The 66,410-nt window shown below is 37.6% G+C and overlaps 4 protein-coding genes and 1 non-coding gene across 6 annotated transcripts; 2 read left to right on the plus strand and 3 right to left on the minus strand.

Moving 5' to 3' along the window:
- Positions 1–2,073: 2,073 nt before the first annotated feature.
- LOC118344321 lies at positions 2,074–2,153 on the minus strand. The gene has a single exon (XR_004798094.1). It is a non-coding gene; the product is annotated as a small nucleolar RNA R21 (small nucleolar RNA).
- A 3,014-nt stretch (positions 2,154–5,167) lies between these two features.
- On the plus strand, positions 5,168–10,724 carry LOC109019681 (lipoyl synthase 2, mitochondrial). Of its 2 annotated transcripts, none has more exons than XM_019002031.2 (4): positions 5,168–5,717; positions 5,872–6,083; positions 6,797–7,176; positions 10,326–10,724. In XM_019002031.2, the coding sequence occupies exons 1-4, from the start codon at positions 5,332–5,334 to the stop codon at positions 10,443–10,445; spliced, it is 1,098 nt and encodes a 365-aa protein (XP_018857576.1). In that variant the 5' UTR covers positions 5,168–5,331; the 3' UTR covers positions 10,446–10,724. The 2 variants fall into 2 exon arrangements, with proteins under 2 accessions (XP_018857576.1, XP_018857577.1); XM_019002032.2 differs by having other exon boundaries at positions 5,199–5,717; positions 5,872–6,062.
- A 1,753-nt stretch (positions 10,725–12,477) lies between these two features.
- On the plus strand, positions 12,478–13,266 carry LOC109019680. The gene has a single exon (XM_019002030.1). It carries the CDS (start codon positions 12,478–12,480, stop codon positions 13,264–13,266), a length of 789 nt encoding a protein of 262 aa, XP_018857575.1.
- Positions 13,267–27,021: 13,755 nt separating this feature from the next.
- On the minus strand, positions 27,022–32,891 carry LOC108985574. The gene is made up of 2 exons (XM_018957917.2): positions 32,364–32,891; positions 27,022–27,469 (listed from the first exon to the last, which is right to left on the minus strand). The coding sequence occupies exons 1-2, from the start codon at positions 32,637–32,639 to the stop codon at positions 27,287–27,289; spliced, it is 459 nt and encodes a 152-aa protein (XP_018813462.1). The 5' UTR covers positions 32,640–32,891; the 3' UTR covers positions 27,022–27,286.
- A 2,418-nt stretch (positions 32,892–35,309) lies between these two features.
- On the minus strand, positions 35,310–36,443 carry LOC108985570 (kelch-like protein 15). The gene has a single exon (XM_018957914.1). The coding sequence runs from the start codon at positions 36,441–36,443 to the stop codon at positions 35,310–35,312; it is 1,134 nt and encodes a 377-aa protein (XP_018813459.1).
- Positions 36,444–66,410: the final 29,967 nt, after the last annotated feature.

The raw sequence follows: 66,410 nt of genomic DNA on the forward strand, positions 1-66,410 counted from the left end.
ACAAAAAATCTCATTCCATGATTTTTCTTAGTATAGGACGTCTTTAGTGGTGTTTTCAAACCACACCAACAAGTTGGTGATTCTATAACATCATCATTAACTAAAGCTGATGATTGGGATGATGCCATGCGTGATTCTGAAGAACCAAGCCATGGATCCCTTGTATTGGTCAATGCATATTTAAAATTGATAAGTAAAGCCATGAAAGGAGAAGAAGAAAGAGGCAGGCGCTATAGTTTTATGAAAGAAAGTGCACAAGTCTCGAGCACTCTATTCGAACAAGAATGTGATTCATTGTTAAAAAAATACATTTTTTTCATGTGAATTCTACATTTACCTATTTTTTTTAAAGAAAGTGTTCGAAACTGGCACACAAGTACTCAGTCTAAAATGGGGCAGGCTACAAGGACGTCAAATAATGCAATTGTTTTTAGTTTTCCAAGTTATTTTCATGCTTTATATATGCTGAGGTTGAAACCAAGTGCATGCATAGTGGTAGGAGTACTCAAACTTTAGTTGAAACTTTGCTTAACTTGGGGTGGGATCAGGTTAATCATTTAGGGTTAAAGTAAGTCACACGACAACTAGGTAAAGATATTAAAAAGTTGAAGAGAGTTTGAGCCTAATGGAATTAAAAAAACAAAAGAAAAAGAAGGATAATAATATTGTTAGATGATGATGAAGAGTTTGAGTGAAATGCCCATATTCTAGTACTATTTATAAGTTGGTAGATAAAACATCAATTATCATGGGTGATGTGATCACCCATTATATAAAGTTATTAAGATATTAAAACAAAAATACTTTTTTATAAATTGTGTTAACTCATAAAACAAATTTCCCCAACAATAATGTATTTAACATTTGTGAATAAACAGACTTGCAAATATATATATGTATTTTTAAAAAAACTAAGTATATATATGAGTACTACCTCTTCTTGAATATATATACCTATTGGGTTTGCTCTTGTACATCATTGGACACGATAAAGAATGCAGAAACCCATTTGGCATTCACACCTTCGTATACCCAACCCAAGGTATTAAACTAGAACTTTTATTCTTTGAGACAAGAAAATAAAATCACATGAAACCAAATGGATTCATCAATTCATCGCATGAAATTAGGCTAGTAAAAGAGAACAACGATACCTCAAGTTCGCTATGTGATTGTATTTGTTTTTTAAATTGCTTCTGAAAATCATTCAGCTCTTTCAAGAGCTGCTCTTGCAGTGCTTGTTCACACCATTTTGCAGCAGCAAGTTCTTGTTCTGAATATAGAAATCGATCTTAAATTTCACCTCTCAACTTCTGTTAGGATCATAAATGAATTAGAGGATAGAAACTTACACCAGTACACACACACACACACACACACACACACACACACACACACACACACATATATGTATGAATGCATGTATTCACATATGCGTGCATGCAAGCATGGAGAAACTTAAATCAAATTCTCAAAGACAATTCAAACAATTTCAATGGTGCATACAATGATATCTATTTAAAAAAAATGAAAAAGAAAACTGCAAGTCATACCATTTAACTCATAAAGCATTTGCTTATGACTCATGTTACAGTATATAATGATAAATTAGAAAACATCATTCCAAACAAATTATTATATTTTCTATCATCTTCCTAAGATTACTTGCCTCTCGAGCACTATGAGATTAATACTTGCAACATAGTGAACACTAAAGTAACGCAAAAACTGATATAGAAATAAAACCACATGGAAGTCTCGAGCATAGAGTGAACACTAAAGTAATGCAAAAACTGATAGAATTCAATTGAGGCAATCAACTAGGTCTACCTTTTTTAGGAAATGCTGGTTTCAAAGTAACAAATGTTGAGAAATATAGTGGAAGATTTCTTCAACTCACCAACCTTGCTTCTATGCACAACTTAAGGCGTCAAAGAAATCAGATTTAACCTACAATAAAAAGAGCATAATCACCACAAGAGCAAATTCCATCCTGGAAGTGATGAAAAATTCATATCCTTTACAATAATATCTCGATCCATTAATATTTTCTAACTAATTAAATACAATACACATCCCTCAGAATCCATTGCTCATCAAATATAAATTCAGTCCACTACTTCTAATTTTTCTTATGATTCTTCACAGGGATTCAAAGTGAAGTTCTTAATCGGACCTCAAAAATAGAAAAGAAAATATAACAATCAGAGAACTAACCTGATTTTGAAAATCGGCCTGATTAATGATTATGCCAAATTATTTGAGGTTAGGGTTACGGTTACGGTTACGGTTACGGTTAGGATTACAGGTTAGGGTTAGTGTTATGGGGTTAGGGTTAGTGTTACGGGTTAGGATTACTGGTTAGGGTTAGGGTTAGGGTTAGGGTTGAGGATTCGATGCTCTATAGGCTTCACATTTCAGATCTGGTGTTCGAAGACAACAGGGCTTCGTGGGTTCAAATAAGTTGGTGCTGGTTCGGTGATGTGGTAAGAACCTAAGATAACAGGGTTTGTGGGTCTTGGGTTCGAGGAGTAGAAGTGCCTACCTGCTCTGTAGGCTTCGGATTGCCGACATGGTGGAGGAGACGAACCGGCTTCATGGCTCTGGTGGAGAAGACGAAGTGGGTTCGTGGAACTGGAGGATGGGAATGGGGAGAAGAGGACGCCGACTTACTCGTTTTGACGCTGACCGAACCATTGCGGAGGAAGATGATGGGATTGGGGGGGATGGGAATGGGGAGGAGGGAAGAAATCGAGCGGGAGTGCTCGTAAATTTGAAATGTGAAAACACGAATTATGCAGGAAAACAAATTCCCATCCTCAAAATGCAAACGATGTCGTTTATCACCACGTAGGACACGGTTCCGCAACCGGTTGTAAGTAGAATTTTTTATATATATATATATTTGTGTAGTCTTGCGGTGCGTACTAGAGTGGAATATTTGACAAAAAATGTGATAAAGAAAAATAAGTTTAGTGAGTATATATTTTTTAGAGTATTTTCAGATAAAAGGAATGTGTTCTTTTGGTGGAGCTTTGGGCTCAACCACTTCTGCAGAGCAGGTTTGAGTCATACGAAGATCAGTTGGGCTGTTGTATCCTGGAGGAGTCAAGTCAAGAAGATTTCTGCTGCACCGGTTAATTTGAGACTTTGTACATCATAGAGAGCTTCAATCTCCTTAAAGAGAGCGATATTTCAGTGCCTCAGTCCAAACTGGTTTCGTTTTAATTTTAATTTAATTGTAATTTTTATTATATTATTGTGTCTTTCATCAACAATTTTAAGAAGAATTCAGCATGGAGCCTACAATTGAAAAATCCACGGAAAGTATAGGAGATCTCAACAAGTCCTTCCGGTTTAAAGGAGCTCCTTTTAAAAGATGGAAGTGCAAGATGCTCTTCTATCTAAGCCTTTTCAACATTATCTATGTTCTCACTGCAAAGAATCCTAGTAAGATTGCTACCGAGAACATGACTGGAGTACAAGTAAAAGCTTGTGAAGAAAAGATTGAGAAATATATTAAAAATAAGTATAACTGTCGATGTTATCTTTTAAAATTTTTTTTTGGGTCTTCTTGAATCCTTTTTCCAATAAAGGGGACAAATTTGAACTGTTATTCAACGTAGGGGTGCTAACAAGGGATCTAAAACAGATTCTTAGGACAACTAGGGATCGACTGGTCGATGTTTTGTGTTTCCAAGGAAGAAAACGAGTGGAGCTTTTGCTTAACAAAGGCGTGAGAGAGCTAATTAGAATGTGAATGTGGCTGGCAGCTGGTCTTCTTGACTAACGTCATCTGCGTTCTTCCCCTTTTTCTAGTGTCTGTCAATCTGTGTATCCTTTTAGAGAAACATGGACTGTTGTCATTAAGTTTAGATCCTCGATAAAAGTAATATTCCATAAGGTTTTATAATGTAATATGGCCCATTGAAACCCACATAATTCCACATTGTTTGCACATCAGATTCCCTCCTTTTTTTTTTTTTTTTTTTTTGGGGTTATTCGGACATGAGATCTTCATGACATTTTGAATGGGGGAGTGTTTTTCCTATTCATTAGACTAATATTAGATATAATTTTAGAATATATAAATTTTACACTCTCTTTTAAAAAAAATAGAGTATATTATTAAAAAATAAATCTTTTTCATGTGAATTTTTTTATTCATTCATTTTCTTTAAAGAAAGGATACGAGACTTGCACACTCTAAAACTATACAAATCATTTTCTGAAATGAGAAATAATATGTATAGTCTTGAAAAAAGTAGTCAAATTTGGAAGCCATATAAAAAAAATCTATTTTTTAATGAGACTATTATTTTTCAAATAAAATCTATTATTATATATAAAAAGGGAGTCATATAACTCCAACGTAACATTCTACCCAGAAAAATAGGCTATTGTTGACAATAATTGGAATATTAAAATATTATGTTTATGAAACGGTAATCATTTTAAAAGTAGTATTTTATTATGAACTATTGTAACTTTAAAATTTCATTTTTTTTTTTACATATAAACATATAAACCGATTCAAGACTCCACCAAGGTACCAATTCAATTTTTATATTGTTTCTTCAAAATAAATCATCCTAAATTTTTTCACTTTAAAATCCTATCTCTCTCTAAATCTCTATCCTTTATACATAACGTTTCGTTCGAGGTATAGGCTCGTGTACATAAATTGTACTCCGTAAAACTTTATCTCGCATTAAGACTATACCGAATAGCCGATTCTAAAATCTGAACCAACTCAAACTAATTATAATCTCCTTTTTTGGGCCCAAAATGATAAGTGCACGTTGAATCAATTTCTTTCATCCAAAGTTCCAGCCCATTCAAACGTGGGGGGCCCGAGCACCGGCCTCCTCGTTCATGGTATCCCTCCCCAATGGAGAGTACCTTTCAGCTAGTAATACTAAATATATATATAAATATATTGATTATTGTAATTTTTTAAAAAATATAAATAAATAATGATCACAATACTCCATGATCAGTTTCAAATCGTGAGGTTACCCACCACTTGAAATCCTTACAAAAAAATTCATTTTTTTTTTCAAGTAAATAATAATTATTATATAATTTCGAAATATGAAGAAATTTATTACAAAATTTCATGTTGATTGAAACTAATATTTATGTATGGATTTTTTTTTTTTGAAATAATTTTGCCATGTCCTGATTCCTGAAGCCCAAAATAGAGAGGATCCAGATCCATCGAGCCATCGAGTCATCTACAACCACCAAAATCAAATCCACCAACCTCATCTCGCCCTCTCACTTCTCGATCTCACGCTCGCAGAGGAGGGAGAGGGAAAGTAGAGAACCATGCAGTCCCGCTTCAAAGCCATTGCCACGATTGGTAGACTCTTCTCCACCACCACCGCCACAGCCACCGCCACCGAATTCCCCAAGACCCTTGAGGGTCTCCGGGCCCGCCTCGCGCTCGAATCCCCGACCCTCTCCGACTTCGCCTACTCCGTTGAGGTTGGCACCAAGAAGAAACCCCTCCCCAAGCCCAAGTGGATGAAGGAGTCCGTCCCCGGCGGTCAAAAGTATGTCCAGATTAAGAAGAAGCTCCGCGAGCTCAACCTCCACACTGTCTGCGAGGAGGCCCGCTGTCCCAATCTCGGCGAGTGCTGGTCCGGCGGCGAAACTGGCACCGCCACTGCCACCATCATGATCCTCGGCGATACCTGCACTCGCGGTTGCCGGTAAATTGATCAATAAACATTAATTTATTAATTGTTTTCATGATTGAATTCATTGATTACAAAGGACGGGACTTGATAAAAGAAAGAATGTTATATTTTTTGCTGTTGTGACTAAATTCAGACGGATTTGGTGAACTCGTTGAATATTTTTCAGGTTTTGCAACGTGAAGACGTCGCGTACGCCTCCGCCTCCTGACCCGGATGAACCGGGCAATGTGGCCGAGGCGATTGCGTCGTGGGGTTTGGATTATGTGGTGATCACGAGTGTGGACCGGGACGATTTGCCCGACCAAGGTAGTGGGCATTTTTCTGAGACGGTGCAAAAGTTGAAGGCGCTGAAGCCGAGTATGTTGATAGAGGCTTTGGGTATGGGACCTATTGGATTTTTCATTGTGTGAGAATTAATGAATGAGTTTATAGACGTCAGAATTCAAAATTGTGATAAAGTATTGCTAGATGTTAGCAAGAAAAGCAATAAATTGTTCTTCATTTAATATAAGTCTACAGTTTTAATAGACATCAAGGGTAATGCAGCACAAGCTCGGTGATGTTTTGCCCGTTTCTGTGATTGCTATCGAAGTCTTCCCGGATGGCAAGAACTGGCATGACTTTAATTTAGTGACGTTTTTCTAAACTCTAATTTAGTGACGTTTTTCTAAACTTTAATTTAGTGACTGTTTTTTGTTCAGTGGTTGGAATAATTCGGTGTGAGGGAAAATGTGGTTTATAAGCCATGCAAACTCTTTAATTAGCTGCTTGTGCTATCTCCATTGGTAGTTCCAGAGCTTCTACTAGTTGGTTGCTTAATTTTTATCTTTAAATTTGTGCATATGGCAGCTCATTTACCCTAGTTGCTGGTTTATAGAGAGGCGTATGAGTACCCTGTTTAGAAGCTTTGTATATATCATATGTATCTGTGTAATAGGTGGTTGTATTTGGATTATATGTGATCTGATTCTGCTTATATCAAGAAGGTTTGGTTATATTTTGAAGGAATCTTTAAGTTCTTTTATGTCTCTAGCTGTTTTTAATGTATTTGTTCTTTCTGTAATGTTGCTTGCTCTATTTTGATTCTGTAGTTCCTGATTTTCGAGGAGATCCTGGCTGTGTAGAGAAGGTTGCAAAATCAGGGCTAGATGTCTTTGCTCATAACATTGAGACAGTTGAAGAGCTTCAGAGTTCTGTGAGGGATCACCGTGCTAACTTCAAACAATCTTTGGATGTCTTAGTGACGGCCAAGTACAGCGCTCCTGCTGGGACACTTACCAAGACCTCGATAATGTTAGGCTGTGGAGAGACACCCGATCAGGTTGTGAGAACTATGGAGAAGGTGAGAGCAGCAGGTGTTGATGTGATGACATTTGGTCAATATATGAGACCGTCAAAGCGACATATGCCGGTGTCTGAATACATTACGCCTGAGGCTTTTGAGAAGTATCAAACTCTTGGCATGGAGATGGTATGCTTCCATTTTTTCCCTTGAAAACTTTGGTGATTTTAAATATATTTCATTCTATTTAGATATGCATGACTTGTTTGGTCAACTTCATTGTAGTTTTGCTTGTCAATCTGTCTTTGAAGTTTGTAATTTTTATATTTTGTTGTGTTATACTTTTCATGCAAGTGACTGTGATAAGTGGAATTGGGATTGGCAAGTGCTACACCATTTGCTCTTCTCTCTCCCTCATTTGCATAGTGGTGCAAGGGTGAGCTGTATAAACCGGACGTCTTGAGTTCAAAATTTTGCATTAACACTCTTAGGGTGACCAAACTGGGAGAATTTTCTCTTTGAATTACCCAAGGTACACTTGCTGGAAACTCTTTGTTGAGAACCTGTGCTCCCGCGGGATTAGTTGGGACTTTCCCATACACCTAGTGCCAATTAAAAATAAAACTCTTCAACCGTCCCCCCTCCCACAGCCCCTTTCCTTCAACGTGATGATAATTGTAGAGTTTGTTAGAGCATTGACAATGGATTATGCAAATGCAAAGTCATAATTTACATAATATCACATGATTTTGTATTTGGCTATTCTACTCAAAATCTATTCTCACATTGGATTATCCATCTATTAGCCAAAATAATAATAAAATATTAATAATAATAATACTTTTTTTTTCAATTATTTTTGCTATTGACAAGAAATATTATTGTTCTACAATATGTCCCTTGCTTCTCAATTAACTGGTCCGGGTCTACTGCTCTTTTTGATGAACTAAAGATATTTGATTTCAATATCGATAAAAACACCAACAGTTACAATGTTAATAAAATCACCAATATTTCCCTTGCTTCGGTAGAGTGAAAAATCGAGGAAGAGAGTGTTCACAGCCAAGAAAATATTTTTTATTCAATTTGGTCTTTCAACAGTGAAAACCAAATATGACCCACAACATTAATTTATTTGTAACTACAAGTCATCTTCTTTTGCATTTGCATAATCCAATGCAGCATATTTTTAGGCTCTATTAGCCAAACTCATTTTTTTTGGATTTGCATGATTCATTGCCAATGCTCTTAGGATGCTTTGAATTTTCCAATTTCCAATTTCCAATTTCTTGATTTTCATTAAGAACTACAGGATTGTAATGCTTTATAGCATATATGAATCACAGTTCCATGGGGCATGGAGTATAGTGCCTGTGGGGAACCTGCCTTCCTCGCTACCCAATCTATCTATGCTTGCTGGTTTATAAAATAATGATGCAACTATGGATTTAAGCGATTTGAGTTCGAGCAAGTAATGGGTGGTCAAATTCTGTTTGTTTAAACATGAGTTGAGCTCGTTTATTTTTTGAATGAGTTCGAACTTGTTCACAAGTTATTTAATTTTGACGGAAATAATTATTTATATTATATCTTATAACATTATCTACAAATTTTGAAAAAGCAACTTTGGGTTTTTCTCAATATTTTATATACTTTATGTACACACACACACACACACACATATATACATACATATCAATGATTATCTTTAGAGAGTATTGTATTAGGCTTCGTTTGGTTTCACAAATGGTCTCAACCCATCCCATCCCATCCCATCCCATCTCATCTCATCTCATCTCAACATTCAAACACCATTCAAGCACAAATTTTTCAATTTCAAATTTTCAAATTTTCAAATTTTTCATCTAATCATTACCTAATCATTACAACTTTCCCAAACTTCCAAATAAGATACAAAAAACAATTCAACTTTTTCAAATGTCAAAATAAAAATAATATAAAAAATTATATTCTAAAAATATTTTAACTTTATAACATTTTTATTTAACTTTTTCTCTCTCCTTTCCCAAAACCCCATAAAACATCTTAACTCAAACCATTCCAATACTATTCACAAACTATCTCATTACTATTCACAAATTTTTCATCTCATCCATGTAACCAAACGAGGCCTTAGGGACATGATTTCCTCTTATATTTTTAAATACTTGAGATATTCTCAATGTGCAGGTAAAAATAATACTATAAGAATAATAAATACAAAGTTAACGATTTTATATGAGCTTTTGCAAATCAAATCGAGTTAGAATTCTATTGTTTAATAATCATCGTAATTTGGTGCTCCCAAATGGCTTAGTTAATAAACTAACTGAGCCAGATTCAAGTTTGGTTGAACCATTCCTGAATAACTTGTTGAGTAGTTTTGTTTATTTACGGCCCTAGATGAAAAAGATTGTTACTCCAACCTTTCTTTAGCTGGCTTGAATCTAATAGAGGTCTGTAATCTTGGTCACTGTCCATTGGGCAGAAGATGCACTTTCTCCATCATAAACGTGATTGGGTTTGGCTACAGAATTCATTTCACCCATTCTGCAACTCAATTGTATTGTCATAGGAAAGATTGGCAATTAGCTGACTTACATCCTTCTCAACCCTCCCTCCACTCCTTCCAAGGGATCTTTCACATAATTTTGCTTACTTCAGGTCCATATACAAGTCTATTTTTCAAATGTTTAGCCAAATAGGTTCTTAGACTTTAGTAAATGATCCCCCCAATATATGTCTGTGCATGTGTGTTGGCTTGGCAGCTTTGGTTGAATCCAAATTTCACCTTTGACATTGACATGATTCTATCTCTATGTTGTGATCGGATCACCTTAGGCTACCATAGTTTTCCCCCTGCACCAAATAAAACCTGTCAGTATCTTTAAATGGAGCGGCCAATATAGAAATTTTATGTTAGCCATGATTATTATTTGCAGTATATTCTGAATAGTTCTATTGTGATTGTGCAATCCTACATCAATATGCTCTTCAGTTGTTGTTCCAAATGGGCAGGATGCAAACATTTATTTTATGGAGAAATGTACCCGCGTTCAAATTTTCAATATAATCTGACAGCATTATTTATACTCGAGTAGTTGACTATACTGGTGTCCTTCTAACATGCATCCTTTTTGGTATGCTCATGAAACTATTAAGACATCTGACTCCATATTGATACCTTCTGATTGCATAAAATATATATAGATTTCCTATTGGTCCTGTCTTATATATATTATCAAGCATCATCCGTCTCTTTTCATGCATAAAAGTTGATTGAATGTCTTTTACTGTGATTGTATAGTTATTATCAATTGTATGCTTTGGATGGACAGGGGTTTCGATATGTTGCATCTGGTCCGATGGTCAGATCTTCGTACAAAGCAGGTGAATTCTACATCAAATCTATGATTGAATCCGATCGTGCTGCTGCTTCACAGCCTGTTTCATGTTGAGTGTTTTTTCCTCCATTACATTGAATATCATAAATTCATCACTTCCATTGTATCATTTAAGTGATGATTTACCGGGCTGAAGCGCAATCTGCTTAGTACTCATAAAGTGGAATAGATGGGAATAAATTAGACGAGAAAGCTTTTCTCTTGGGTGCCAAATTCTTAGTGTAAAAGTATTGGATTGTGTGGACACTCAGTCACACTGTAATCTCAACCTGGTGTTATTGTGCACCCAATTGATTGTAATTATTCAATTTTGTTCTGCTGCTCTTTCTTTGCCTATTTCGATTTTTATAGTTGCTGTAGATTTAGTTACTACTAGCACTAAATATTCATCTTATCCATTCTTACGTGAAATCCACTCTGTCATTTGCATTCTTTTGCTGTAGATAATTTGCGTAGTCCCACCATCTTCTCTGTAGCAAATTAAAAATTCCCATGAGGTTGGATTCAGTAGTTTTTAAATTGTTTCCCCCTTAGTGACCCCAGTTCATCAACCTCAGTTCATCACGTCCTGCTGAAGTTTAGATTTACACTGCTCGGTTCTTCTATTGATGTTGCAGTAGATTCTTTGCAGTCTCTAAGAATGTTTTAAAAATCCGTAAAAAAGTAAACTGTCTCTGTTATGGCCCTTTTTGGCTAAGAAGACGACAACCTCTATCTCAAGAAACCATGAGACCAGATCATCCCTGTGGTCCTATTACCCCTACCTTATACTTCTTTTTTCAATTTTCTTTTAATTATCTTGTACTGTACTTACTAATGTGGGATGATTGTCGAAGGCCCGAAGCCCCCATCCACCCTTCTATATTTTAATCGATTTTCAATATATTTATCTTGTTTAAAAAGAAATTGCTGCTCATTGTCTAAAACCTTGTGCTTATAAAAGAATATATATATATATATATATATATATATATATATAGTTGTACCTTGCATTTTGGTGTAGTTGATGGTTAATAATAAAAGCATGCCAAAAGCGTATGGCTCTGCTGGCATAACGTACGGTCCATAATTTTGTGGGTTGCAATCATCCTGGAGGTGGCAGTGTTTAATGTTTATTAGCTTTAAGGTGTTGCCAGACTGGTTGGGGTCCTTCCCTCAAGTACCCACGAATAGATTAAGATTCTGCACCGTGAGGGCTATATACCCTGCGCATTTATAATCTTGAAAATCAGGTTGAAAATCAGGTCGTCCGTGTCTAGGTTCCCCCGTTTCAGGCATATGGGACGATGATGGTCCTTGGATCACCAAGTTTTGTCTACTTTTGCAGTGGTTTGCTTGCATCATTAGGCTTCCCTATTTAATGTTAAAGTGGTTTGATGGGTCCCTCTCACTTTCTCTTCTCTAGACTTGTTTGGTGGAACTTTCCTGGTTATGATCATTCATAAGGTTTGCTTCTGTTCTCCCGAAGTTCCAGTTCCATTTCCAGCGAGTCTAATCTTAAAACCACCGATTCGCACGAAGTCCCCAAACTTTCAAGTTGGTAATATAGTGATTGAAACTCACCATGAAGTGTAAATGCTGAAAGTGTAGGAACAGTAGTATCTTAGGTAGGAATCCCCATAGTGTTTGAGGACACATAGATAAGATGTTTGTTGGTCCCTTTTCTATGAAGTGGGAGATGGTGAAATTAAATGGATGGGACTACTCCTGATTAGAAGCCACCCCCGGGGACAATGAACAAAACATGCAATTGCTGTAACCTTTTGAGGCACCCATTAAAATTCATGTTGTCACCAAAATAGAGAAAAAGGAGACCCACAAACAGCCGCAGCTACAGTACTTTGTCCCCAAATCACCTCCAAACACTCACTATATTAAGCCTATCATCAATATCTCCGCCTCAGCCACACCTCTCTCTCTCTCTCTCTCTCTCCACCCACCTTCTCAACTCTCCAACAACTCCATCTACGCTAGCGTACAATTTTATTATTTTTTAAGTTTATAACCGTTGAACTCAAAATTTTCAAAATTTTGGAGGCTTTCATACACACGATCCAAAAGTGCTGAATCTTTCGTCCACAAACAAATGGGTTGCTGTACGAGCACCACCAGAAGCCAACCGGACCAAAAAACCGGGTTGTTCCACCAGAAATTCCAGGAGAAGTCTCCGGTTCCGGTTTCCGAGCAGTCTCATGTCAGAGATCTCAGGTCTCCACCACAACCCCCAGTAGAGGAAGAATTCGTCAAAGAGGTCCTGTCCGAAACACCCGTTGTCTCCAAGCGGCAAAACCCAATTCCAGCAGAGGAGAAAGAGACCCAATTTCCCATTGAAACTAAGGGTCTGTGTCTGATTCACGAAGCAGAAAGGGAGGAGGTGTCTGAATTCTCTCAGATATCAGAGAGTTTCTCCTTATCGACTACCACCACCACTACTATCACAGACAAGAAAGAAGAAGACGAGGCAATTAGTAAGAGGAGCATAGAAGTGGGTCAAAATGTGCTTCACAGAGCTCAAACGAGGGGCCCCAGAAAGCGTCCAAACACCACCGATCTCGCCAGCCGGAGAGTTATCCCGACGAAAGGATCGAGTGAGGTGAGAACCAGGAGGCTTGACGTAAGGACAGCCGGAGCCCGTAGAGATCCAGGCGAGGGTCCCGGCCGGAGGTCGAGGTCACCGGCGACGAGGACAACGAGTGGAGTGGGAAGGAGTCCGGGGAAGGGGACGGGAAGAACCTGTGGCCAGTCACTGGAATCAGGGGTGGAGAGTAAGCAGAGCACTGGTGCTGAAGAGGAGTTAAAGGAGGGCAATTTGCAGGTGGGGAATGAGTCCCTCGAGAACCCACTAGTTTCGTTAGAGTGCTTCATCTTTCTGTAGAACTCTCAGTTCGTGTTCAGGAAGCCAAAGGCACTGCTTGGTTTTGATTTTTGATTTTGGTTTTGATATTGATTCTGCCACTACTTCTTCTCTTGCTTCATCATAAAACGTGTGTTCTGAATTTGGTCTTTGCGGCTCATCCTGGCTTTCAGAATTTCTTCTGTAAATCATCCATGTAAATTATGATAAAATCACTGTTTTTGGTTGAAGATTAAAAAGTATGGAAATACTCAGCTTTAGCGTTGCGCTAGGAATAGATTTTCTCATTTTCGTTGTGAGGATGTTTAGAAATAATTTTTATCGTTCTTATTTCATTTAATTTTTAAATATAATTCAAATTAATTTTTATAATTTTTTTAAATAAATCATTACAATTTTTTTAAATATTAAATAAAAATTATATTAAAAAAATTATATTTTTATAATATTTTAATTATATAATTTTTTTTAAAAATATTTTAAAAATATTTAATTTAAATTATCTCATTATTATTTATAAAATTCTCTATCTTTATATAATTTATCTACTATCCAATCATTCCCTAAATCGTCAAGGGATATGCAATTGAAATGGTACTCCATTGGGTGTCTTTTGCTTTATTTTTTTTTTTCTCGGGGATGGGAAGTATACAGATGCTTCTTTCTTTTCCCATTTCTTTTCTTGGTTCTGCTGCGAACTGTACAATATATAAGGGCTAGTGTCTTTTGGTGGGGGCTGGACTTTAAGAGCGTGGGTGTAAATTAGTACTACTCCCCATTCTCAGAGAAATTTGGTCGGAAATTTCGTCTGATTCAGACATGTATTTCCTGCAGTTTTTTTTTTTTTGTCAGCTTTACCTGCTGTTTGGACACCTGGAAAACTGTGCTTTACACTGTTATCGGCATTGGTCACGGTGACCTATTTTGCCACATTCTAAGGAAAGGCTGGCTTCTTTCTAGAGAGAGAAGTTTTTTTTAAGCAATTTAAATTGTCCCAGAATCATACCGCATTGTGCAAATAGGACTTGCCAGGAAACATAGCTCTAAAGGCGGTAGATTCAATTGAACATAAAGTAAGTTATGGCCGATTTGATTTGCTCGATGGAATACCATTACAGAAAGTGTATGCTTTTGTAAGTTGTTCTGAAAATCTCATTAGATGCGTCCATGTTCTTCGCTAAAGATACAAGAGTACGTCCTAAATTGGAGAGAAGCAGTAAGATATTCTTGTAGGTTGACACGGTCTAAACTGATTGTTTGGTGGCTAAGATTTTGAAAAGTTTTTCAAACGAGTTGTCACTTCGTCAAACAAAGTTTCTCTTTGTTTTTTTTTGTTTTTTGTTTTTATCCATTGATCTAGGGGAGTTTGAAAACATTGAGCTGTAGAATTTTTAAAGTCATAATTTATAAAACATCTATTCACATCCCTAGATGCATTTGAGATATGATATTTTAAGAAAATTGCTAGAATCACAAACATTTAGGTCCTCATATTTTTATTATTATTATTATTTTACTTAATGATTAAGAAAATATTTTTTTAGTGATATTGTGATTTTTGTTTAAAAATTTAAGAATACAAAAAAATGAATAAAAAAAAAATTGTTCTTCCTGAGATTGATCTCGTGCTGTAACACTGCTTAATAAAAAAGAAATAACGTAAAACAAAATTGTTAGGAGGTAAAATCTCCCTAGCCCATAGGCCCATACCAGCCCAGCCCATTAAAATGCTACTATTATTATGGGCAAGTGGAAAGAGAGAAGTAGGAGACAAGTGAAACAAATGTTAGGCATAGGGCTGATACTCGAATGGTGCGGGGCGGGGGTACCCTTCCCCGCACCCCGCCACGCACCATGCGGGGTTGAGGTTTTTTCCCCCACCCCCTGGCACCGGCCAACTCATAGGGCTGAGCTTCGACTTTGATGGAGTGTCGGGAAGTGGAGTTTTTATTCTGAGTCTGATTCCGAACAGAATCAGAGTCTGATTTGATCGGAGGTCGGAACTCCGAACGGAGGTCGGAGCTCTGACTGTCTATTGGGCTAAAGGAATGCCCTTTTCGACTTAAAAAAATACTGCAAACATTAAAAAAAAAAAAAAAAAAGCTCCAACTCGCCATGCTTGAGCAAAACGATCTAAGTTTACAAATCTCACACTTGTGATTTAGATTATCTAAGCTAACCAATTTGACTTTTATGAAGATACTTGATCGTTGAGAGTCAAAAGGAGGGACAAGTCACTCGACTGCCCGACCTCGCTTGTGACAAGTCAACAAACGGGACATGTTATCAGACTGTTCAACCTCACTCATACCTCGCCAAGAGTCAACAGGCGGGACAAATCACTCGATTGCCCGACCTCCCTCATGATGATGAGTCAACAAGCGTGATAGGTCATCGGACTGCCCGACCTCACTCACACTTTGCTGAGAGTTAATAGGCGGGACAAGTCACTCGACTGCTCGACCTCCCTCGTAACTAGTCAACAGGTGTAAAATGTCATCAAACTGTTCGACTTCACTCACATCTCGCCAAGAGTCAATAGGCAGGATAAGTCACTCGACTGGCCGACCTCACTTATATCTTGCTGAGAGTCAATAGGCGGGACTAGTCATTTAATTGCCCAGCCTCCCTCGTGACGAGTCAATAGGCGTGACGAGTTACTTGATTGCTTGACCTCCCTCATGACGAGTCAACAAGCGGGACAAGTCACTCGATTGCCCAACCTCACTTGTATTTCGTCGAGAGTCAACAGACGGAACGAGTCACTTGACTGCCCGACCTCTCTCACCTGGACAACAATATCAACACAACATCTTCTCTAGCAAACGCCGAGTGTTTACACTCTTGCCACAACTACCGCCAGTGGGTAACCTTTGAGAACGAGCCTCCGAGCTCCACAACTGCCTTGCACGGGCTAGGAATAAGTTGATGGGCTCAACAACTGCCTAAGATAGACCCAGGGGTTGACGGGCTCCTTGACCACTTAGTGCTAGTTACTACAAACAAGCTCTAAATAGTAAAATGGAAACATCAATAACAATTCACATAAAGGGGCAAGCATCTGCTAACACTATGAAAAATAAAAACATCAGAAGAATAAACACTCTTTGCTACCGATAAAAAGTATCATGCAACCTATTAGATAAATGTTAATACAAATGAACTCAGAGCCAAGTCATTGGACTTGTTGTGAACAATTGGCGATTATGGTCTTTTGATTTCCTAGCGCTCGCACAAGTAGAGTCGAGTCACTAGACTCGTTGCGAACTAACAGGTGGGACAAGTCATTTGACTGCCTGACCTCTCTGGTGCCCAATAGGCGGGATGAGTCACTTAACTGCTCTACCTCTCTCGCGAACATAAAAGCCTAGCTCCATTCATGTAACTAACGCAGTTGAGCACATCTCTAGCCCACCTTCCCAAGCCAAGCTTTGCACTCACAACTAACACGGTCGAGTACATCTCTTGCCCAAGCCAAGCTTCGTGCTTGCACTTAATGCGGTTGAATACATCTCCCGCCTAACTTCACACTGGGAAACCTTTATCACTTAAACACAAATAAAACAGAAAATCGAGGACCCTCACCGGAAATTTATTTTTCTACAGATTTATGCAAGCTATCTCTGTCACAATTTAACTTAAAGATTCTCGAGGCCTTCTTGTTGAATAAGCTAGTCTTAAGAATTGTGGGCATCTATTAGGGGGTAAAATCCCCCTAGCCTATAGGTCCATACCTGCCCAGCCCATTAAAGGGCCACCATCATTAGGAGGCAATTGGGAAGAGATAGAGATGGGACAAGGAAAGCAAATGTCAGAAGAGGAGAAGATAAGTGTTAGGGAAAAATGGAGAAAAAGGAGAAAGAAGGGGAAGAGAAAGTCATACATACAAGTGGGATAAAGCTGTCATTCCACATTACTCCCAAGGCTAGGATAAAGGGGATAAGACCAGACGAGAAGGAGACTTCTTTCGGACTTTTTCAGCTTCTTCAAACTCACGATGAGATCTTCAAAGAGTGGGAAGCCATGAGAGATTGTAAAATGTTCATATTATAGTAGATTTTCCCTTCAAACGACCCGTGGATGTAGGCACTTTGCCAAACCATGTAAAATGGTGTCTCTATCTTTCTTTTTTTAAATTATTTTTTTTATATATTTATTGTATTTATTTTTTATTCACTGCTATGGATGTATGTACGAGCATCGTACAACCGCTCTAGACTACTGCAGGGGCTTTAAACCACACAAATATAGGCCCGAATCATCACCGTGGGTCGAGAATGATTATTTTTCATATTTCTGGCCTATTGTGCAATTTGTGGGATTAACAAAAACAATTATATACATTGTATACTTCCCATTCCAATCAACATAGATTAAGTTTACTCGTACCTTGGTTGACCACTCTTTCTCTTTCAAGAGGTTACTCATTATCGTGTCATTTTTAAGCATGGTTGTGATATTAGAGTCTGGAAACATACTCATGATGGTAAGTTTTCTTCTAAATCTGCTTGGAACCTTTTTTGAGACTACCTACAGCCCGCTACTACCTTTAGTTTTGTTTAGAAATTTGAAAGAAAAGGAAGGGGTACCCATATGGGCATGGCCTTCCCCACTTCCCAGCATATAAAGCCTAACATCATGGCCAAGCGCTATGCTTGGCATTAAAATATGGCTAGCCTTTTAAGGCTAGTCTTATGTTGCCAAATAAAATTCCCTTGTATAAGGGATTTTAGAGGGACTCTCTTCCGGTGCTCTGAACTAGGGTAAAAAGCATCATCTATCCAAAACAACATTGTCTCTTGAAAAACACATCTAGGTTGTAGGTGGTTTGAGTGTGTCTCTAGTTTGTCTACGTAGCACACTCACCTATAGGGTGAATAAGAACTCGGATCAATTGGAATCTTGTACATTGAATTCACTCGTGGAACAACTACAAAAATTGATCTTGAGGTACATTTTCTTCCTTGTGTATGATTTTCATGAACTCCAACATTTGTATCAGAGCACATCTAAATGTTGTTCCTAGCGAAACTTACGTCTATGTTCATGCAAAGGTTGCCTTTGTTTTATTAACAAGCATGCCTATGCTTTGTTCATAATATAAACATGAATATGTTATTATCGGCTAGTATTTGGTTATACGTTGGATGCCCATGTTTTTCTTATGCATTTGAGCCTCTATTTGTTGAGCAGTATAAAATATGACCATGTTTTTATGTTTGACATTCTGATCATGGTTGAATGTTTGTTTTGATAAGAACTATCATAGTTACAGACGTCCCTACCTCTGTAGCTTTCGTTTATAACAAGAACAGGAAACGCAGAGGCTCATTGAGCAATTGTAGTGCATTGCACGTCGTGTGTTGCAATGCACTACGGAGGTTGAGCCTGCACCATTGAGCACAGTGCATATCAATGGGTGCTCCTTCCATGTGGTGTAATGCTGAGATGGGGTGTTTGTAGCGGTGGCTCATGGCGTTGCTGAATTGTTTTTTTTTTTTTTTCGATTACTGTTCATATTTGTTTAAATAGTAATCGAAATCAGCTGAAGAAGATGACCTCTCGGGTCATCTGTGTTTAAACAACTGATGGGCTAGGTTAGTTAATTAAACTGAGCCTATTCCTATATTTTTTAAAAATTAAATATGGACTTAGACCTTTCTTTTTGGCCCAAGCTGCAAGGCCCTTTACTTGAGTTTGGACCTACTTTTTTCTTTGCCCAAGATGCGAGGTCGATTACAAGGCTTGGACCCATTTTTTGGGCCAAAGCCGTGTGGCCATAACCTGAGTTTGGACTTGGTTTTTGGCCCTAGCCGCGAGGCCCATTGTTTGGGATTAGACTCATTTCTAGCTCAATCCGTGAGGCCCAATAGTTTTCAAAACAAGAAGAATAAACAAGTGACATCCGTGGGTTTTGAACCCAGGACCTAGTGGCAAGCAAGAGGTGGGTGCACATCTGGCTGGGGCCATCCTTTTTTAAAAGTGTGGCATTTTTTTATTTACATATTATTAATTTTGCAAAAAAAAAAAAAAACAATAATAATTATTTTTTTATAATATATGATTTATGGAATTGTTTTATCACAAAATTTGTTAGGTTATTTATTTATCTTGGCTTACAAATTTTATTGAAAAGTGATAAATAGTGAGAGTGTGGTTGAGATTAAATTTGTTTTATCTCTCATACAATTTAAATTTGCATAAAAATTAAGTTGAAAGTTAAATAATTAGAGATTGTGGCGCAAGAGATAATTAGAAAGCCTAGCAAATTTTCAATCTTGCAACATATCTAAATTATTTTTCCTTAATATAGATTGACAGACAAATTTCTTAAGATATGTGTATAATATCTTATTTATGTCATTTTGTAGTGAAATGACATCTAAGAGTATTATTGCCGACTTAAAGAAATGCAATAAATTAGATGGGGAGATCATGACATTTGGCATTACAAGATCTAATATGTCTTGAATGAGGAGGAGGTCTTGGAGACCTTAACACACTCCCTGATTTCTTTGTAGTGAAATGAGCTTGAGAAAGAGAACTCAGAACAATATCGGAATGATCACTAGGCCTTTGAGAATTAGCTCAAGAAGGATTGATGTGCGCGCTTTACTATGTTAAGCAACATGTACAACAACCTTATCAGTGAGTTTGAGGACTGCAACACAGCTCAGAATATGTAGCAAGCACTAAAAGTGAAACTAGGGAGAATTTCTGCCTTGAGGTTGCGTGGGTTGACCATGATGGTTGATTCTTACAATATGCGATCTGAACACATGATAAAGCAACATCTTAGAGCTGTGTCAACCATGATACGCAAACTCAAGTGGCCAGAAACAATTTGACTAATGAGTAATAAGTCTAGGCGGTGATACGCTTGCTACCCAACTCTTGGAAAGCAATGATTCAAAACTTGACCCATAATGAGAATATCAAAACCTTTGATAATGTGTCGTGTCACTTAGAATTTGAGGTTGAACGCCTAGACTAAGCCCAAACATTCATCCTATATGGCTAAATTTGGCTTGCATAAGCCTAGACTAAGCCCAAACATTCATCCTATATGTGTACTCAACCAAACATATGCTATGCAGTTGGTTTGGTTAATAGATTCCAGTCTAACCTTGGACTGGTCCATTGGAAAGCATTCAAGAGGATTTTGAGATACCTCAAAGGGACTGTAGACAATGTATTGTGCTATCAAGGTTTAGATTTGCAATTAAAATGTTATAGTGATGATAATTGGGGTAGTGACCTAGACAAGCGCAAATCGACAACTGACTATGTTTTTTTACTGAACAATTGCGCCATTACATGTAGGAGAAAGAAACAACCCTGCATAGTCATATCCACCAAGGAGACAGATTACATAGCATGTTCAGTAGAAGTTCAGGGAGTTATTTTGTTGAGGAGGTTCCTTCAGCACCTAGACACCAGTGCAAATACTTCTAATCTAGTGATGATTTGTTGTGACATGCTCTCGTATATGCTAGGAATCCAAAGTATCATGGAAGAACCAAACAAATTGATATCCGATACTACCAAATTAGAGACATAGTGGCGCATAAGGAAGTGTTCTTGAAAAATCTTTATATGAGTTACATGGTTGCTGATCTCCTGACAAAACCCTTAGTGAAAAACGTTTTTATGGCTCATGTAAGGAGTTTAGGACAACGTAGATTGTAATTTTATTTTTTTTTTCAATTGAAAAAGCAATGTAAACTTTTCTTCGAGATATTAATGCAATATGATATTTTTTGTCTTTATCATATGACATGACTTGTACACACAAGGTAAGTCGACAGACTTAGATCGACTCACTCATAAGAGCAATCAATTTTAGTCATACAAAGAGATAGCAAGAAGAGACGAGACATTGTGTCTCATGGCACTTGTGATAAGTTGCATGATATAAAAGATAGCCTGTAGCTAAGACAAGGTCTATTATATTTAAGAGAACCGTAAATGGACACCCCCACAATCCATGTAGCCTATAGCTGGGGGTGTACAGTTTTTGGTCTGGACTGGAAAACCGACCGGACTGAAATTTTTTATTTGGACCGGACCTGATCGAAAACTGTACCAATTGGTTTCGGTCCCAAAAATTGTGGACAAAAGAAACTTGGTTCGGTCCCAGAGTCTATAAATTTTGGACTGGACTGAACTGGACTGAACTATATATATATTTAAAATATTTTTAATAATTTAATATATTATTTTTATATAGTAATTATATAAGTTAATGATGTAATTTTTATCTAATTTATTATCATTGACCATGCAAAATATTAAATAATATATGCTATCAATTAATAATAAATCATAAATCATGTGATAATTTATGTCATTATATGTAAATATTTAATACATCATACATTTATACATACTCTACTATTTACACTTAATTAAAGTAATTAGGTATTTTTTTTTAAATATCTAAGTCGCAAGCAAGCATGCATAATCTATATACAATGAAATTATTTGATATTCATTAATCATATATAGAATGTATGACATTATTAATAATTATGCATATACAAAGTAAAGTCTAAGTTAGTAAGTAATAACTATCAACATCATACATATAAATATAGTTAAATATTTTTTTAATGAGTTAGTTACATAATCCACATTAATAATTCACTTAATTTTAATTTTAGTAACTTAAATACTTTTTTTTATTAATTTATTTGCAAAAGAAAAATAGAGTGAAACAAAATAACAAAATAATTAAGCCAGATTGAACGTACCAATTAGACTGAAAGCTACTAGTCTGGTCTAGAAAATTGATGGACCGAAAGTGATATGAACCCGGGGGAATAGAATCCCTTGAACCTACAATCAATTTGAAAACTTATCCAAGAAAGCTAAAAGTCAAGTCAATGGATGGAGAATCCAGACCCATTGAGAACTCGTTTCAAGAATCTAGATTATATTAAAATCTAGACCCGTTGAATAACTTGTCTCAAGAACCTAGATTACAAGGAGGAACACCATAAATGTTGTAATTTACTTTTGGTAAATTTAAAAACTCAATCAAGAACAAGAGGAGTAAACTCAACTCACAATAAAAAATTCAATATTGTCTAAAGAGCGTGTGTTGGGCGGCTACAAGGTATTTAAATACCTAAATCCCAATTAATCATAGGCCAAAACAATGTCCCTTTTACCCAAAATGCTCCTGGATGAACAGTATCGCGGCTACATAACTCTTGAAACCCTAGTTTAACAAAATAAAACATATGTGGGCCAAACATCCTCAATCCTGATTATTTTAGACTAATTCCTACAACTAATAATAAATCCTTTAAATGATTTAAATAAATTGAAAGCCTTCAATAACAATAGACCCAAATAATAACTCTAAGTCATGTCTTCCACAGCTTGTATTAAGTGGATCAAAACTGATTCTTCTACTTTCAAACTTATCTTGAATGTTGGGCTCTTGCTAACTTCATTCCAAATGGATTGCACCAATCCTTACATTGCTTTATTGATCTTTTTGGCTCTTGATCTTGTAATTAGTCCACCTGGAACTTGCAAAGGATCTTTAAGATTAGGTCCATCTTGGTGCCTATTAGAAAGTTTCGTCACCTCTCCCCCAGACCGGACCAGACCGATTTATACCCCTACCTGTAACTAGTCAGATGTGAGACCCTAGCAAATAGAGAGATTTGTGTTAGGCGCATAAATGGTATTTAGACTAAGATCTGTACGGTATCTGATATGGACATACACTCTTTAAGAAATAGAAATCCATTGTAGCATGTATTTCATACTATATGTGCTTAATTGATTAGATGTAGAAGTGAGTGAATGGTTCCCTATTTCTTCACTGTGGGTGTAACACCCGGACCCAGTCAAACCCGATTTTTATATATTTTTGGGTTTATGCGTATGAAAAACCCAATTGAGTGTTCGTGTATTTTTTTTGGAATAGACTATGGGCTTAAAATATTTGTTTTTGAGGTTTATGATTTTATTTTCTTTTGTATTTATAATTAGTTAAAAATCTTTTTATGAGTCGAGAAAATTTTTGGACTAATTGAATTACTTTTAGAAATTGAGTCGTGATCAATGACTCGAGAAAAAGCCCAAGACCCAAGCCCACACCCGTGTCTTTTAAATCATTAAAACCAACTGAGTTTATGATTTTCTTTTCGCCGCAACACATGATTTCACTCCCATGCACGTATGCCTCTTTATTCTCTTCAGCTTTAGGGTTTTGTTTTTGTTTTGTTTCAATCACCTATATATTCACACGACAACTTCACAGTTCATCGCACAACCCCACAGATTTCTCGTCATGCATGACTTCATCTAGTTCATTTTCCTCGTCCGTTTTTCATGGCATGCATGATATTGCACGTTACTCTCTCGTCTCTAGGGTTTCTTTTGGTCATCCATTCATCTTTATATTTACGCGTTCATCATCCTCAACGAAAACCTAGAATAGCCGCTTCTTTTTTTCTTTTTTCTCCCTCTCCTCTTGGTTACCCACTGCCTCCACACCACCTTAGAGTATCCATTGCCCAGCCAAGCGAAATCGTAGCCAGCCACCCTCGGCATTGGACCCTCACAATTTTTCCATAGCCACGGCATCCCCCTATTGCAGCATCGCAAGCCCCAGCCTCCATCCCCACGTGAAACCGACAGCCACCTAGATTTCCCTTCCATAAACCGCAACCACTCACACGCACGGAAGACCACCACAAGTAGCTACCGTGGAAGTTGCACGTCCTCTTCATCACTCGGTTATTTCCTGTTTTTGCTCATCAAAACAGAGCACTTCGTTTTGCCCCACCATGAGCTGCGGCTTTACCACCCAGCTGTCGACGTTGCCACTGTCCACCTCCCAGCTCTTTGCACAACTCCTTCCCACACGTACGACGCTGCCAGGACAACCACCTTCTTCTCCGCACCGCACGCAGCTCCTCCATTCTCGATGAGTATCTTGTGCCCCTACCTCGCCAACGGTTGCACTACGTAACACATGGAAAACATTTTTCTTATACTAAGTGTTATAGAGGCTACGTAAATATAGTTTTACATATTCTTTTGGTATGAAATTACAATATTGCCCTTTTTATTGGATGGTTTTAGTTGAAAATTTTGTTTATATTAAATCTGTTTTTAGGTTGTCTTTGTGGGAAGTATAAGATATTGTACAAATAATAGATTTTTTAAAATTGTACTAATGGTAACATATTATTTTTATAGTAAATGTGAAATTTTATTTTGAACATTTTAAATATGATTAAAGTTTTTTTTATTATTTAACGAAATCTTTACTAGTATTTATCTTAAGTATTGATTGATATCAAGGAAATTTAGAGAATGGAGATATTTAGAATTAAGGGATATTTTAAGATTATGGGAAATTTTTAGGTATTAAACAATTAAAATAGATATTGTAGAAGCTTAGGCTTAAATGATTTGAATTTGTGATTGATTGGAAATTTACAGAATTAAGTGATTATTTTATAGGTGACGATTTATAATTGATTCGATATTTTTTGAAGAAAATTGTGAAATGCTAAGAAGTCCAGATAAGCGGGGTTTCTATGCTAGACTTTGCATAAAAATAAAATGGACTAAGGTCAATTTTGAAAAATATGCATGTCTTGTTTTGAAAAGAAATTTGAAACAATCTCAATTATTTTTCCTGCATTACTCATGATATTTCGTATAAGAATAAAGTATTTTCTGGCATGACTAGTGCGGACATGGGCCTATTTTTGACATTTCATTTTTGAATTGTGCAAAAGAGAGTGAATATGAAATTTTGTGCATAAATTATATTTTGTGATCTAATTCTGTTCAGTTCTGAAGATGTTCTGTATTCTAATATGATGTGATTTCTAAAAAATTTTGGCATGACATTCTGAATCTGGATTTGGTTTGTGGATGGTGATCTGTTTGACCTACCATGGGTGCTAATAGTGGCTTTTGTTTGGGTTGGTACCAATTGTTCTATTTTTGGTGCACTCACTTTGGAAACAAAATGATTTTTCTGGTGGTCTTTCCTGTGTGCACACTCGGGACTCTGAGAATAAATAAAGGGAAGATTCACATTCTGTTTCTGCTCGGTTAGCTACCGGGGTTTGCACAACCCTACCACGAGGGTTAAACATGGCCTCTGATGTGATATGATGTTCTGGTATGATGGTGGTCAGTTATGATATGCCAAAAAACTTTGAATAAGAATATTTTCTGAAACTTTCGCTCTTATATTTTGATAACATGTTCTGATTTTGCATTCTGAAATTAAAAGTATTTTATTCTGCATTCTGAACTTTGTAAATGCTCATGTTTGCACACTAGTATATGTTCTTTGCTTACTGAGTTGTTGATAACTCACTCATTTTCTCCAAATAATTTTTCAGGTAATTTGATGCATCAGCTGGAAGTCAAGAGTAAGGCTTGATGATCATAAAGGAATAAGTGTCAGATGGTACAAGTTTATTGGAGAATCTTATTTAATAGGTTTATGATTTTATGTTATTTGATATTTGGAGTCCTAGATATTTCTAAATATTTATGGAGTCTTTAAATTATCTCATTGAGGTATTTATTTGGTGTCCTGGTAGATGAACATATATTTTTTATTTGAATAAATAGATTTGTACTTTTTTGAGAATATTGGAGTATTTAAATATGTTAAGGAAGTTGGATTTAGGGTACAAAAGATAACTCTACGGATCTCCGGGAACGGGGTGTTACAGTGAGAGTCCTATTCTTACTTTTGAGTGCCCTTCTTGACCATTGACTATGTTATAAGATGAGAGTTCTAATGTTTGCTACTCTAGCATGTTGTCTATGGCAATGACTGATAAGATTTAAAGAAACATTGCTGGGAAAGCAATTGAACTAAAGTTGAGTGACATGAAGGTGAAGGGAAGGCTATTTGACAACGCATCATTGATTGTGTTTGCTAACGCCAAACTTTGGCGCTACGATGTGGTAGTGAAAAAATTTATGAACACATCACGATGGTTTAATCCAGGATAGTTCAAGTTTGTTTTGGAACTCGAGAGGGATCTAATATGTTTGATTAGATGCAATCGAATGAGTATAAGGCATATTAGACACTTTATGAATGTCGCTGTATTGGTCTTCTCTAGGAGAGGTTTGGTATAATACTCTTACACATTTTTTTCAAATGTACTCGATGGTCACACGACCTATTTACTTGTATAAATAAGATTGAGAATAAAGTGAGAGCTATTAACCTGAAACTATGCTCATTATATGCACGTGAGAGATGTAAGAAAAGGAAGGGGAGCCCCCTTCCCCATTCGGCTCCCAGGCGTATAACACCTAGCATTACAGCTAGGCATTACGCTTGGCCCTTAGTTAAGACACTAATAGCTGATAAGTATATTGACCATGTTTACAAAGAAGGTAATGCGTTAGCTGACAACCTAACCAATTCTGTTGTCGTGGGACATACAACAAGTTTTTCGTCTCTTCTTCATTTTCTTAACCATATGATTACTCTGTTCTCTATTGATTGTGGATGTCTTCCTTCTATTTGGTACTAGGTTTCTCTTTTATTCCTTAGGCTCATTGTAATATGATTTTTTAGGGTCTTTATGATTTCTAGGAACTTGTTTTTAGAGCTTTTTTATCAATTTGCTTCTCATTGTAAGACATTTCTTTGCTATAGGTGAGAGTAATCAATAAAATTGGAATACATTCCTCTTCCTTAAATTAAAAAAAAAAACCTCAATATTTTAAAGCCTGCAAGAAATTGTGCTCAAATTTATTTAGGAAAAGATATGGAGCAAAGCCATATATTTATTAGGAGATAATTGGGAAGTAAGGTTTTGTTTATACAACATGGTTTACAGAAGCAAAGCCTGGTTTGCGTAATCTAAATGGTTACCGTATGATGAAATTGGGTTTATCCCAGCCGTCCATTAAGTGATTGAGGTTTTAGCCAACAGTGCTGCAGATTCAGAATTTTCACAGGAATGTACGTGAACTTGATTCGAGTATTATGAAAATCCCCGATGTTCTTGTTGGTTGTCTTATTTCATGTCTCATTGTGATCTAAGCTTGATAATGAGTCTGGGGAGGAACCGAAGGATGGCTTGTGTTGATGAAGAGACAGTGGGATGCGCTCAGGAGGACGTGGTGCCGGAGCAGGGTGTGCAATGAAGGTGGGCATTTCCTCGCCAGGCATCAAAACTGATACACCTTTCTCATATACTGTCATCTGCACAAAACGTTGACAGATAGATTTAGCACAAACATGGAGACACTGCAAAGAAAAAATATGGAAATGAAGGCGAATATGCATAATTAAACCACAATATAGGAAACCTAAGAACAACATCTAACGATACGGAAAGGAGCTATATCTTCTCTTTCACTCATCATCGTCTAGTAAATCAAAGCAAAATGGGGGGTATAGAGTCAACAACATGAAGGCCACATTATTATCCATAGATTCTGCGAGGATATTGTGGAAAGAAGGTAGAAAAAGTAACGTGAAAACAGTCGACAGCAATGATAGAGCACCCTTGACATGTACAAAGTAGATTGATGTAATAATGGATAGTCGATCATCCCCATGTCACAAGACTAGAACCAATTCGACCACAGCAAAACGCCTACACAATAAATATAGTATTGGAAGTGTACTCGGGAGTTTTAACACTCCTTATATCATAAAATATTATGACCATCACTCAGCCAGCCATGCATATTAAGGAGCATAAACAATTTCTATGATATTTTATTGTGGTAAATGAGCATTGGTTCATAAAGCGTGCCCGTGGAGGTGCAATGGTGTTATAAAAAGCATCAATGTAAAACTCTTGGTGCTAGTTGTTTATCTAATTTTCTTATTTTAAGACAGTAGTTGAGAATAGATGCCTTACAAAGGCTACATAAGAAACACTTTCTTGAGATTGAAGAAGAGGACGTGTAATAGGTGGAGTATATAATAATAATTTATTTACATTACAGGTATTTGATATGAATAATTTTTTTCATCGGTCATTATTCACTACCGCATATCTTATGAAAAATACTCTACACTTTATGAAAAAAAAAAAAAAAAGCTGTCAGGTGTATAGAGTGTGGAGGTGAATAGTGACTAATATATAATAAAACCCATTGGATATATACATCTTATACAACTAGTGCCATGCAATATGGCAAGTGAACATTGTCCTTGCTTTCGACTAAAAAAAGTGATGATTTTTTAGAAATTTTGTTCGAAATATAGGATGTAGAGTGCGAGTCAAGAGAGATAAATATATGAAATGAGTTTCATAATATTTTTTACTGTCTGAGTGAATTTTTTGAAAAATATTAAATACTCAATAAATATTGTGAGATCCTATATTTCTCTCATTTTAAGTAGTACAATTTGGACAACAAATCTAAGAGATCAAAATCCCTTCTTCCACACCAATATATCCATCCTATCACTCTCTCTCTTAGCCAAAACACCCAATCCCCTTCTTTCCTTTTTTATTTGTTTCCCCTCCTTCACCATGTGAAATATTTTTTTATTATTTTCGTTTCTCTTCTCATCTAACTTGAAAATGGATGGATATATTGCCTTCCGATGTCCTACAACCCATATATGCCACTCTACACAAACTTCCCTTGGTTCAACCAAGAAGTATGGCCAATTGACTGGCACGTCATGATGCTCATGCACCGTCTAGACGGCTCAGCAATTTCACTTAGATCTGCAAAAGGCACTCCATTACCCTGACGTTGATACAACCTCGAGTGTGTGCATTTCGCCATTGGCGAATTGATCCATCCAAAGCAAACTATGCTCCTATATGATTGCTTCTCCTACATATACAAGATCTAAGTGCAAGAGGAAGTGGGTATCTTCTTGAACAACAAAGTCTAGCGTTGTACAACTAGCCGTGATAAGCGGCCTGTAATAAGGCGATTGTTGGAGATTCAGGTTACTAGATGTATGGTTTCCGTTGTTGCTTATAGAAAACTAAAACAAAACAGTAAGTTACTTGACCCCTCACCTTTTGGAGATATTTTCTATCGGAGCTCCATGTCATTTTAATTTTTTATCTTATTTTAGTTATAAACATGTCTGGAATCATTTTCATTACGCGAGTGAAAAAATAAAATGATATATTTTTAAATGAATATACAGAGTGTGAAGCTTACGTCTAAAATTTTTCTTCACCTATGAGAGTCGTCGGGGAAGGGAGAATCTTAACTTCTCCCTTTCCCCTCCCTTCTTCTTATTTTCTCTTCCCTCCTCTTCTTTCTTTCTTTCTTTCCCCCTCAGATTTCCTTCATTTTCCTTTTACTTTTTCCGGATGTGAGAAGCTCGATCTGTCACTAGCTTGTCTGCCAACCATCCCCACAACTGTCCTACTACTAGTTTTGTCACCCTCTCCGATCACCATCTCCACCCAGCATGTGAGGCACATATATGGGCCATCCCATCCATCCAGCAGCATTTTTGTCTTTTCCATTCTATTTCTAAGAACTAGACTTTCCTTTTATCGTGAGTTGGACTTAGATTACTTCAAAAACTGTCTCCTTGACATCAAATTTGTTGACCTAGCGCTTAAGAAAACATGGGACCGAACTATCTTAAGTTGACTCCAATTTCCATTTCATTATACTTTTCTTTGATGCAACACAATTTTTGTTATGAGATGAAGGTCGCCCACCCCTTCTTCTCTACTATAATTTTAGTAAACCAATCGTGCTTAAAAAACAAATAGCACCTTGTCTGCAGATTTCGCATCAGTTCCCATATACCATGGGTTTAAAATCTCATGTGGAGATTTGGTGACCCCAGTCATGCTGACATTCCCCCAAGTGCAGAATAGCAAGCTAAACCAATCAGACATTTATAACCAATTGAATCAGGACATAATAGTTGGAAGGACTTTCCTAGGTTTATAAAACGTTGACCCTAGCATTTGATCATCCTTGCACCAAAAGTGGGTGATTTGCTTGTAACTAAGCAAGAAGACAAACCTCAAATCTTGATCCTTGTGTCTAAACATATAGGATATAGATGTTTTTAACAGCGACAGTGTAGGAGACAGACAGACCACCATACATGAAACAGAGTAGGATAGTTCAATAGACAACTATGTTGAAGATGGTCATAACAAGACCTATATCTGGAAGCACATTGGGGTTGGATTTAAACCCTTTGTGGAGACAGTATTTTCAGTTTGAATATTGTTTTGCAGTGACAACCGCAATGTGAGGAATGATGTCATCTAAAACTTCTTGACATTGCAACCAGATTGATACAAACATTCTAGATTGGATAGAAGAACAAAACAAGGGAGCATTGTAATTTATGAAGAATGGGTTGGGAGTACTACAGCCTACAGATATTAGTATCTACAACATAAACTATTGGATATCCTCTGATTTCACGATCTCAATTCAAATGAGGAGCACCATTGTAATTATTAAAATATTAAGACAATGCAGTATTACATGCAGCCCACGGGGGTACGTTTGGATCATCAATCCATCTCAACTCATCATTATAATTTTTTCAAATTTCAACATAAAATATAATAAAAAATTCAACTTTTTTAAATATTAAAATAATAATAATATTAAAAAATAATATTTTATCATCTCAACTCAACTCAATTCAACATCTAAATACAGCCGCAAGGAGATATTAGATTAATATGTACTGTCATAAGTGGGGCCTCCTATCTCATAGAAAAGGGTCATATTTATCTTGGTTTTAAAAGAGACCAACTATACTAGCAGATGAACGACAAGATCAGTACCATCATAAGTAGAAGGGAAATTCGGAAATCTTCAGAAAAGAAATTGATTATTATAACTTTACATTATGAGAAAATCCGTATGTTTGGTTTTAGAAAATTTTTAACTATTCAAAATTTCTATGTCAAAAATCTTTTAAACACCAAAATAATCTTCATCTCTCAAAAGCTTTTTCACCTGGTTATTTGCTTAAATTCCCGGTATAAAAAATAAAATGTCAAAATAAATTTTATAGAAAATCTCAAAAATTAATTCTACTAAAAAATTATTTTATCTAAAAAATCTTCTATTTCTATTCATCCACTTTCACAAAACTCGATAGAAACTTTCCTTACCAAACATTCCTGCTTCTCAGTCCAAATGTTATCCATCGTAAAAAAAAAAAAAAATAATAATTCTAATTATCATCCCAACAAATCACACATTATACTTATTTTTCATTTTTCTTATAATATGGTGCATGGATAATAAATAAAACAACTCAATTAGTTTAATAAGAATAAAATAAAATAAAAAATAATAAAAAATAATATTAAAATATATAAAATATGTGGTGTGAGATGATAACTAGCATTCCTCTAACAAAAAATATACACCATAAATTTTGAAAGATTTTATAATATACTCTGCCTTTTTAATAGGTTTCACTTTACACCTCTCTATTTAAATCTGATTGTTAAGATTTTCGCCAAAATTTATGTTTTTGCCCAATCAAATAAGTCAAAAACTGTCGATTCTTTAGGAACAAGGTTGAGTACAGGAACTGACTGATTTAAAAGCCCATGTTTGATGTTGAGATGAAATATCAGTTGTTAAAGAACATTAGGTCATTGCAGCATGGACAAGTCAATATAGGGTGGTCTACCATCTGATTGTCCGTGAGTGAGATGGCCCTGGAATTGCTTCTGTGTCTTCAGATGTGCTATCTTTTAATTTTTCCCGCTGGAAAACAACTTTTTTTTCTTTCCTTTTCTTCTGACCACCGTTGAAAAACAAACGCATAAAGTAGTAATGAATACATACACACACATATGATCTCTATGTATTTGTTGTAATAATATGTGTAATAATGCTTCCTTTAAACATAAAGAACTGCTGAATGGCGTTAATAAATAGATATAAATGACTGAAATAGATAGAGAAATTTCTGCCTTAGAAATCATGTAACTTCATAACCCAATTCATGTAGTTTCAGGAAGAATGACCAGTCAACATGCATAATGAGCTATAATTACGCACAAGATAACAGTATTGGAACCATGAACCGTCACAATCATGTTAGCAGGTCCACATTGCTTTTGCAGTTCACACGCACACAGAAGAGAGAGAGAGAGAGAGCATACTTTGGGAGAAGGGTAATCAAGCTTTCCATGGAAAACCATCTGGGCGGCCTCGAGATCCGTACGTGGCCTTTCGGCGGAAGATGTTGATCTGGCCCTCAGAAACCTCTCATAGATAGCCATAACAAGGAACATTGATATGAGAATGGCAGTGGCGACGAGCCCAAAAGATACAGCATTCACTGAGTTGTACAAGTGCCTCCATTGCTCCTCTCTCTCTCCGTTTAGCGGAGCCAATGTTGGTGGTACCACTCCCCATCTATCTTCGTCACCACCCATCAGAAGCTGAGGCTTAGTTTAGCAGTAAGCTGAGGAAACAGATGAAAGGCAGGGAAGTGAGTGAAACCGGCCAGAACAAGTCATTCTTTCAAAATGATACAGTGGTTAGCTCGTCGAGGATCGAACTTAATATATATTCGCCTAGCTAGAACAGGTTTAGAACTGCCACAAAAAGAACAACGAAGAGAGGAGAAAAAGGGATTTTACTTATTTATTTTTTTCAGAGCCTTTACGAGAGAGATTGGTAAGAGAGCTCTGGGCTATTGGGCTTAAAAAGTTTCGGGTGGAGCTGCAGCTTTTATATCGAAAAAATACTTGTACTAAATACCATCTTTTGCTTACGTTATATGCATGATTTATTTTGTTGATAATATAATATAAATAATAAAATTTATTTTTTTAAATCTAATTTAACAAGAAGATGTAGATTTTATTTATATAATATTTTTAATAACTTCAAATTAAAATAGAGAAAATCTGACCAAATAAGGTTTAATTACAAAATACTTAATATATATCTTGTTTTTTTTTAAAGTATAAGAAATTTGAAATATATGAAAAATTCAATTTTTTTATAATTTAAAAAAAAAATATACGAGACTTATATATTTTAAAACTCACCGATAATTTTGGCGGTGCATATTGATGTACAATATTATACTTTAGTAGTGTTGTGATTATTAACTTGTTTTTTGTTTTTTATAAGTGGTTTTGTGTGTAAATATGGTGGCAATTGCAATTGAACCAATGGGACGGTCCTTGCTTACGCAAGAAAGCCCAATTGACGCAAGATGACAATTATTAGAAAACCAAAGTTGGGTTAGTAAAAATTTGAAACTCCACGGAATTCATTATATTCGGAGAAACGAAAAAAGATATATCTAATCGTGAATTTAATAGTTGCAGCGTAATTATTTTGGAAAATGTGAATAAAATATGTGATTTATATGAATAAAATTAATTTTTTAATATTATTTTTATTTTAAGATTTAAAAAAATTGAATTGTTTATTTAATTTATATTAGAAGTTAAAAAAATTATAATTATTAAATAAAATAAGATAAGATGATATGAGATATTTTTTAAAAATAAACGAGGCCTTAAATTATTTATAAATTATAGTGAAATAATTTATAACGATAGTAAATAATAATATATTGTTTATAAATAATAATGAAGTCTGCCAAACACAGCCTAAGCTAATTAATGACGTATACAACATTGCACCTCTCTATGATGTGGTCCCCCACTCCATCCTTCACGTGCACCCTGTGTCTGTGGGGTCTCCCCAAACGATGGGACCACATTCGACGCGTGTCCAGGTAAAAAAACCATACCAGATTTATGTTCCACTCGTCGTGTCTGAATTGGGCAGATCTTTTCCTGTCGAATGAGTATCAGGTAGTGGTCCGCAGGTCACAGCCCACGAGTCAGATCTGGGCCTGCTTTATTTGGGCTCACGTGAACCACCCTTTTTTATTATTGTTTTACCTTTCCTTTCTCTCTCCTTTCGATGGTGTTTACGCATGGTTTAGAAGCTGGCCTCTGACATCACTTATACTTCGGTCCACGTGTTTTTTTTTTTAAAAAAAATAATATTTACAATTATAGAATTTATAAATATTTTATAATTTTTTTAAAAAATTAATAAAGAAAAAATTTATATAAAAAATAATAATTTTTTATAATAATTAAAAAAAAAAATAATTATACGAAATTTATACATTATCATACGTAGCATTACTCGAGGGGCTTTATTTGGAATGTACCCAGCCATCGTCATGTGAATTAGCAGTACAATGCATGCATGATTGAAGCATTCAATCCCCTAAAGAGTTTAAAACTCCTACGTCTTGGTCTTCTGGGTGTGGGTCAGGGTCTCCTACGGTGGGGAATTTGGACAGCTTTAACTAACATGGCCACATTGAGGGTTGAGGTACATACGATACAAATGTGTTGGGGTTTGCGGTGGCGATGGAAAGTCCACTTGGTAAATAGGGGAAATTAATTTTGAGAAATAATAGTTATAATTACGAGTGTGTAAATATCGTGTAATTATTTTGAAAAAAATAAATAAATATGGAACTTACATAAAAAAAAAAAAAATTAATAGATCTCACTCATTTTTAAAATGATTGCATGATACTTACGCACTCTATAACTGCATATAACATTATTCATTAATTCATGATCATACACTATGCAACAAATTCAATCGATCCGAATGTACCAAAGTTCGGCAAATCTATCAAATCTATATATAATGTCTGGCATTACATCTACACGTACGATTAACGGCCTTAAACGTTTCCTAGGTCGACATTATGTATGCACGAAAATTCTTGTAGACCTATAGAACTATATATATATATATTATATTAAGAAAAAAAATATTTACATTCGTGAATTGTGTAATTATTGTGTAATCGTTTTGAAAAAAATAAATAAAATATGAAATTTACATAAATAAAATTAATTTTTTAATAATAGACTTTACTTTTTTTCAAATCGATTACGCGGCGTTTACGTATTTTACGATTATATGTAAAATTATTCATATATTAATATGATCATATATATATATATATATATACACCACGATTAATTAGTTACAAAAACAAGAAGGAAGAAAAAATAAAATTTAATACATAAATAAATCTCAAACAAAATCTAAGAAAGCATGTTGTCCTCATGATCACCTTCAAAAGCACAACAGTGGCTACAGAGTTCTTTTTCCTGATCCTCTTCCACCGGCTCAAAACTTCTCCATCCCTCCCGGACATTTGTTGATGTGTCAAACACATGAACAACCGACATCATTCCCGATATGTCCCCGGGCATACGATAGCCTGCCAAGAAGTAAAAGTGGGTCCCGATTGGTGCCATGGTAAGGAAAAGTCGTCGGAATAGTGGTGACGAATCTGCCTCAGTGGAAAATGTTGGATAGGATAAGGCTTGATAGTGTGAACCCTCCACACCTTTCCATATGTTAACATCTTCATCATAGGCTTCAATTTGACCCTTCCAAGCATTTAGGCAATCCCCGGAGCTAAAAAGCTTGCCACCAGGACCTACTACTATTTGATTAGGTGGCACATCAAGTTGCCACATCCCCAACTTGTGTCCCCACTTGGCACATTCGGAGTCGTAGACCTCGGCTGAGCTACGTTCCATGGTGTCCCATGAGTTTCCATTGCCTGTAAAACCCCCTACCACGTGGACTTTCCCTTTCCACCTCACCCCAACACATTTGTATCTCGAGGTGCTCATGTTAGGCAAAGCTATCCACAGGTTTTGTACAGGGTCATACACCTCGGCCAATGAAATCCCCCTAGCACTAGCCAACGTGCATTGTCCCCCAGCCACGTAAATCTTATTGTCGCACACCGTGCATGCAAAATCGAACCGCGGTGTGTGCATCGGTGCGCATTTGAACCATGCATCGTCACGAACATCGTAACGTAGCACAGTCGAGATGACTTCAAGATCAACTTCGACAATCTCGTTAGGGTCCTCGACATCATTAATGCCTACCATTTTGTGACAAAGTCTGCCACCGATTATGAAGATCGAGTTGCCCATGGAAATCATGGAAAACCCTTTTAGGACTTGATTTTCAATTAGCCCCGGAATTCTGGTAATGTAGTGCCATGCATTGTTTGAGGGATTGTAACCCTCTATCCAATTAGACATGTTTGTGTTTGGTGATGGTTTCCTGGAGCCGAATGATAAAAAGATTCGAAAATTGGTGGGAAAGTCTCTGGGTGGGGGTTGAAAAGGCTGTGGAGGGGAAAGGGAACCCATGGACTAGCTCTGCGTACTGCGTACTTGTGTTGGAAAATGTTTAGGACTTGAGGAAGAGTTGAAGTGAAAGTGGGGAATTTTGCTTGTGGGACTTGGGGAGAGTATATACAAGGAGGCGAGCGGAGAACACTAGAGTCTAGAGGAGCGTTAGGGGATTTCTTTTTTGGAGCCAAGGTCTATGTTTTCCTTGTTGATCAGGCTGGCTGGTAGACTTGATTGCTTAGGATGCCTGTCACTGTTGCTGTCCTTTTGCAGTGACAAAGAGATGGAGTTCGATAACTACAAGGAAGAATGTTTGTTTGTTTGTTTTAATTTTTTTATTTAAGGAATTTTATATATTAGTAATTATTCATTTTGTGAGATGTGAAATAATAAATAATAGTTGATGATTTTTTTTTTATTTTTTATTTTTTTTATTATATGAAGAAGAGTTTTGCTATCTACTATTCTCCACAGTTGAGAGTTTTTTTTTCTCGATAAGGTGTGGCGTAGTGTGGATTAGTGAATAGTGAATGATAAAAAAATTAATTCAAGAAAGAATGGTACGTACAGATATCAAATTATGTGTATATAAATATATATAATGTATTTATATTATACTTCAAGATTATCTTGACAATGATTGGTAATGCTGGGGGTTTTCGTGGATTGTGAGCAATGGTGGATGCCACATTGTTCTTGCTGAAGTTAAATATTATGCTATATCCTTCATTTTGATAAATTATAAGAAATTAACACATTCTCGAAATGATTCTCACTATAGAGAGCATGTGTCCGGTTCTCATTGACTTAATGTTATACATTCGAATAAAAAAAGATTATTATAAGAGCATTTAGATATTAAGAATATTTCAAAATATTTATAAATAATAATAAAGTAGTTTATAAATAATAATAAAATAATTAATAAAATAACATGAGAATATCTTAAAACTGTTGTATTCGCAAACAAATCTTTAAATGCACACAATAAATAGTTCATCACAAGACATCCGATAAATTTTTCAAGGTTTTGAATTCTATAATGCAGTGCAAAAATATACAATGTGATAAAATATATAATGCAAAAATATACTACACTAACACTACACACAAAATAATGGCCTGATCTTTAGGAGGGGTATTTAGTTTGCACAGTACTAACAGAACCAGTTCCAAAAAAGAAAAGAAAATAAAAGAAATGGTAACAAAACCTATGTCTAGGGTCTATAATTCTCTTTTGTCAAAGTGTATAAATATAAATATTGGTGTTGAGAACTAAATAGCTAATGGGCACTTTGAAGATATACTGTACTACACGCAACATGAATGGGCTGCATCTTGATGATTGATGTATTCATGGGCCGGAGAATCCACGATTATCTAACTAGAAGAGATCGGTTGTCAGGGCCTCATCGCAAAAACGATATGCATGCAGGCTATTTTCACGTGGTCTACACGTATACATCGTTTCTATCCATTTGTAATTTTGTGGCTACAGGAATCCCTTTCACAATTTTTTTTTTTTTTTTTTTTTTTGATAAACATCTTACTTCATTGATACCATTTCATGTTATATGCTTTGTGAAAAAGTTGGAGTTTCCTCCAATTCCACAATACAAATAGATATATGTAATGCATTTTTTCCTAGACCATGAGTTACAGAATTACATTCTCGATTCGCATGACAAACTTTGCATGCTACAAAGTTGCTTCTTTTGTCTTGAGTATAAAAAATAATCATCCTAAAGTAAGATCCTTTCTTCTTGTTTAATTTGAGATCATCAACAACTATCTTTGATTCCCCTTCTAGGATCACTTTCCTCATACCTAGTTCGAGTCCAAAACTGATTGCTACGTAGGCTGCAATTGCTTCTGCTAATAGAGGGTCATGTATTTATGTCTATTCTTTTCCTCAAGGTTGCCAAAAAGTTAATTTCTTAATCTCTCACAGCAACACCTATTCCTATTTTACATGGTCTTTTATCAATTGCTACATCCCAGTTGATTTTAAGAAAGTGAGGAGACTGCCATGTTATTAACCTTCTATTATCTACTGCATTGTTATGATTTTGTGTCATTTGTATAGAATATATATCCAACCTCATCTAATTTACTCTGAAAAGCACTGACTTAGGGTCTATGACAATATTCTTGAACAACTCATTCCTTCTCCACCATATGTTCCAGAGAATTAATGACAATTCTTGCATTTTCCATTTCGAGTTTGTTGAACATATCTTGCACCAGCTCCTTCACATTCTTGTAGCAGCACATGCTTTTCTAAATTTTTCTGGAACATTGACTCAATATGTCATTAGCTGATATACATTCCCAAAGTATAAGTTGTATAGTTTCTGGCTCATTGAGACACATAGGGCAGTTGGGATCATCCAGGATCTGTCTTTTGTGCAAGTTGAATTTGGTGGGCAAAATGTTTCTGTATGCTCTCCAAAGAAAATTCTTTGTTGTTGGAGGTATTTTAAGTTTTCATATTTTGGTCCAACCTTCTTTGTGTTCGTTGTTGTTGGAGTTTTATCCTTTATCTTTGTCTTGCATCTCCCCTAACAAATGATATGCACTTCTTACTGTGAAATTCCCATATGCATTACTTCTCCATATCATTTTATCTTGCTGATTGCTTTGACTGATAGGAATTTGTCTAATGAGCTATACTTCCTCTTTGTTGAACACTGCTTGAATTAAAGAAGTATTCCATTCCTTGGTTTCTGGCTGAATGAGTAACTCCACCTTGGCCTCAATTCCCAATATACTTCTTTTAGCTTGAGGTTTGTAGGATGAAGGTTGATGCAACCATGAGTCTTGCTAGATTCTAACTGATTTCCTATTGCCTATTCTCTAACTGATCTATTCTTTAAGTAAATCTCTAGCAGCTAGTATACTTTTCCATATGAATGATGGATTACTTCCCCATCTTTGTAGTTAGGAATTCAGATCTAGGGAAGTATTTGAACTGTAGAACTCGAGAAACAAGAGAATTTGGGTATGTTAGAGTCCTCTATCCTTGCTTAGCTAGTAAAGCAATATTGAAGTATTCAAATTCTCTAAAGCCAAGCCCTCCTTTACCTTTGGATTTCCCCATTTGATTCCAGCTTAACAAATTCATTTTCTTTTCTTGGTTTGCTTGACCCCACCAATATCCTCTCATCATCTTGTTCATTTCTTTCAACAAAACTTTAGGAAGTTTAAACACTCCCATAACATACGAGTGAATGGCTTGAACAACAACTGTCAACACAATTTCTCTCCCTGCTTGTGATATAAATTTTAGTTTCAAGTTCCCCATTTTTGCACTAATTTTGTCAAGAATTATTCTGAACACTTTATTCCTTGATCTCCCTATCAATGCTGGAAGTTCCAGATATTTCTCACAAGAATCTGTTGCTCTAACCCCTGCTATGCTTGTTATGATGTCCCTCAATGCTGAGTTAGTGTTTTGACTAAAAACTATAGTAGATTTTTCTTTGTTCAATTTCTGACCTGATGCTGCCTCATAATGACTTATAAGATCCATCCTCCTCCTCCATTCCTTGTCTGTAGCTTGGCAGAAAATTAAGCAATCATTTGCAAAGAATAGATGACTGATGTGTGTTTTCCTTCTGCCTATTGGAAGATTATTTAGGTGCTTTGTTCTTTCACCTTGTCTAATTCCTCTCGATGGTATGAAAGTTGGTTGTGGGGTTCCATTGATTAACAAAGAGTATGATACTGTGGATACACATTTGATGATAAGCTCTATCCATCTTCAGTTAAAACCCATCTTTTGCATTGTACTTTTTATAAAAGACCACTTCAATCTGTCATATGCTTTACTCATATCCATCTTTAGAACCATATAACCTTTAGTCCCTTTCATTCTACATTTCATTGAGTGCAATGCTTCAAATGCAATAATTACATTATCTGCTATAAGTCTTCCTTGTACAAAAGCACTTTGATTTGGTGAGATGATGGTTGGCAGTGTTTTCTTCATTAGCTAAAACCTTTGCCATCACCTTATACATCACATTGCACAGGCTTATTGGTCTGAATTCAGAAACTGTTGAGGGAATTTTTTACCTTTGGGATTAAGACTATGTGAGTTTCATTGATGGAGTTGTCCCAGTTGTTGGTATTGAGAGCATTCATAACTGTTAATCTGTTTCACATAAGTCTTTGCCTAGAATTTCCCAATGTTGTTGAAAGTAGCCAGCTGAGAATCCATTTGGTCCTGGGGAACTCATATGATGCATGCTCAAGACAGCCTTTTGTATTTCTGTGTATTCAAACTTTATGATCAAATTATTATTTATTTCCTCTGTGGCATAGATTCAAGATAGTGAGATTGTCCCTATGGATTAGAAGCAGCATACAAATCTGTAAAGAACCTTTAAGAAGTTTGTTCTATTTCTTCTGGTGAGGTAAGAATATGACCTTCTTCATCACTAATTTTGTGAATTGTGTTGGTCTTTAGCCTCTGATTACCACATTTGTGAAAATAACTTGTGTTTCTGTCCCCCTCTTTAAGCCATGTTTGCTTTGATCTTTGTTTCTATCTCACTTCCTCTTGTTTCATAGTAAAATTGATTTGGCTATGAAGCTGATTGATAAGATGCTGATTTGAACCTTGGTTCCTGTCTTGTAGCTAGGATACTTGTTCCATCATTCTTGTAATTGCTTCATTAGTTTCTTTCTTTTGCTTCTTGTTCCAGCTTAGTAATTGTGCTTTGCAGACTTTCAATTTGTTAGAGAAACCAGCTACTGAAATATCATTTCTGTCTTGATCCTTCCATTTAGCTAGAATCAGTTCTTTACATTCATTGTTTAGGCCCCAACTATATTCATACCTGAATAATCTTTCTCTCTTCTTACAGGTTGCTGTTGATTACTCATTGTAGCTAGGATAGGATTGTGATTTGAGGAGCATATTGCTAGTACATTGACTGAAATATCTTGAAACATATTCATGCATTATGTGTTAGCACAAACTCAGTCTAATCTTTCCTTGGTCAAATCTTGACCTGCTCTTCTATTAGATCAAGTATAGTTTAGGCCACTATAACCCATATCACTCAAATCAGTGTCCTGTAGAACTTGTCTGAAGCCTTCCATTTGATTAAAAGGTCTTTGTGAACCTCCCCATTTTTCATATTGGTGGAGTATCTCATTGAAATCTCCCAAACATAACCAACGCCTATGATCTGAAGGTTGTAAAATTCTGAGTAATTGCCAGCTGCCCTTTCTTTTTGCTGTAATTGGATTACCATAATAACCTGTTAGAGTCCAAGTCTTCCTGGTTTTACCATCAACCACTTTAACAGAGATGTGAAAATAGTATAGGTTTCAATTTCTATGTCAGTGTCTGATTTCCACATCATTTCCAACCCTTCACTACTCCTTTTGGCATTGATTGTAAAACTCCTATCATAACCAATTCCATTTCTGATTTTTTCAATCCTCTCACTCTAGCACTTTGTTTCCATGAGGGAGAATTTCTGGGCACTTTTTCTTCACTAGAAAATGAAGCTCTCGAACTGTTCGAGGGTTCCCAAGTCCTCAACAGTTCCATGCTATGCATTTCATTGAGGTTGGTGGGGCTACTCAGCAGCCTCCACCTTCGATTCCTGAGTTTTGCTCCTTGCATGATTGAGCCCTTCTATCATTTTTTTTGTAAGATGTTTTCTGTTTATCCCTCCTTATCAATTCCTTGTCTCTTTTCCTTCGTATTGATTCAACTCAATGGGTGATTTCTCCTTCCATGTCATCTGTCATTGGTGAATTTATGCACCTAGCCGTACTTTTCCATCCCATTAGCTTCTGTATCACCTCTTTAATCTGCACTGGTAGTGTATCTAATAGCTCTTCCTCTATCTGCATATGAATTTTATTAGTTACCTTCTGAGTTTCATAGAGACTAAGGTTAGTATTACTATTTCTGAATTGCTTCCCTTTTTGAGCCTCAATGTTTTGATTTTCCTCTATTGGAGATTTATCTATCTGTTTTTCACTATTATCATCTCATTCAACTATTTGTTTTCCTTTATAAAAATCTCCTCCAGATACCTTATTATTACCAAGCTGCTGCTTTTGACTATCTTCTGATGAATCCTCTTCTTGGTTTGCAAAGGTACCTTGGATATTAAGTGCTTCTCTTTTGCTAGGACCCTCCTCATGGCCTTGATTACTTGTCTGAGTCTTGGTTCCTCTCCCCCCTTGTTTCTTGTTTCCATTGTCGAATAAGTTGAAAGCAGGCCCTTAACCATTGACCATATTGAGATTGTTCAGCTCCTGAGTTGTAAACTTTTGATTTCCCCTCTCCACAAACTCTTCCAACATGTTTGATAACCCCACAAGTAAAGTAGAATAGAGGCAACCTTTCATATTTGAATTCCACCCAACTCTATTTGCCTTCAATATTAACTATTGTTCCTTGAGAGATAGGTTTAGTGATATCCATGTTGACCCTAATCCTGAGAAATTTTCTCCATCCTATTCCTTCCCCATCCACGTCTATAGTTAGTATTTCCCCCATCTTGGATCCAGTTTTCTCTCCCCCTTTATAAGTCATCGCTGGTTCATTGATTTTTTTTTCATCCCTAACGGTGATTCCCTTGTTGGAGGTGGGGTTTTATATATGGAAAGTGGGTAGAGAACTTGTGGGTATGGGTGGGCAGCAGTGCCTCGCCCCTGCTACCCTGTCCCCCGATCGTTCCGCCCCCGTGAGGCAGGGCGGATTGCCCCGTCTGCTGTTGCGGGGTGTGGGGGGCGGGGGGACCCTGCCCGCTTTTGGGACTTCAAGCGGAGGCCGGGGGGACCCTGCCCACTTTTGGGGCTTCAAGCAGAGGTGGGGGTGGGATGGGTTGGAATCCCGCTCTGTATATACCTCGCCCCGCTCCACCGTTTGTAATATATATATGAATTATATATATATATATATTATATAATACATATTATATAAAAAGAAATACCCAGGCACAAAAAGGCGTCGTTTTGTGCCTGGGTAATTTTTTTAATACCCCTTACGGCGTTTTGATTATGGGTTAATACCTAGTCGAAGAGCCCTCATAGCCCTTGTTTCTCTTCTTCTTCGCGATTCCTCTTCTCTTCTCTCTCTCTCTGTGATTCTCGGTTCTCTCCAATTCGCTATTTGCCTTGCAAATCACCATCGTCATCTTGAGTCGCTGTTGCCGTCGCAGATTTCCATCGCCGTTTCAGCCTCAGCATTGGGCGAATGTAAGTAGGGCTCAATGGCTCACTCCCGAATCTCTTCGTGAATCGCCCCATATTTTTTATTTATTTTTATTATTTGTGGATGGAGATTGGAGGATGAGATTGTGAATTGTAGATGATTTGATTGTGCATGTAGTTTTGTGAATTACTTGATGGTGCTCAATGTGCTGTGAATCAATGAATTGTTGTGGAGATTGGAGGGGCAGGGGGCGGATAGTTAGAGGTCCACTCCCACACACCAGTCAACGGATGGGGTACCTCCCGCGCATAGACAGGGGTGGAGCTCCGGAAAAAAAATCCCAACCCTGCCCATGCGGTGTTGGGGGAAGGGATAGGGGTGGCCTCGCCCAATAAGGGCGGGTAGCACCCGTACTTGTGGGGTGAGAAATGTGAGTTATGTTGAAGTTTTGAGCGAAGACGATGGTGAGGATTTTTTTTTGAAGGTAAAAACCCTAAAACCATTTCATTATAAAAGTGATGAGATACAAGGAGGAAGTTCCTCAATAGTTACAATGCGTTCATAAATGGTAAGAGCATCTCTTGCAAGTAAATGGGCTATGAGATTGCCATTTCTCCTAACATGAGAAACTTCTCATTTTGCAAAAACTTTTAGACATGATTTGGCCTCACTAAGGAACATGCCTGAACTACTCCAAACTTCTCTATCTTCTTGTAGTGCCTTTGTGACTTGCAGAGAATCACCCTCTAGAATAATTTGTTGTAGTCCAAACTCCCAATTTAACTGCTTGTAGAGCACCATATGATTTAGCCAGTAAAGGATCTGGGAAGAAGTGTTTCCTCTGCCTCATTGTAGCAATACGCTGACCAAGGTTGTTTCTAATAACCACACCAATTCCAATCAATCCATTAGCCTTGTCGAGTGCCCCATCCCAATTAACCTTGAGCCAGTTCAATGGGGGTGCCAGCCAGACAGCTACTGAGGAGCAAACTTGAATCTCTCTACTGCATGGGTTCATTTGCTTCTCTGCCAACATGTCTAGCACCGATCTTGCCTCTCTTAGAATGAAGTTTGGATGAGAGAAAACCTCCTTAATAATAAAAGAATTCATTCTTAACCATATCTTCCTTTCAACCACCACAAACTCTTGAATTTCTTTTGCATTCAAGACCAAGGTTAGATAGTCAAAAAACTGAAGCATAGGGGATCGAGGGATGGTGCATTTCTGTAATCTTTTGGAACAATGGCTCCACACATTCATGGCTACTTCATGGCTCCACAAAACATGTAGGACACTTTCTTCTTCCCTGCCACATATGGAGCATAGAGGATCACTCACTGTTTTCTTCTTAAAAAGGTTGGAATGGCTCCTGACATGCTTTCCATAAGAAATTTTTATCACCAAGTGTAACATTTATCTGCTAAATCTTGTTCCATAGTCTTGAGACTGTTGCTGGTGGATGCTTGAGCTTGAACTGCCACCTCTCGAGACTTCTCCAAGTGGTAAGCACTCCTTACTGAAAAGGAGCCATCCATCGTCCCATGCCAAATGACTCTATCCTTAGTATCCATAGCACTAATAGGAGTTTTCAAAATCAAATTAACTTCCCTCTCCTCGAAAGTGTCATGAACCAAATCTGTTTTCCATCTCTTAGCTTCAGGATCAATCAATTCAGCAACTTTTGCATTGTCATCGAAGTTCTTAACTGGACTAGTGAATTTTCTTGGGTTAGCATGATCCAACCATTTTTCCTTCCATACGCTAATTTCAGTCCCTGTGCCCAACCTCCAAAAGGATCCAGCCTCTATTTCATGTCTGGCTGCCAGCAGGCTTCTCCACACAAAGGAAGGTTTGTAGCCTACCTTAGTTGTCTGAAAAATAGAGGAAGGGAAATACTTGGCCTTAAGTACTCTGGCTGCAAGGGAGTTAGGGTCTTGGATCAATCTCCAACACTGCTTGGAGAGCATTGCTTTGTTGAAACATTCAAGGTCCCTAAATCCCAAACTCTCATCTGATTTGGCTTGTCCTAGTCTTTTCCATGAAATCTAGTGAATTTTATGCTCCTTGTCTTGTTGTCTCCACTAGAAATTCTGGATGACTCTATTGATGGACTGAAGTAATGCTGTTGGCAGCTTAAAAACACTCATGGTATAGGTAGGGAGGGCCTGGATAACTGCTTTAATGAAAATTTCTTTCTCTACCTAAGATAGAGTTTGAACTCTATAATTACTTAACCTTGATCTGATGTTAACCAAAATGCACTTGAAGGATTTGAATTTGTTTCTGCCCACCATAGAAGGCAAGCCTAAGTATTTTTCATAAGGTATGGCTGTCCTCAGTCTAACAATTGATAGGATGTAATCTTGAGTAGGTCTAGCAGTATTTTTGCTGAAAATGATTGTTGTTTTCTTGAGATTTAGTGTTTGCCAGGATGCCATGTCATATGTTCTCAATAAACTTATCATTCTACCCCATTCCACTACAGTAGCCTTGCAAAACAATAGGCTATCATTTGCAAAAAAGAGATGAGATATCCTTAGCTGCCCTCTTGCCCCAGATACCCCATGCAACAACCGACTTCCTTTAGCTTTATAGATTAAATTGCTCAATGCTTCAGCACACAGGATGAAGAGATAGGGTGACAATGGGTCCTCTTGTCTAAGGCCTCGAGTAGGAGATAATTCAGGTTGAGGGTCACCAGTCACAAGGAGAGCATAGGAAACAGTTTCAAGTCACTTCATCACTAGTTCCACCCATTGGGAGCAAAAACCCAGTTTATAGAGGACAAATGGAAGAAAGCTCCACTCTACTCTATCATAAGTCTTGCTCCTATCCAATTTTAAAGCCATACAGCCTTTTTTCCCTACCATTTTACACTTCATTGTGTGCAAAGCCTCTAATGCAACAACTATATTATCAATTATTAGTCTATTTGGAACAAAGACATATTGAGCAGGAGAAATAATACAATGCAACAACTTTTTTAATCTATTGGCTATGACTTTGGAAATGAGTTTATAGAGGACATTACAGAGAGATATTGGCCTGAAACCTATCACTTTTGTAGGAGTCTTCTTCTTTCAAATAAGAGCTATGAATGTGCTATTTATATCACCCAAGCTACCATTGGAGTTAAGGACATTCAACACAGCTTCACACACTTGGAACCCCACTACTGACCAGTGCTTTTGATAGAAAATTGCAGGAAATCCATCTGGTCCTAGAGAGCTTAAGCCATTCATGTGAAATAAAGCCTCTTCAACCTCCTGTTGAGAGTAAGGTTTGGACAGCATCTCATTCTGATCTACAGCCACCCGAGCCTCCAGTGTTGAAATACATCTTACTGGGCTGCTAGGGTTAGATGAGGTAAACGTTTATGTGAAATGGTCCTGGAATAACTTGTTGATACCCACCCTCGAGGTAATTTCTTGTCCATTGCTGTCACGTATCTTTTTGATCCCATTTATTTTTCTCCTATATGATGCACACTAATGGAAATATTTTTTGTTTCTATCTCCTCCCCTTAATCATTTCTGTTTTGTCCTTTGTTTCCACTTGGTATTTTCAACTTCAAGTATTTTGTCCACCCCTTGTTGTACCTGTTTGATCTCCTCATTTAAGTGGCCAGTGTTCTTTTCCTGTAATTTTGAGAGGTAGTCTAGTTGTGCATTGACTTCTCTCTTTGAATTGCCAAAATGCTTTTTGCTTCATTGAGTCAATCTCTGTTTACACATTTTAAGGCCCTCAGCAATTTGTTGCAATTTGTTTGCTGCCCCTCTAGGTATGCCCTAGGCTTCCTTCATAGATTTAAAGCAATCCTCCCTCAGTGTCCAGCTTGCCTCATATCTGAAAGGCTTTTGATTTCTAAGAGGGCAGGGTTGCAGCTGATCCATAGCAATTCATATGGGACTGTGGTCTGAATTAAGAGCTGGGAGGGTGTGAACTCTCGAGTTAGTAAAAATTGCTGACCAGGCATGGTTGCAGAAGGCCCTATCTAGCCTTTCTTTTGTGAAAGCCTCACCTTGCCTCCCATTTGCCTCCCATATAGACCACAACTATGCACTGCATCTATTTAGGCTTCCATTTGGTTAAAGGGTCTCAGAGGACCTCCAAATTTCTCTCCATAGCTCAAGATTTCATTGAAATCACCAACGCATAGCCAACCTATAGAGGTTGTGGGTGTAAGTGCCTGTAAAAGTTACTAGCTTTCATGTCTCTTCGATGTGATTGGATTGCCATTGAATTCAGTTAGAATCCAGTGTACACCCTCATTCGATTCCTTAACAATCAGTGAGATATGGTGTTGAGTGTAAGACAGTACCTTAGCTTCTATTCCTTCTTTCCATAAGAAGGCCAATTCTCTACTTGACCCTTTCAAATTCACCACAAAGTTGTTATAAAAATTAGCTTCCTTTTGACAGTTTCTACTTTAAGTCTGTTGCACTTCGTTTTCATTAAGAAAACAAAGGTTGGGGACTTGTTTTGCACCATGAGATGCAAATTATTAACTGTTCGAGGGTTCCCAAACTCTTGATAGTTCCAGCTTAGACAATTCATAGCAAATGGTGGGGTTGTGCATCAGCCACCACCACATCAATTCTGTTTGATCTTCCACCAAGGGCCACCTCATTTTTTGCTTTCTTAGCAACTTGGTTTGCCCCACCTGCACTTGATCTAGTAACAATTCTCTTCCAACTTGCTCTTGTTTTGATTTTCTCCAAAGCTTGAACCTGGTCAGAGACAAAATGGGCTAGAGATGAGGCTTGGGCCCTCAGATCAAGGTTTCCCTCCAAGTCTAGGCCTGCCTTTCGGGTATCTGAAACCTCAATGTCTTGCATGAGACATTCGATCCCATCATAAGGTTTTGGGGGTATGTTGGGAGGTTTCTTGTAATTCTCACACTAAGCCCCACTAGGACCAACAACTGAGGGCAATTGTTTTGTCTTTGTAATTACAGAACTATCCAATTTAGGCTCACTTAGGCTTTCCTTAAATGGAAACTGGGTGGTCTCTGCAAACAACCTAGGAAAAAGCAAAATGCCAGTTGCCATCCCATTGGCTGTGTTGTCGACCTTAGGCAGACAGGTTTCTTGAAATAGTTCTTCTATGCACAGTCGTCTCATGCAGACGCTGTGCAGTCGGCTAACGTGGCATGATGTCGCGTCACCTAATAGATGATGATGATAAAAAAAAAGCCGAATACGAATACAAAAACAGAGAGACTAAACCCATTTTGTTTCCCACTTCTGAGACCAAAACATTCAGAGCTGTGTGAGATTTCATCGTCCATCCAAACAGAGAGACTAAACCCATTTCGTTTCCCGTTTACGTAAGGTGACTGTAAGTAGCGTTTTATATATATATATAAACGAGTGCGTCAATCTATATATATATATATATATATATAGATTGACGCATTCGTTCTCTTCGTCTCACTCACACTCTTATAGTCAGTCATCTCACTCTCAAATTTATGTAATGGCACGCTTAAGCTTTCCTTCATTAATGGCAATGCTGCTAGCATTTTCTGTGGCCTCCACCATGGAACAGCCCTCGGCGTCGTCTCCCTCAAAATCCCCACTAGCGAGTCCACCAACGAAAGTCCCTACTCCTGCGCAATCTCCGGCAGCTACGACTCCCGCATCTGTGCTGTCTCCTGTGAAGACTCCGCTGACGAGTGCTCCGTCCTCGACAGTGGTGACCTCTCCTCCATTGCCTTCCCCTATTTCTCCTGAGGCTTCGGCAAGCCCTCCTGGGTCAATTGCTACAACAACTTCGGAAGCTCCTGGGCCGGCAGAGAACAGCGCGGTTTTGAGCAGAGTCAAGTTCGCTAGATCTCTAGGAGTCAGAGTATTCGCAGTAGCAGCTTTGCTTTTTTGAAACCGCTGTGGGTTTTACTTATGTTTTAGAGGGAATGCAGTGGCATTATTAATTTAGGGATTCAGTGGCCTTATTAGATTTATTTATTTAAACGGCGTCGTTTTTAATTTTTCACGTCAGCAGCCATTTATGTAAGGCGACTATAAGTAGCGTTTTTGTTCCTGAAATACTGCAGTTGACTTAATGTTGTTTTTTGTGTCATCTTCCTTGGCCTCCCTTCCCTTCCTCCACGGCTGTTCCTCTCCTTTGTGCTGAAAATCTTAATTTCCATAACTCTTATTAGTGCTCTCACTTTCCCTCATAGTTGGTGCTCGCAACCAAGCCCTATATTGCAGCTTACTGTCTCCAAGTGCATTGAATGAGCAACCCTCATTTGCATGCTTAATCATACCACACTTAAAGTAGAAGGTGGGAAGGCGCTCATACTTGATGGGGACCCAAGTCTTCTTGCCTTCAAAAGATAAAAACACCCCCCTTGAGAAAAGCCTCTGAAATGTTAACTTTCACCCTTATCCTTAAGAACTTCCTCCAGCCAATACCTCTATCATCCACTTGGACATTAATTACTCTACCAATGCAACCACCAATCTGAGTTCCCATCTCGTATGTCATACTTGCTAATGACATGTTATATGCTTGCACCCAATACTCTTTTTTATTGAATGGAACTTCATTTATGGATCTGTTACCATCAAAGACTTGCAGACACAGCAGCCATTTGTCAAAGGACCACAGTCTCCCTTGATGACTTGCTGTAGATCCTCTTCTTTATTAAACTCGATTAGGAACTTATTCATGCCAACTTTTGAGAATTTAAACCAGCTTTCACGTCTCCATATCTTGACCATTGTAGACTTGAATGCTTCTTTGTAGGCTGGTCTTACTGGTCTTTCTGCGATGATCATGACCAACAAACAGAACTTGCTATGTTTTTCCAGACAGGTTTGTAGGTAAAAACAGCTTCCACTTTTTCCTTTCAGTGAGACTAAATCCGTCCCACTGCTTAGTTACATCATCCTTCATTGTCATCTCTTCAGACCAGCCAATCTCATCCAAGAGACTGAACTCTTCCTAGAGAGAAAAACCTCACCCTGCTAGGAGAGGACTCCCTAAAGTATTACCAGATTGTTCTTTTAAAAAAAAATATAAGATTGAAAAAATACTCCCTAAAGTATTTGGTGAAGATTTAGTTAAAGAATGAGAAAGTTTAGGAAAACAATAGATTTAGGACAGAGGAAGGAGTTGCTCAGGATGTAGATAGGGAGATGATTCTGAAAAGGACACAAAAGAAACGTGAGAGGAAGAGGAGGAATTTATCCTCGGGCGGTGGAAAAAGTTGTGGTGCTCAATAGAACAAGAGAATAGGAGGGGAGAGAGAGAGAGAGTCGGACTCGACAAGGGAGGCGTGAGCATAGAGTGACCAAATCAAGTTATTGTCACTAATTTCAGATCTGGTTTGCCACGTAATAAAGTATGTAGTGTGCGCTCTAAGAAGAATCTCTATTGTGAGAAATGCCCGTGTGCATATAAGTGCTTATTTTATGGACATCAAGCTTTCAACTTGTTTTGAATTAAACAGTGTCTACACCGACACCCTCATGAGTGGTCGAAAGAATGTAGCAGGAGGCCAAACATCACGAGTGGTTATGAGTTATGACGCATTGGGCTCCCTAAAATCTGTCAAATTATATAAAAATAAAAATAAAAATAAAAATTATTTTTTTCTATTTTACCTAACCACCTTTTAAAAACTAATTTTTGGAAGGTGGATATTAATCTATTTTTTTCTAGTTTATTAATAATCAGTGTTTATTATTATTTCTAACTAATTTATTTTCACATTCTTTAACTATTTTAGTTATTTGTTTTTCTTGTGTTTTCAACATTTTTTCTCTATTTAAATTTAAAAAAAAATCTAAATCATTTATCTCTTGTAAACGGTAATATTTCCAAAATCTGTAATTTCATAATAATTTTTTTTTTCAAAAATTTTCTTTCCCAAATGATCAGGTTTTAGAAAAAAATGGGATCATCTCATAAATAGCATTTTTGTCAAGTTCCAATTGTAACAAAACCCGACATTTGTAATAGTAACATTTTCGGACTTTTCCAAATGCATGGTGGGTGTATAAATAAGTGGACTTGCTATTTAAACACAATTAATTAGTTAATTTGTATTCATATAAATTTATTGGGGTTAAGAAAATGGTTTTGTTGAGAGTTAATGAATTACTAATAGAAATAGGTTTGGGGAGCTACAGTACTAACAGGCAAATTTAGGAACCTACTATTACAAACTTAAATTTAATATCTATTTTATCCAGTTTGACGTACAGAGGTGGCTCAATATAAATTGAGGGTCAAGGTGAAACTTTATTTATTTTTAAAATTTTAATATAATAATAGGATGCATATTGTATTAAATATATAGTTTTGAAGCTTCTCTAAGGCCTCGTTTAGATACACAGTTCATATAAAGAGATGATATGATATATTTTGAATAGTAATGAAATTTTTGAGTTAAGATGAGATGAAATAGTTTGTAAAAAATGTATTTAGATAGTGAGATGAGATGAGATGAGATAGTTCACCCACTGTTTTATAGTGTATCCGAATTGTGCACTGTTCATATACTGTTCATGCACTATTCACATTAGTTGTCACTTTTCATGGACTGTTCATGCACTGTTCATGCAATGTTTACATCAGTTTTGATACTGTTCATATACTATTCATGTCAGTTTTTACAGTTTTATACTGTTTATTTACTATTAATTTAAGTGGATGCTTTCAAAACTTAAGAGATGAAATATTGTCTTTGGATAGTCAAAACTACTGTACGGTACAACTTCAGATGATATGTTTTCATATGTATTGGCTAACCAAATTGGGCCTAAAAATCATTATTCTAGTTTTTGAGATGCAAAAAGGTTGTAAAAGAAATAAAAATTTGCTAAAAAAATAAGAAAAATTAATTGTATAAAGCGAGAGAATGGGGATGGAGATATATATGAAAAACTAAAAACAAAAAAGAGGCTAGCATAACTTTTTTTTTTTTTTGATTAAAACCTTAAACCATTCCATTAAATCAAATCAGCAATACAAGATGGAGTATCCTCCATAGTTACAATCTGATCAGAAATACTAAGAGCATTTTGTGCAAGTAAATGGGCAATGTGATTGCCATTCCTTCTAACATGAGTGACTTCCCATTTTTCAAACAGCTTTAGTAAATGTCTAGCTTCATTACAAAACATGCTTGAGCTGCTCAATGCTTCTCTGTCTTCAGCCAATGCTTTGGTGACTTGCAATGAATCACCTTCGAGTATGACCTGATGCAGACCAATCTCCCTGGCCAGTTTTACAGCTTGAAGAGCCCCGTATGATTCAGCTAGTAGGGGGTCAGGGTAGAGCTTTTCCTTCTGTCTCAATGTTGCAATAACCTGCCCCGACCTGTCTCTTATCACCACTCCTATTCCAATCAGCCCCTTAACTTTGTCCACTGCCCCATCCCAATTAACTTTGTACCAGTCCACTGGAGGAGCTTTCCAATGAATCACCGTGGAAGAGGTTTGGGTATTGCACTGGTCTGTTTTCTTTTCCACCATCATGTTTAGAGTAGTTCTTGCCTCTTTAACAATCTGGTTTGGATGTGTAAATCCTTTCTTGAAAATGAAAGAATTCCTTCTCCACCAGATCCTCCTTGCTGTAATCACAAACTCCTGTAGTTCCTCTTGATTCAGTGCATCAGTCAATGTATCAAAAAGTGTTAACATTGAGGAGCTAGAAATGGAGCATTTCTGTAGCTTTTTGGAGCACTGACTCCACACATCCTTTGTTGCTTCACAGCTCCACAGTACATGTAATACACTTTCCTCTTCCCTGTTGCAGATTGGGCATAATGGATCACTCACCACTTTTTTTTTAAACAGGTTGGACTGAGTGGGAAGAGCATCCTGGCAGGCTCTCCAAAGAAAGGTTTTGTCTCCTGGTGTGACGTCCATCTTCCAAATTTTTCTCCAAACCTCCTTGAGACCATTGCTGGTTGAAGCTTGCCCATGATTTGCCATCTCCCTGTCCTTAACCAAGTGGTATGCACTCTTCACCGAGAAAGAGCCATCCTTTGTACCATGCCAAATGATTCTATCCCTGGTAGTCATAGTGCTGATGGGGGTCTCCAGTATCAATTGAGCATCCCTCTCCTCAAAGGTAGCTTGAATCAGGTCTTGGTTCCACCTCTTTAACTCAGGGTCCATTAGAGCTGCAACTTTAGCATTCCCCTCTAGGTTCTTCACTGGGCTGGTAACCCTCCTTGGGTTAGCATGGTCCAGCCATTTATCTCCCCATATGTTGATTTCTAACCCAGTGCCTACCCTCCAGAAAGAACCAGCCTCGATTACATGCCTTGCAGCCAACAAGCTCCTCCATACAAATGAGGGTTTAAAGCCAAGCTCTGCTGTCTGAAAAGTCAGTAAGGGGTAGTATTTGGCTTTGAGAACTTTGGCAACTAGGGTGTTGGGGTCTTGGATAATTCTCCAGCACTGTTTAGCAAGCATTGCCATGTTGAAGCACTCTAAATCCCTGAAACCCAAGCCCCCTTCTGATTTAGCTTGCCCCATTCTCTTCCATGAGATCCAGTGAATCTTGTTTTCCTTTTCTTGTTGGCCCCACCAGAAGTTTTGTATTACTCTGTTTATGGCTTGAAGTAAAGTTTTTGGTAACTTAAACACACTCATAGTGTATGTAGGGAGGGATTGTATGACTGCTTTCACAAATATTTCTTTCCCAGCCTGTGATAATGCTCGAACCTTGAAGTTGCTAAGTCTCGATCTGATGTTGTCCAGAATGCCATTGAAGGATCTTAATCTATGTTTACCCACAACAGAAGGCAAGCCCAAATACTTTTCATATGGCTTTGCTGACCTCATTCCAGCTATTGACAAGATGTACTCTTGAGTGGCCCTAGCTGTGTTCCTGCTAAACATGATTGTAGTTTTCTCTAGGTTCAGTCTTTGTCCAGAAGCCATTTCATAAGTTCTCAGCAAATTGATTAGCCTTCCCCATTCCACAGCATTAGCCTTGCAAAACAATAGACTATCGTCTGCAAAGAAGAGGTGAGATATTCTCAGCTGTTTTCTAGCAACAGGAACTCCATGAATCCATCTGTTCTCTTCAGCTTTGTAAATTGAGTTGCTCAGAGCCTCTGCACATAGTATAAATAGATAAGGTGATAGTGGATCACCTTGTCTTAAACCTCGGGTGGGGTAGAATTCAGGTTGAGGGACACCATTCACCAAAAGAGCATATGAAACAGTTTCAATACACTTCATAACCACTTCCACCCAATTGCTGTCAAATCCCATCTTTAAAAGAACTGCCCTTAAGAAGCCCCATTCCACCCTATCATAGGCCTTACTCATGTCCAATTTCAATGCCATGTAGCCTTCTTTCCCTGACATTTTACATTTCATTGTGTGTAAAGCTTCAAATGCTACAATAACATTATCAGCAATAAGTCTTTTAGGGACAAATGCAGATTGTGATGGAGAAATAATGCTATGCAGCACCTTTTTTAGTCTATTTGCTATGACTTTAGAGATGAGTTTGTAGAGAACATTACATAGAGATATTGGTCTAAAATCTGTGACATACATTGGGGTTTTCTTTTTTGGAATAAGTGCTATGAAAGTGTTGTTGATACTGTCCAAACTGCCATTCGAATTAAGAACATTTAGAACTGCTTCACATACTTGAGTTCCAACCACTTGCCAGTGTTGTTGATAGAATAATGCAGGGAAACCATCAGGCCCCGGGGAGCTTAATCCATTCATGTGAGATAAAGCATCTTCTACCTCCTGGACTGAATAAGGCCTGGTCAGAAGCTCATTCTGTGCCACACTCACTTTTGGTTCCAAGGATTCAATGCAAGTTAAAGGGCTGCAGGGGTTGGAAGTTGAGAAAATACTTGTGAAGTAATCCTGGAAAAGAGTGTTGATGCCCTCCTTTGAAGTGACTTCTTCTTGGTTACTATCCAGGAGCTTTTTGATCTCATTTGTTTTCCTCCTTTGTGATGCACACTGATGGAAAAATCTTGTATTCCTATCACCTTCCTTCAGCCATTTCTGTTTAGCTCTTTGTTTCCATTTGAGATTTTCAGCTTCCAATAGTGTGTCTACCCTTTGTTGTGCTTGTTTGATCTCTCCATTTAATAAGCCCGTGTTTCTGTCTTGAAGGATTGAAAGGGTATCCATTTGTTGTTTGATTTCTCTCTTAAAGCTGCCATGGTGCTGTTTACTCCACTGAGATAGTTTCTGTTTGCAAGACTTAAGCCCCTCAACAATGGATTGCATTTTGTTTGTTGCTACTCTAGGTAATCTCCATGCTTCCTCCACTACTTTAATGCAATTCTCCCTCAGGTTCCAACAAGCCTCATATCTGAAAGGCCTCTGTTGTCTGACAGAGTACATGTGCACCAGGTCTAACACAGTCCACAAGGGCCTATGATCTGAGTTGAGGGCTGGAAGAGTATAAACTCTCGAGCCAGCATACATCCCTATCCAAACATTATTACAAAAGGCTCTATCCAGCCTTTCTTTAGTGAATGCATTGCCATGCCTCCCATTTGACCATGTGAATTTACTACCATAATAGCCCATATCATAGAGCCCACATCTTCCCACTGCCTCCCTAAAGGCCTCCATTTGGTTGTAGGGTCTCAATTGCCCTCCCCACTTTTCATCATACCTTAAAATTTCGTTAAAGTCACCAACACAGAGCCAACCTGTATTGCTTGGAGGTGTGAGGGCCTGCAATAATTGCCAACTTTCATGTCTCTTTGAAGTAATCGGGCTGCCATAGAAACCTGTGAGAACCCAATGACCATCAGCTCTCCCTTCCTTCACCATCAGGGAAATATGATTATTTGAATAAGACATAACTTCAGCTTCTGATTCTTCTTTCCACAAGAAGGCCAATCCTCCACTTGATCCTTTTGAGTTCACCACAAAACTATTTTCAAACTTCAGTGTTCTTCTGACTGTTTCAATCTTAATTCTATTACACTTTGTTTCCATTAAAAAAACAAAGTTTGGGGACTTATTTTGCACCATAGTGTGCAGATTATTCACTGTCCTAGGGTTCCCAAGCCCTCGACAGTTCCAACTTAGGCAGCTCATGGCACTTGGTGGGGCTGATTCACAGCCTCCACCATTTCACTTCCACCAGAGTAATTCATAGGAAAGGCCCCATGCTTTGTTTTCTTCAGTTCATGCACTGCCCCTTCTGTCATCGATCTGGTGATAATTCTTTTGTTACCTATTAAGCTTTCAGATTTGTTCTTCTCCAGCCCAATTGCAAGCCTTTCAAAGCTCTTGTTCCTTGCCTTCCTCTTCCAACTAGCTCTAGTTTTAATCCTTTCCAGTTCCTGGACCTGGCCCGAGACAAAATGGGCCAAGGAGGATGCTTGGGCTTTTAGATCCAGACAGCCCTCATGGCCCAGGCCTGCCTGTTGGGTTTTGTCTAACCCTGAGTTTCTTATTGCACTCTTGGTGCACACCTCGATACCTTGCATGGAACATACTTCCTCAAATTGAGGAGTCAACTCAGAGCTTTCCAAGTTAAGTACATAGGGGCTTACCTTGATAGCCTGCTGGACTGGTTCTGTAGCAAAACTAGGAGATATCAGCTTTTCAGTAGCCTTTTTGCTACCTGTGTTGTCACCATCATACCTGCACGATTCCGGGATTTCAGCTGCTGCTTTGGTCTTGATTTTCTGATCATCGTCCCTGACCTCCCTCTCCTTCCTCCATGACTGACTTTCTGAATATTCCTGTGTTTCTGCATTGCCATAAGTTTTGTGGGAGAAATCATTGTCCTTAGATGCTGGGGCTCGCAGCCATGCACCATATTGCAGCTTGCTGTCTCCAAGTGAGCTTACCAAGCAGCCTGATTTGGCATGCTTAATCACCCCACATTTAAAACAGAAAGTGGGAAGCCTCTCGTACTTAAGGGGAATCCAAGTCTTTTTGCCTGCATATGATAAGAACACCCCCCTTTGCAGCGCTTCTGATATGTTGATTTCCACCCTTATTCTTAAGAATTTCCCCCAGCCAATCCCTCTTTCATCAACCTGGACAGTTAAAACTCGACCAATACATCCTCCAATCTGAGTTCCAACTTCATAGGTCATACTTGATAGTGGTATGTTGTATGCATGCACCCAGAATTCCTCTTTATTGAAAAGGACTTCATTTATGGACCTATTCCCTTCAAACACCTGCAAGCATAGTAGCCATCTGTCGAAAGACCAGGGTCTGCCCTTAATAACTTTTTGTAGATCTTCCTCTTTATTGAACTCGACCAGGAACTTGTTCATTCCTACTTCTGAGAACTTGAACCAGCTCTCACATTTCCATATCTTGGCCATTGTGGCTTTGAATGCTTCTCTGTTTACTAGTTTCTCAGCTATGATCATAACCAGTAGGCAAAACTTGCCATACTGGTCGACCACTTCAGACGAGTCTTTTTCCAAGATCACTTCCTCTTTTTCCTTCTCAGTAAGACTTAGTCCCTCCCACTGTTTAGCTAAGTCGTCCTCCATTATCCCCTCTTCCGATCTGAAAGGCCTTCTAAGGGACTACACTCTATCCAGAGAGAAAAACTCTATCCAGAGACTCGACACCCTGCTTGCTGAAAACGAATTCAAGCCCCGAGGCTAGCATAACTAAAAAGTAAAAAGGTTATAAGAAATGAAAAGAAGAAGAAAAAGAAGAAAGAGAATGAAAGAAACAAATGAAAATGGTTAAGCCAAGTTCGAAATAAGTTGGATTTTTAATACTTGAGCTGTTGGAATTAGTGATCAGAGAGACAAAATGACTAGAGAGTTGTGATAATTTTTGTTATTGTTTTCACAGTTCTTTTTATTTTTGTTATTTTGTGGCTTCCACTGTCATCTCTTTTCTAGAAAAACAGTTTGGCTCATTTAATTTATTTTTTTTCTTTTTATGTACACTTGCACACTTTTCTTCAATGTAGGCTTTTTTGTTTTATTGTTACGTTGCCCTTTTTTTTCCTCTCTAAAGCAAACAATATATAAGAAAATCAATTTGAGGGGCTTGAGGGGTGGGGCCTTAGACAATTGCCAAGGTTCTGTTTGGGTCGGGGGAATATTTTAGTATTATTTATTATTTTGTTATTAGTTTTCACTTATTTTTTACTGCTTTTTACTATTATTCAATAGTTTATCATTATTTTTTTATTATTATTCACAAAATATTTAAGATTATCTCACTATCCAAACGCAACCTAAGTTGCCTACCCCTTAGCCAGCCCTACGGACGTGGGATGATTTTTGGCCAAAGTTAAGTACTTTTCCTCGTATTTTGGCAAATTTGCGCTTATGTGAGCCAGGCGTGAATGCTCTAAGCCAATGAGTTTGTCTATATCATATTGGCTTGTTGCCACAACCACGTTCGCATTCACTGCTTAGAATAAAGATGATGTAATCATGAGTTACCATTTACTCTAATGAAGTAATATGCATTCTAAAAAGAGAGAAATAATTGATAAAAGTACTATAAACAAGTTATATATAGATACTTCTTCGGCTTATAACGTCCTAGAAAAAGTATGGATCATTTCTCCCCTTGACCCCAACAAAACACTGGCGTGCTTCAGAAACTCCAGTAGATCAGACAAGATCATCATCTGGTAGCTAGGTCACTCGTTAATGAGATTACAATATCGTATTTGAGTATGCAAATTAGGAGCTGTGAGAGTTTTACAAATTGATGATTGCAATAGTATTTTCGATAATGAATTTAAAGATGTTGGCTGAGCACTCGGTATTTTTCTTTTTAAAGTGTTCGATCTTCAAAAGTTTTGCTTTTGTAAAACCAAACTTTTTTTTTTATGAATACACCTATTATATATTCAACCTGTAGTCTGTTTTCTGATTCGTGGAGCTATGTATTCTATAGTCTGACTCGTACAAGCATATGCGTGCTAGGCCTTCGCTTAATGCTAATTTCTATGCAGGGGTGGAATTACTGGTTTCCGAGAGAATTTTTTATTTTTTTTAATATGATTCTATCGGATTCTACTTTGGCTGGTGTTATACTCTGGCTGGTTAGACATTTTGTTTACAATACTTGTGTGTAGATTCAAGGGTTCAATGATTTTTGTCCAAGAAAAAGAAAACTTGAAATCTGCTTTAATATTCACTCTAAGATTGTATTTTCTTATTTGGTTCCACCTTTGCCTAAGTAGTTTATCTGGGTCTGTTTTGCTCATGGTTTTTTTTATTTGTTTGGATGAGTTACAAAGATAACTAGATATCAATAATTTCTATGTCTGTGTTTCTATGTCCCTTATTCATTTGGTAGCCAAGAGCATAAAACATGGATCTTATAGAATTTACAGCTTGCTTAACATGCACTCAATGACTGAAATAAAATAAAATATAATGGCATCTAACCCATTTGTTTATTTTTCATCAATATATGCTTGTAGGTGGTAAGAAGTCTAGGGATCACATTCCTGCTGCTTGTAAGGACTCTGTGGCAATTTTGTTCATGTTTGATCTAACAGGTCAGTGTACACTAAATGGGTGAGCTTTTAATCTTCAATATTCTTTAAGGGTTTCAAGATTGAGAATGAAGAGTCCATGCATGGAGGGGTATGAAAGATAACTCCGCTTCCTTTAATATGTAATGGTTATTGTAAAGTTATTGATTGGCAACATCCTTCGGCAGGATGGGTTAAGCTTAACACAGATGGCAGTAGTTTGGGTAATCTGGGTGCCTCAGGTATAGGTGGGATCATTAGAAATAATCATGGTAAGATAATTCATGCTTTTTCCCTCGTTCATTGGTACAGGTTCTAATAATCGGGCAGAACTTTTAGCTCTTCTTCATGGACTCCGGGTTTGTAAATCCTTATCTTTTAATTATGTGGATACTGAACTTGACTCTATGACTGTTATTTCCTAGTGGATGCGCAAAAAATGTGGGGTATGGTATCTGGAGGATTTATGGGAGGAAATTATGGACATTATGACCTCCATGACTTGCTCGATTCATCATGTTTTTCGTGAGGGAAATAAAGTTGCAGATTGGTTAGCCAAACACGAGGCTTCTGGTAATGATATAGTTGCACTCAATTAATGGAGACTCCTCATGCATTGCGTGGTCTTATCTGCATGGACTACTCTGGATTGCCGTTGTTTCGTTTTTAGTTAGTTTCGGGTGTTTGTTGGTTTTCTCTCTTGTTTGTTCCATGGTTATTTTAGCTTTTTCTGGATTGGTTTTTTTTCCCGCATGCTGGGTTTTCGTTTGTATCCCAGATGCTTGATTTGTAACCACGGTTTTCCTCCACCATAAGTAAGGGTTTTTAATAAATTTGGGGAGGGGTCACTCGTGGATAGGTGACCCTAACTCTTTTTAAAAAAAAAAAAAAATGTAATGGTTCCAAGATTGAGACTGAAGTGGTTTTCTGGACATGAATATGGGTTCTTTATTCAGACTACTTGAGATTAGAATTAGAGTCTACTACACTAGTTGAACTAAATAATTTGTGGTTAACTTTCATTTCTTCATTTCATTTTTCTTGTGAATATGCACTTGCAAAATATTGTTAAAATGTTTTGTGATTTTAGGAGATTAAAAAAATTGCTAGTCTGTCACTGATGCCTTACCACAAGTCTGCAGATGTTCATCTACATCAATGTTTTGCAAATTAACCACAACAACAATACCAAGAAGATATTTGAAGTAGAGGGGATAGAGATCTATCAATCTTCGTTAGATGATGTGTTTCCGCTCACATGTATCTAATAATCTTCTTCCAAAGTTGTGTTTTGTAATTTATATATTGTAATTTTGTGTTTTGTAATGTAATGTATAAATACTAAATAATGTAACATTTAGTGAATTGCATTGCATTGCATGCATTTTACATGATGAATATTGTATATATTTTATTTTACATGTATTTAGTTAAAAAGCTAATTAGTTTCTAACTTTACTTATTTTTTACATAAAATTTAATTTTCAATTTTGATATATTTTTATTATTAAGGAAAATGTTCAATGCTATTATGCTTTTCAACATAATTTCTTGAAATATAGGCACTTTTAGATAAAAAAAAAAAAAATTGTACTTTTTAACATTACTTTTAAAAAAAAAAACATTTAACCATAGGCTTTTGTAAATTAAAAAAAAAAAAAAAACTAGTACAACCCAGATTTTCGGGTTTCAAAAATTGGATTTACCCGGATTCCAGCCTGGGCCTGACTCGGGTCAACCCAGTTCGGGTTCCGGTCTGGATATACCTAAGTTTTTGGGCCAGAACTTGGATGAACAGTCTTACAAACTAGGACGTAAGAAGATTTATGAACATAAAAGTTTTAAGGAAAGTCCGCCCTAAGTTATTTTCCTGAGAGATTCATACCTTAAAGTTAAACCTTAGGACTTTAACTTTTGTTTCATTTTCTTTTTAATTTTTCCACACAAATTCACTTATTCAAATATTGCTCTAATTTGTGTGAACTCTTTTATTTACTTAGAAAATATGAATATAATGAACGAGTTTTAAAGAAAAGGGTTTTGACCAAGTGCCAAACCATGTACATATATTAGTTGTTGACTCACGAAAGTGATATAAAACAAGTATGACTCAACTAGTCTATATAAGAAAAGAGACCTCTACAAAAAGATGAGATCACTACGAACGAGAAGATCGAATATCTCTACAAGCAAAGAGTTCTCTACCATTTCACGGGCTGCTCTCTCTCTCTCTCTCTCTCTCTCTCTCTCTCTCTCTCTCCAGAAGGAAGACATCTTCATCCTCCCTATAATCCTATTTCTTTCATTGTATTGAGAGCTATGAAAGGCCATGAGAGACTATAAAATCACACAGTATAGTGAATTTCGTCTCTAAACGATCCGTGGACGTAAGCTTTTATGCCGAAACATGTAAAAATCTATCTCCCTTTCTTTACAATTTATATGATTTATTTGCTATTTATTTCATGGATGAGAATTCGAGAACTATATCAATGCCCAAACCATCATCTTGGGTCATTTAACTGTATAGTTGTATTCCGACCTCGTGAGAAAAATGCATTAACAATTTGGTACCGTTTGTGGGATCGACAACTCACTCTGAGAACAAAAGGTTGCACGACCCAACAAAAGTCAGTTCAACACAAAGGAGGAGCTGCTCTTAACAGAGTGTTATAGCAGGAGAAGATAAATGAAATCCTAGCCGCTTCCTAGCTTGTTCACTAGAGACTACTCCACACAACCAGGAGCTAGAGCCACCATCAACAAACTTCGGTCACTGCCTAAGAGCTCCCCTGTGAACACCAGCGAAAGCTAGAGTAGCCTTTGTTTTAAACACCCAAAATAAAGCAAGTCAAAACCATTGGAATAGTTCATGCGGACCACCTTCGACTAGGAAGTTCCTTGCACCGCAAAACATCAAAACTAGTTGAACTGTAGCCCCTCCTTTACATGAAAAAAAAAAAAAGTTTCACTTCACTTTATCTTTCGTTTGTGGAATCCCAGACCATTGTGCCGAACGCTAATGAATTTGCTCAAAAAATCCCGAACGAGCAATGTAGCTCACCTAGGACAAAAGCCTGGCAAGCACAGACCATGTCAGCATCCAAACATCCCAGTTAAGCACTTGGAACATCTTGGGCGAGCACATTGCTCACTCGAGAAATAAGCCTAGCAAGCACTTAACCTGCCAGCACTTAGACAGTCCTAGGCGAGTAACCATGAAGCTCGCTTGGGCTTTAAATGCTTAGTCCGCCCTTGCAAGGATCAGTGAAGGTAAGCAAGGTGGGTACTTAGCCAATCCACATAGGGTGCATTTTGGGCGAGCAATGAAGCTTCGTTGCTTGCCCTCAACATGGTGGGCAATGAAGCTTGGTGGGCACTAAGCCTTGCACATGGAACATAAGAGGTGAAAAATGAAGCTCGCCCTGGGTCACAAGCCTAGTAGGCACTTAGCCCCTCAATGGTCAAAACACCCTGACGAGCAAAAAAGCTTGACCCCCGGGAAAGAAACCTGGTGGGCACTTAGGCCTGCAAGCGCATCGAGTGTCATGGGTGATCAACGAAGCTTGCCCAAGCGAGTATGGAGAGCGCTGAAGCTCGCCATGAGGAACTAGTAAGGCAAATATTTAGCCTGTTTGCACGTGGTGAGTCTCAAAGATGAAGGCTTTTATTCATCTTATCATCGTATCATTGCACTTCACGGGAATGAAAGGGCTAGCATCATAAGCTCCCTAGAACTCCCAAGGCAAGTAATGGAGCTCACCTAGTGCAACAAACATGGGGGGCACTCAACCAGCCAGCTCACGCCTAGCGAGCACCTTGCTTGCTGAATTGTAGACGACACAAGAAAGGTGAGCATTGAAGGATTGCTAAGGCATTGAAGCATGCCTCCCGAGATAATAAACTTGGCGATCACTTAGGCAACCTATGTGGTGAACACCAAGCTAGTGCGAGCAATGGACCTTAGCAGGAAAGGCCTGACCATGGAGAATAGAGAAACAAGGAAGACTAGGGCAAGCAATATTTTTCCCTAGCAACACACATAGCGGGCAATCAACCTGCTGGCACCTTGCTCGCTCCATGGGTAAACAATAAGTCTCCATCGTAGCTCAGAATACCATGATGAGCATTGGAGCCTCCCAAATAAACACAAAACAATACGAGCAATAAAGCTTGCCCATGAGGCGAGCAATGGCAAGCAATGCAGCCTGCCCCCAAGCAACCTGCTAGCCAGGCATTGAGCACTGAAGCTCACCCCGAGGAATAGGTAAGGTGGGCATTTAGCCTACCCATTCATGGAGATTTTTGGGTGAGGAATGAGACCCACCCTGGCAATAAACACACATCACTTGAGCAATGGAGCTTGCCCGAGTTTGCTAGCTCAAAACGAGCCATTCATTTTACTTATGCTAAGAAATTTGGATGTTTTTCCTATAAAATCCCTCAGAATTCTACTTGCCTCCTAAGGGAATGGATAGATGGGAACATGGATAATAAATGTGCTTTGTTCGCTTATCCGTATCAACAACATTCAGGTGTTTTGGGCTCAACAAAAGTCAAGATACACACAAGCGAAACAAAGAGGATACACAAATGGCCAAAAACCACTCAACAGTGGACAATCTCTATAAATAAATAAAAAAACCATCGAAAGGAAGACAATCTCCATAAAACGAAAATCGTTGAAAGGCGAACAATCTCCATCTAGCAAAAAACACTCAATGGAGGACAATCTTCATCAAGCAAAAATTACTTAGCAACGGAAAATCTCATTCAAGAAAAAATTGAAAGCAACAAGGTCTGAGTTTTCCTCTCTCAAACTCACTATTTGGATTTTATTTTCACATTTAAATTTGGATTTTTGGACACTCTTTCTAATAAAGAAAGCTCACTCCGAGCACCAAATCACTTGCTGAGCAACAACTTTTGCCAAGCAACAATGTTTTGTCGAGCAACAAAGGCACACACCGAGCAATGAAGCTCTCTTGAGTAAGAACACTCGCTGAACAATAATGCTCTCCCGATCAACAAAGGCTGACTTGAAGCACTAGCTTAGGGTAGCCCTCAAGCACTACTCGAGCACCTCAACTCCCTATCTTTATCGAAATAGATCGCGCTATAGCACTCACTTGCACATATTGGATCTTCATTATCACCAAGGCAGGGTTGCCCTTAAGCCACACGTGGGCGCCTCGAGCCCTTGCTGAACTCCAACAAAAGATTAGAGAGTAGTGAAGATCCAATAAATTTAACTCTCACCAAACATTAGGCTACTTGGCTTGGGTTTACAATTTTTAAACTCTTAATTTGGATTATTTACACTAATGAATATAGTTTTTGGTGAAAACCTCCTAGAACAACAAGCCAGAGAGTCAAGCACTCTAACCCCTTGCAAAACAGTCAAACAAGGCACGCATATGTCTTCCCCATGATAGCGTAGTAGAGCAAGCCTACTACCACAACAACTAAGCCTAGCAACATACAGGCTGAGCTTTGGCAACCAAGGCTAATACATGCCTTGGCAACCATAGCGGTCAAGTACACCTCCCACCATGGCAAATGAGATAGACATATGCCTTCGCCACAACAACCAAGTTTACTAGCATGCATGTCAAGCTCCGACAAACAAGGCACATATACATGTTCACCACAATAGCGCAGCCAAGCAAACCTCCCACCACAACTATGGTCGAGCGAGCCTCTCGCTAACTCATTGAGAAGTGTCACTACATGTGCATGCAACCAAGGCTATATCTCTCGCCAGCGGGTCACCTTCGAGAACAAGCCTCTAAGCTCCATAACCTCATCATCTAGCTTTCCTTTGGGAATGAGTCGATGGGCTCGAAAACTGCCTTAGATGAACCTAGGGGATCGACGGTCTTTTTAACCACTTAGGATGGCTTACAACAAACGAACTAAAGATTTAACGCCATAAAAACAACACCAACGTGAAATCACCACAAGGAGGCTATAAATCCATTTGCACCAACAATAAAAAAATGATCACCAAATTCGCGAATATCAGTCATACACTTGCATAAAGAAACATGTTACCGACCCATCCTCGGAGACCTTTACAAGGAACTTATAAGCCTGCTCGAGATTCACCCTGAGAGATCTTCGTTGCATAACACAACAACGAAAAATCAAGGATAAGTCTCCATGCAAGTAAGATTTAGCTACTCCTTAAATGGAAAGAGACATCTATAAAGGAGTGGACCACTACAAATGAGGGGATCAAATATTTATACAAGGAAAAACTTCTTTACCATTTCTGGGGGCCCTCTCTCTCTCTCTCTTTCTAGAAGGGAGGCATCTGCTACAACCTTTCCATAACCCTATTTCCTCCATTGAA

Source organism: Juglans regia, chromosome 1 (genome assembly GCF_001411555.2).
Source record: "Juglans regia cultivar Chandler chromosome 1, Walnut 2.0, whole genome shotgun sequence".
Classification (NCBI taxonomy): Eukaryota; Viridiplantae; Streptophyta; class Magnoliopsida; order Fagales; family Juglandaceae; genus Juglans; species Juglans regia.

Coding starts and splice junctions, on each gene's coding strand:
- LOC109019680 (XM_019002030.1), top strand. CDS start 12,478: ATGGGTTGCTGTACGAGCACCACCAGAAGCCAACCGGACCAAAAAACC.
- LOC109019681 (XM_019002031.2), top strand. CDS start 5,332: ATGCAGTCCCGCTTCAAAGCCATTGCCACGATTGGTAGACTCTTCTCC. Junction 6,084..6,796: donor TATGTTGATAGAGGCTTTGG/GTATGGGACCTA, acceptor TTGATTCTGTAG/TTCCTGATTTTCGAGGAGAT. Junction 7,177..10,325: donor AAACTCTTGGCATGGAGATG/GTATGCTTCCAT, acceptor TTGGATGGACAG/GGGTTTCGATATGTTGCATC.
- LOC108985574 (XM_018957917.2), bottom strand. CDS start 32,639: ATGGGTGGTGACGAAGATAGATGGGGAGTGGTACCACCAACATTGGCT. Junction 27,470..32,363: donor TTGATTACCCTTCTCCCAAA/GTATGCTCTCTC, acceptor CGTTTTGTGCAG/ATGACAGTATATGAGAAAGG.
- LOC108985570 (XM_018957914.1), bottom strand. CDS start 36,443: ATGGGTTCCCTTTCCCCTCCACAGCCTTTTCAACCCCCACCCAGAGAC.